The following is a 59,946-nucleotide window of genomic DNA, read 5'->3' on the forward strand; positions in this document are numbered from 1 at the left end:
TCGCTCTTCGTATTTGTTTGGGCCTGGATATAATATTTATATTATTACTTATTCCAATTTGTTTTTGTATCATGCAATATTCATGATCTTGTACGTGTATGTACAGCTACTGCAGGGATAAGGGCAGACCGACACGCGCTCGCGCTCGTGCTCGCGCTCGTGCTCGCTTTCGTGCTCGCCGCTCAGGTCGGACGCGGCTCCGGAGCACATTACGAAGACCACTCTAACATTTCTACATTCTTTTTATCTTCGCACTTTGTTGTGTGATGTATTGGACGCTAAATATATTTACTCCTCATATTATTAGTCTCGCTCGGATTCACAAAAATGTTCAACGTACATTTGAAGAGATGAAATATACAAACTGTGCTTATACATTATACTGGCTCCAACTTTTACGTACGTAGTGAGTATGTTACATTGAATTACTGATACATGTCTCGGTGGATGCTGCCTCGTATTCCGTTAGCCATCAATACAATAGTAATCTAACAGACGATATTAGCTTAAGTAGTCGATGTCTGGATTGAGCTTCAACTAAAAATAGTTCCCTGAACTATCGGTACAGTGTTTTGTGGAAACACCGAGATGGCAGGTTTTATAAGAAATATCTGTTCCAGCAATAAAGTAAGTGTGGCTGTGCGAGTCGCGTCGGTAATGTATTTACCGCTTCCGATATAAATCAAACGTTTGTTTGTACCAGCCCCAGCACTTACAAACTGTTCTCAAATTAAACGTGATTTATGTTTTATATTTTTCAGGTGGATTCTGGCGTCGGAACTAAATTGCCCAAACTTCGAGAAGATAACCAGTTCTGTCTGAAATATGCAGACTTTATTTTGAGCGATCGTGCACAATACTGTATCTGTTTATTATTACTTATTTATTAATCAGTCTCAAGGCTTGACTGATAACGTCGGTTAGATAACAGGTTCTACTTCATGTTAGGGGATTCCAATGTTACACTTGATGAGTAATGAAATCCAATTGGACATCTGGTCTCGGTCAGCATTTCACATATGTATTTCCATATGACCCAATTCAGGCAGAGCGAGCTACAACCATAGCCCGGGGTTTTCCCGTCGAACTAAGTGGCGGTGTCCCCATGGGAACCATAAACAGTCGCCGCGCCAGAAAAAAACAAAAAGTGGGTTCTTGTGCTCATGGTTGTATCTGAATCAATTTTCTTATCATGATTAAAGTAAAAATACGAAAATGTTTTGCGCAGCGGTAACGTGAAAATATATTTCGGAACTGTAAGAAGTATAAGCTGCAGTCTTGGCGGTTTCATGTAGTATGGACTGAGAGTACGATAGTGAATACTTACATACAGTAAATTGTTAAGGCGTGAACACTTTTAGAAGCGCGCTTAAATTGATGGACTTACACGCTACAAGAGAGCATTTGGATACTGTAATCCTGGGATCCCTTGGCGTGAGATGGAACATTTAAACGAAATCTATGTACATAACTTGGCTAAGGTGCCAAGTCAACCGTTGAAAAAAATGTCGCAGAAAAATACTTAATGTCAGCCTCAGTTGATAATAAATATACTTAATGTGAATGTTTACAGTAGACTCACGTAAACTCTGCCTCTTAAATTAGAGTTTTCCCTACTACTGCCACCTGTCTATAATCAACCGTGACATTGTATTTTTGAATAAGTAAGATAATTGTAACAGAGGAATCAATAAATGTATTATTAATATTATTTATTTCCAACCCGAACCCAGAACCTGGTGAGCGCCGCCGCCGGCCTCACGTACTCACCTCACTACGACATGACCCAATTTCCTTCAGTTCGCTTAATGTTTATCTTTAATTTCCGGATTAGCTCCGGGTAAAGTACAATCTTTTTATATACGGAGAGTATGACTTGACTGACGACGCGACGCCGCGATAACTTCACGAAGTGGACGTGTACACTAATGTGCTGTTGCTTATCCCGGCCCCAGCCGTCACCGCGCGGCCGCCGCCAGTCCAGGGTTACCACCCGCACGAGGGACTCATATTCTTTTGTGTAACTGATTTTAGGGTAAATGACTTCAACCGATTTTGTAAATTAAATCTTTAATAGACTGTAGAAAGCAATTACGTTTAACGTTTTACGCATTCCCGGACTGTGAAAACCGCTTATTTTCTCAAATAAAACTCAGATTCTTCGAGAGTTTAATTAAATTACTTGACGGAATAAAAAAGAATGTATGGGCGGCGCGGTGGGGCGGGCGGCTGATTGATGGGCGGGTGACTCCGCGGTCGGAGCTGCTGCGGACAGTGTCGAGCGCTGAGTTTATGCAAATTCGTGGCAAGTTTGTGCCTCTATAATGTAAATAACGGACCAACAGGCAATATTAGCATTTCCAATGTTACTTTGACAAGGTCCAAACTAACAAACGGCTGCCCCTTGCCGCCTGTATCCACTGCTCATACCAACCAACTGTGGTAGAGAGGTCCCGCGCGCGAGCCTGCACACTTAAATGATATCCATTGTGGAGGTAATGAGCTCCCCCCCCCCCCCCGCCTCGACGGAGAGTGCCTTCTTATGTTCATGTCCAGCCGGAGCTAAGTGCGATTAGATATTCCCTCCACGGTTGCGGCCAATCGTTTCACGTCGACTCCGTTGTACTTTATAATGAAATCATTGGACGGCTGGTAGCGGCCGCCATTAGCGAGGCATGTTCTTAGCCAATTATTGTCGGCGCGAGTTCCTGAGCAGCGAGTCTGCGGGCGCTGCGCCGGGCACACGGCACTCGCGGTGTCTCACGGCGACTCCGACAAAACGAAGCGGGAGTGTTTACTTCGAGGTGGGTCTGCTTTATTACTTAAACGTTTGCATTGGTTAAAAATTATAAATGATGTTTAGGTATATTTCTTAACACCCTAAAAATTATAAATAATGATAATAATTATAGTGACAATTTTTGTAACTCACGTCAACCGCACTTGCGGTTTGACGATTTTAGTTTAGGTTTCTCGACAATTACTTTCGCATTAACTGCATTACTTGCTACACTATATTTTTTTACATTTGAATCAAATGGCCATTAATTGCCCTTTTACTAAATGAAAAATGTGGCAAAAGAGAAGTAGAAAACGCTTACTACTCAGTACTGAGTACAAAACACTTAGCAGATGATAAGAACAATAGGCTTCGTAGCATGAGACGCGTAGCAAGTGCTACGACCTACTTGCTACGTAGCATACGGAAATAACAAACGCTACGTAGGTCAAACGACGTAGCAGAACTATGTAGCAGGTAGTGGTTACGTACGACACATAACAAATTATATTGATATATCTCGCGGCGACCATCGCAGAGTGGTCGCGGTTGTATTGTAAGTTTCATTGTGTCTTAAGATGATCTAGTAATAGGAGGTCCGGGGACTATCGTTCTGTTGTGTTTCTACACACTTGTCACACTAATATTGAAAGAATGTGAGTACGCTTGCGTACATGTGAGCATGCTTGTAACCTGGGTTAACACATTGATTAACTAGTTTTAGCCGCGTTTATGTGAATTTTAATTTTAGGTTTATATTGAAAATGATGAAATGAGTGCGAAGCCAAGAATTAATTTTAGAAGCTATATCATCATATTTGTATTTTATTTCCTGAAGGTTTTGACATGCCTTGACATTCCTGTTAAGGTTTTAATTAGGACTACATATTATTTGATGTATGTAAAATATTCATTTTGCTTTTTTTTCGCCTTTGCCTTGTAAATGCATCAACAGTGTAAACCCCAGTAGAATTTACCTTTTTTCCATTGTTGGATTTATTATTATTTTTTTATCATTTTACCATTTTACGCTGTTCTTGCATAAACATAATATTTGTAAAAATTATATTGTATACATTTACTTTTAAAAAGAGTAACTTATGGAGTTTCTTGCCGGTTCTTCTCCATAAGAGTGACACTTTGGAACCGCGCAACTAGAGCCATCACCTTAACGTTTTGAAAGTGCCTGGAAAACGGCCTACTTGAAATAAACTTTTGATTTGATTAGGACAACAAACAGTAGTATATTAAGGATTACATTAAGTCCTTAATGAATATTATGATGAAACCTATATTATCATAGTTCCTAAATGAAACGATGATGTTGGCCGAGGTCTCCCCGAGTAGTGTCGGACCCGCTGTTCCAGACTATTTGTAAACAACTATTAATATTTGTGATATTGATTGCGCTGACGGCGCTCCGCAACATCTGCTCCCCTTTCATGTTTGCTTTATTAATAGCGCGCGATAAGAGTCAAGTAAGAGGCGTTTGCTAACTGCCGACGATGTAAACTATTACAAAACAAATCAGAATGCAAGACAAACGCACACCAATCTGTAAGTAACCGATCTCAGTACGTACCCGTCTCGGGTGGCCGCTGTAGGCTGCTGCTTATTGAGAGCACTCCGATACTGATACACATGGAACAAATAGTCTGTATGAATTAGATATGTCATTTATTTTTATAAGCCTAGTTATTCATTCCGCACGTGTTTTAATTTCTAGAGAAACAACAAAGGCCGAATCGTAGAGAGGAAGTCGTTTTCTCTAAGCTAAAGAAAATGAAAATAACGGGTTTGTCTGCAAGAAACTGTAATAGCAGGCTGTAGTGAAACAAGCACACCTATGTAGGTACAGGTGGAGTTTAAGCTTACAGCTGAATGTGTGGGTGTGAGTGGTCGTGTCGGCGTGACGCGGACTCGGAACTCGCAGCGGATTACATGTCGGAGGTGACTTAGCGACCGCGCGCCGGCCGGCTTTGTGTCGCGCGACAAATATCCGCAGGTAACCGCCGTCCGGTGGCCGCTCAATCTTTCGCTTGATTTGTGGCGTCCGCAGAGCTTGTCACCAGGCGACGCCGGCGGGGGACGGGGGGACGGGGGAGGGGGGTTACCTCTTCCAGCCGGCTCGGCGGGCGGAGGCTGCGAGCGACTCGTAAACAAAGCGAAACAGCAGAAGCGCGCCGAGGGACTTTTATCCCGAATTAATTTTATTCTCGACGAAGTTCGTTTGTGTTTTTCGTCTCGGCCGAGTGCGAGCGCGAGCGCTGAGTGCGGCTGTCGTTGTTGTGCTTAAAGGAATATTACATTTTGTTCTCCCCTTTCATGGCAAATTATGATACATGAATGAAGTTTCAAACTTTAACGACACTTTATTAATTTTTCATATCGTTGACATTACGCCGTGCGGGCGGCGGCGGCGCGGCGGCGGTGCGGCGGCGGCGTACCGTGCAGCGGGCACGTTTCTTTATGTTTAGTTTTCTGGTTCCGAGGCAGTATTATCCAGCATTTATTTTTCATTTTATAAATGTTTTTATTTTTACAATATTCTTCGCATTATTCACTTTATATATTCTAACCACAACGCTCATTAAACTTAACCTCCAAAAAATCTCCGCGTCTTTAAAACGTGTGAAGTAACTCTGAAACTCAGTAAGTACATTTGCCTAAGAGTACTTAAACAATGGCGGGGCAAGCCGACGACTTCTATCGTTAAGCCATTAGCTGTTTCACTTTCTAAGCCCACTTAAGTAGGAGCCTATTAAAGTGATACGTACTCGCTGTGACGCAACATGATATTGCTTCTCAAGTCTCGTTATTTAAATATCTGAGAAAAATTATCCGTCGAAGCATTTGCAGAAAACTAGATGCAAGTAGTCTAGACGTAATAACGCCTGTCTAGATGAGGCTGCAGTCAGTCACGCGACTCACGCGGCAGATAACACATCATCTAGCTATGACTGTCTGATACGAGGGCACGAATAACTAGAAATATTAAAAGGAGAGGAGACACGTGGTCGCCCGGCGCCCCGCGCCCCGCGCCCTGCTCCCCGCGCCCCGTGCCCCGCGCCCCACACGGCCCGCACAGAGCTCGGCGCTCGGCAATAAAACGTCACTTTCAAGTCCCCCAGTCATAATGTAATGGAATCGGAGACGGATTGATAAACGACATCCTCGGAGCTCAGGGGGGGGGGGCGCATTCTTACTACTGTTACATTCATTTATGCAAGTGCAAAATTACGGAAGAAGTATTGACTTAAAATGAATCCTACTAATATTATAAACGTGGGTAGATGTATGGATGTTCTCTTTCTCGTAAAACCACTGGACGGATTTAGAAAAAAACTGATAGTTTATAACCTGGATCGACACAGGGTTGTTCTAATCTCGTTTTTATGACCCCGTGTACCATTTTCGCCAGCAACAGCTAGTTTTTAATAATATCGTCGCTATTGTAAGAGAAAACGGAAACTTCCTGAAAAAACGATCTTCCGATATATCTATGTACCTATATGTAGTAAATGATCAAACACTTTAAATGAAATATTCTGAAGCAATGCCTCAAACGATTACGTATATTTTACAAGCTTGTTACATTTACCGGTTTATCCATTATGATTTACAGCCGTGCTAATCCATTTTTATTTATGTGTACTAGTGTACGCACATAAGAAGTGAACCTTCTTTAGGAGTATATTTTTCGAAAAAATATTTATATGCATTATCATTGGCCTAGCCTTTTCCCAACTATGTTGGGGTCGGCTACCAATCTAATCGGTTTCAGCTAAGTATAAGTGTTTTACAAGGAGCGACTGCCTATCTGACCTCCTCAACCCATTTATCTGGACAACACGATACCCCTTGGTTAAACTGGTTGTCAAACTTTTCAAGCTTCTGACTACCTGTAACGACTATCAAAGATGTAGGAATAAGAGCCGGGACCCACAATTTAACGTGCCTTCCGCAACATGGAGAAACTCGTTATAACAAAGATGGTCACCCATCTACGGACCAACCGCGTCAAGCATAGCTTAACCTGTGATCGTTTCACTTATGCGGTTATAGCTTAGCCACGAGCTCCTGCGTTCCAAAACTAGGATTATAGACGTCGGCAAAAAGGCTGCCAGGCTAAAATGGGATTGGGCGGGGCACCACAGTATGGGAGCCAGCGGATGGACGGCGTCGTCGTGGGCGACCTAGGATGCGGTGGCGAGACGACAGTGGCAAAAAATAGGGAGTCGTGGAGGTATTTGGGGGAGGTCTTTGCCCAGCAGTGGGACACAGTGGGCTAAAGAAAAACAAAAGTACACACAAGCTTACACAGGACACAACATTCTAACAGTAATTTTGAGGTGTACTGCTTATAGAATAAGAATGGCCCCTTGACCCCACTTGAGACACGGGCTCTGCTCATATTCATGCTTTTTATTAGACGCCGATGAAGAAGTTTCACCTCCAAAACTCTGTATCGTCTAGCATTACCCTTCTTTTGATGCAGTCGGATAAAAGGCGAGAATCAGAGATTTGTTTAGCTCGGTTTAAGCGAGGGCGCTCAGCGGCGCGCAAATAATGGCTACAAACAATATAACTTAACAATGAATCGCATTAGAAGCGAGGTTTTTTCTTTTTTTTTTGACGTTCGTGGTTAATGTTTTGTGTAATGTTATTTAACGAATTGAAAAATCTCAGCTTTGCAGCGTCCTGGGCCGGAGCCGACCCTCTCTGCCTCTAGCATGACTCTATTAAGCAGCAATGTGTGCGGCGATGTCAGCGCGAGGGGGGTTGTGTTCGCTACCGCGACAATATAATAGGCGGACGTGTCGCGACTGCCAACTCTCCGGCGGCTCAGATACCACACGCGGGCGCCGCACGCCGCGCACCGCCGCCGCACCGCCGCCGCACCGAAACGCTGTACTTTATAATATCTGTCAAATTATATCATCGTTTACTGCCCTTTGTCGGTGTCATACTTATGTAAAGACCCAACAAATACGGCTCTGGGGAGAGCACTCGCATACTCCGAACGTTGGTCGACATTCAAATAAAAATATGAATGTACGACAGTGATTGTGTTATGTCGGTCCTGCCGGGCTCGGGCTCAGTGAATATAAATGGCGTCAATTATGTGATATATAGCAGCAGCTGCCGGCCGAGGGTGGACCCCTGGCTGGCTCCGTCGTTGGAGAATGTCTCGGCCTTCTTTTAATATTTCACAATTTGGCTCAAGGCTCAGGTTCCGGCCGCGACTGAGCAGCGCCACATCACTCCGGACACATTAGTGCTCTGATATATGGGAATTTTTATAACGTTCATTCGTTTAGAGAACATTATTTAAATAGATATGAGGATCGCTCGCATCCATCACACTCGGTACCGTGATTGATGCTGTGCGCGCGCTCTCGGCCGCAGCACTACGGCTGACACGCAACTGTCTGTGGAGCGGAGCGGAGCGGTGCGGAGCGGTGCTGCGGACGAGCTAGCGGGTTAGCGAGCTGCAGTTTACGTTTAAATATTCCATTACTTCACTAAGAATTTGCTTCCCAACTCGCTCTCGACACAACTTCATTACGGCTGAATGGGTTCCGAGTCTTTTAATTAAAAATGCGAAGAGTTTACGGTTAACAGAGCGGACGCTAACGGTAACTTCTTTCCGGCCTCGTGCGCGTAGCTCGGAGCCAGGCCGGGCAGAGCCGGGCTGGCCTGCTTGTATGTGAGCTGAAGCTGTTTAATACATAAGCAAGCGTATTCGAGATCAGATATGAAAAAGTTTATTAGAATATTGAATACTTTGTAGCCGAGTGTTTAGTGTTACAGAGTCGTAAGTGTTTTCAAACGAATTTTCCAATAATCATCCTGTAACATGTACTCGGTCGAGTCATTTGTGTGTGCGGGTGTGGAGTGACGCGGAGGACTCTCCGACCCTGACGCAGAGAGCAGTAGGTACTGTCCGAGCAACCCACTAAGACATAAATACATTTTGTGCTAAACTTTCGCTGAGCTCCTAGTACTTACTTAAACGAATTCTATTCTTTACTGTTCGAAAAATAAGTCCCGGAGTACTTTAAAGAGAAAACAAAAAGCAAAGATAAATAATATGTGAGCAACTTCAGCCGTCGTATGTCACCGACAGACGCGGCGGTGCCGAGCTCGCTCAGCTCGCGGCGCGCGGCGAGGCGTGGACGCTGCCGATGCCTTCAAATTGGCAATCTGTCGAGTAGCAGCCCCACGGGATCGTGATCACCGCACTCGTTTCATTACCGCACACGTGGCTTCGTGTCAAAGCCTTTGTGGCATATTCTTTTGATCTATAAATCGATTGCACGATGGCAATTCTTTCAGTAACTCGCTCGAACAACGTATGTATGTATGTTCATATAAACTCAATTTTCCATTTGTTTAGGGACTAAAAATAGGTTAACAGGCTTGGCTTTTTATACCTACATAATAATAAACAACTAGCACCCTCGCAAGCCAAGATTGTTAACTTTTTTAAGTCCCAAAATCTGAATTTAAAGCATGTAGGTATATGAGTTACATTCAGATTGTACAGTAAGGCTCTTTTATCTGAGTCTCGCATCGCAGACAAAAACTTTTCGTAGTTCCGTAGTAGTTCGTTGTTCCTTTCCTACTTCAAGTTTCGTTTTTGTTGTGAGATGCGTTGCCCGTCGGAGTTTGTGAGCGCCCGCTCTGGACCTGCCCGCGGCCATCCCGGGATAGGCCGGTCCCAAATGTTCTCCGCCGCTCTTCTGCTTGTGCGATCCTATTAACATATTAGTTATCGGGTTTCTTTTGTTCATGATATTATAATATTTTTAGTAAAAAATGTAGATAGACTAGCGTTACTGCTTGTAAAGCGCAAATATCAAGGTGTTACTGGGTACTACGTTATAGTTAAGATGTGTTGAATGGCGTGGGCTCCGGTGTGGGCTCCCAGCGCCCTGTCGCGCTGCACACCATGTAGATCCGCTCGTCGCTCCATAAAAAGGCGTAATAAGTTCAAATGGAATATATTTCTGCAAATGACATCAAGGGTAGATCGTATTCATTAAATTGTCTCTCAAACAATTTATCATGAGTGCGTTTCGACGAGGAGCGAGTAGATACGAACACTCGTCTATAACGCACGGAGTGCTCTGCGAGTGTATACTGAGCGAGTTACTGAGCGCGAGGCCATGCGTGACGTGCATTTTATTAAAATCTAATTTATTTTGATTTGGTTTCAGCGAGTAGGTATCTAATTCTTACCTCTTTTTTGTATCATTTCATTATTAAGCATCTGCATTAAATAGGTGAACATTCAGCTTAATGCAGTGCAATATAAAGTAGATAGTGATCAGCGCTGGAGGGGCCGGCTCAGCGGCGGCGGTGAGGGGCTCGTTAAAGTCGTTTTACGATATCACTTAATCTGTCAGAATAAGTCGGGGGGATGAGCTGGTTTACTTGTGTACGTATATTTCGTTCGATCTAAATCCAGTTTTATCCAGTTCGGCGGGAAATCGGTTGAAAAAATCCTTTTGTAATACACAGTCCCTGAGCACCAAGCATGTAGGCGCGATGCTTATAGATAAGTGTAGCCGCGGCGGGATGTGAGGCGGGCGGGGGGGACGTGCCGGCGCGATTAGCCACTACAATTGAATAAGGCTGGAATGGGCGCCTGAGCTGGGAATTCGACCCTCCGCGAATGCTTGTCGTCTTCAAAGGGAACGGAAATAAGTAAATTAGGCGGTACTGTCGCGGCGTCACGCAGTAATCTGCGCCTCCCAGCGAGGCGGCGCTGTTCTGCTGAGATTTATTGGTGCTTTGTCAAGCGGTCCGGAGCCGGGCCCTCACCTGCCGCAGCCAGGGGTAGGAATAGCTCAAGTCGACAAGAAAGAATTTAGAGAATAATGCATTCACATTATACCCAACTCAGGAGTTTTCAGTATCTTAAAAGTTTTGTTCATCCCCGGCACGAGGGGCGAGAGGCGCCGCCGATCCACAAGTTGTTTTATGAATGAGCTCGGGCGGGTTCAATAAGCTAGTGTTCTTGTCGAGCGGCGTGTTGAGAGGTCGCGACTCGCCGGCTGCGGGCTATTTACATAACTCGACAAGTGAACGTGATACCCGCACTTGTTGTCAATCTGAGTTCACGATGTCGACGCCTGCGAGGCGTTCGGAAACATTCAACTAACAGATTACGTGCCCTCCAGAGCTTTGCGCTGTCTGCGAGGATGCTTTGAGGACCGCCTTGCTTACTTATTCTTGTTGTTTTGATTGTCAACAGTGGCACGCGCGTGTGTGTGTATTTAAAGCTATACTTGCACCCAGATGCCTCATCCCTCTCGCGCTCGCCACAGTATGTTGTCCCAGTAACTTACACCCTGGAGAGTGTGCTACTGTTGATTTCAATTTATTAAAATGTCTCATTTAAATGAATTTTAGACTCGTATAGCTATCAGCTGCCGTGCTAGCTACACACACGCGCCGCACGGCACGGGCCCGCCGCCGCTCCACTCCGCTCCGCCCGCTCCGCGCCGCGCGCTGTTTCCCGCTTGTATTAATCCGCAGATCACTCGAGTCTCGAATTAATCCGGTTTGTGCCGAAACAGCAGACGCTGAACGCTTATAGCAATTTGAATCATAATTTGATTCAAATTGCTACAACCTCCCCACGCCTGATTTCGAACGTTCTATAGTATTTAGCTGGCGGTGTTATTGGATTTATTTAGCCTTTCGTTTACGATTACTTGTGAAGTAAGCCTAAGCAGGTCGGCCTGTTTGTAATGCATGCCTATTTATAATTGTAGCCGCATCCGTCGACAGTTTCACGTACCTGTTATCTGTTAGTGATGTCGCTGGCGTGCACTACCCACCAACTAAAGCACGCTAATTGTCACGCCGCGTGACGAGCCTTATTACCGCTGATTACGTTTTAGGACGCGTCACAAGCACAAGTTGATTATGTTTCTCTCTTATCATAATGGATATAATGGACCCCAAATTCAATTTCATCTGTATTCATTTTGTGTTCTACTTAATGTTCACAACGTAGTAAGTAGATTTTAGTTTTACGTACAAAAAATGCTTCCTTTTTCAGTCTAAAGTTAGCGCAGACTTGTCATGTAATATAGGTAAGTGCAACAGTCACATGACGCTGATGCAGATGTGCGTGTGTGCGCCGGTAACCACGACGTGGTGGTGGGGCCCGAGGGTCCAGCAGAGCATGACGTGGTGACTCTCAGAGTTGCGACCGTGCCGTATAGCACACATAAGGCTTACCTAGCTCCACTAGTAGCTGGTCAAACACTTCAATTGTTTCAGAAAATTTAAGTCAAAAATCTAAATCCTCGATCCCAGTCCCTACGGGATGCTACCAAGGATACTTCCACAATGCACAGGGCGTTGAGGAAGTATCCGGCATTGTCAGTAGCTTGACGTGATCAGATAAGATTCTTTTCAAACAAGTCAGGGGGATGGGTGTCAGTCAGGTGCTCGTTATATTCATTCTGTATTATCAGTTGTAGAGCATAACGAGGTCTGATGAGAGGCGTCACCGCGCTAATTTTATTTGGGTGACGCTAACTGATGCTCGCGCTGACTGTGTGTTCTGTCTGCAGCTTTATTTACATCACAATAAAGACTCGCCGACTTGCGGGACTATCCGCCGACATTGTTTACTCAAGCTCAGCAAAGTGGATGTGCTAATAGGTCTCGCTAAGCGTAAACACATGTTTTATAGTGACCATTACTCCGTATCCTATACCCGCGCCATTCGGCAGAGTGCCGACAGGCGCCCCCGGTCACATTACGAGGTGCACTAGCGGTCCCGCGCGACTTCACCCGGCCCTATAAAAAACTAAAGTTGTCTACATAACGCCCCATAACCCCAGTTATCTGCCACTAAAGATGTACCGTTGCTGAATATTCTCCCACCTCAACGAACGAAACACTCTTCGTATTTATTTAATAGCATCCTCTAAAATGTAACCATCAAAAACAATACTTGTCAAAAAAACCAAGTCTCGCAACTCAGTTGTTCAGCGGTAAAAAGTTGTGAGATCCATGTAATACCAAGTCGGTTATTAATTTATTCAGTCTCTACTTAAGTGACTTTCTGTCTTAATACGTCCAGTCTCTAAGAACACGATCGTGGTCGATAACAATTGAAAATCAATTTTATTGGTCCTGGAATCTTCGTACTCGAAGCATTAAGTTGTTACGTAATAATTAACAGCATCTTATAGTGACGTATATCAATATTAAAATTCTTGAATATTTTATATAAATATGATCGAGACTTGGCCATCGCCTGAAAACACGTGTAAATTCAATTATTTAGTGCGATGGCCAAGTCTCGATCATATTTATATAAAATATTCAAGAATTTTAATATTGATATACGTCACTATAAGATGCTGTTAATTATTACGCAACAACTTAATGCTTCCGTACTGCAAGGGTAAGCAGAACTCTATTAGGTACTAGACAGTTTAAATCTTGCCACTGAATATAAAGGTTCAGTAATGTTGTCACGGTGTCAATTTTTTGTATCAAATTTGTTTTCTTTGTGTCATATAATCGGAGGCCTGAGTATCGCAAATCTGACTCTAGGTCTCGTGGCCTCAAGTGCGTGGATCCAGCAGGACAACCCCGCAAGTCACACCTACTGGGACACTCGACTTTCTTCAGAGTTCTTTATTGTATTTTTTGTGAATTCTCGAATAAATCAAATACAGTTCCTCGAGAGGTCGAGATTCAGCGTGTTATTAACTTTTGACTTTGTCAAAAATGTCATAAAAGTGTGGAAAATATTAAAAGCTTGAAAGAGAGCCCGTCATCAGAACTGTGGAGGATATTTACTGAATATTTTTGAGAAACGAAGTCATTTGAATATACTACAACTAAAATAATGCAATATTGTCCAAACTATAAAACGAATATATTACGATCACTGATTAAATATTCTGAAAACAATAAAGTCGTATATGTATATTTCATTTATAATCGATCAAATCTGCTTTACGAGTAAAGTGCAATATCATGGAAAAATATGAGTTTATGAATGATAACGTGCACTCCTAATGTTCCGTGCTAACGACCTCTCTATATAATTAATACATCAGCGTGGAAACTTGCTCAGAGATTGTTTTCATCAGTCAGGACCAAGTGATTTTATGTGATAACGTGGAACAGATGATGTTTTGTAATTCCTATACGGACTTTTAAACACTTTGTGTCATTATGTGATGTGTCAAATGTGTGATTACGCTTTGCAAGTGTACGCTGTCCGGCGCGCGGCCGCTGTTCAATCAATACGTTGTTATAACGAGAACACAAATACTTGACGAGCCGCCGAACTCAGCATGTGTTAATACTAATGATTTACTTTAATATAATGTGTGTAATGTGAATAAATTAAATATTCGCGTTATTTGTGTTCTAACATCAGTGTCATGAATAAACTCTTTACACGTCGGCATCCACACAACAGGAGAAAGAGACGTACCAGCCCACACTACTGGCTGGTGGAAGCCCGCGGTCGGTGTATGAAGGATTGCAACGCATTTACATACACCGACACAAGAATGCGGATGACGTAGCACGGCGGTTCAGGTTTAGTCAGTAAAAGTCTGACATTACCCATTTCCTCCCCCGAGGGACTGAGTGTCCATCAGGATTCCCCCGCCTTACCAAAAAAAGGGGATACACGTTTTGATATATTTTTGGAAACACTGAAGAATCTTAATAAAGGCCGATTCCATAAATAAATAGAAACATAAACGTCTCGAAGTGCTGAAAGAGGAATTCCCGTAGGAATAACGACACAAACACCTTCACCGGGTGCCGGCGCTGGCTCCAGCCGGCCCGCTGCTGACTCTGGCGTACACAGCTATTGAAAAATACGGAAGCAGCATTTGTTTCATATGGGTTTTGTGAATTATTGGTACTACGAGGGACCTGGGCCAGTGAGCGGGCTTATCTTAACATAAACACTGAACGTTTTGTAATAAATATGTCCAATACCGGGTCGACCCTGCTGCAGATAAAAGTTTGGTGGGCCTCGGGTGTGTGGCGCCACCAACCACGCTCGGTACAGAAGGTTGAACTCGCTCCGTACTCTATAACGCGTATTAAACCCCGGACTTGTAAAAGCCCCACTGTTATTATAATGATTGTTTAGGGATCTGCTCATGACTTTTGTTAGTAGCTTCCTGGTCGCGGGATACTCGTGGAGCGCAGAGGTGAATGAGTTTACTTTGAAGCCGAGGTCACTGAGGTGCGACGTCTGCCGTGTTAGTTATTCCAAGGCTATCGATTCTTCTAAAATTGTCTCGATTTCTACAACAGGCCTCAATAACAGCAGCACTCCCAGAGCTCGGGTCAGGGATATTCTTGCCTTTTTATTTCGCCTCTCTCTCTCTCTCTGTTGTAATGTGAGGTACTCGCGTATCTCGTGGTGTTCCCGGGATCATCATCCACCGGGAGTCAGGCGGAGCGCTGCGATACTCATTGCATCTTCTTTAAGCTTCATAATATATGATAAGGAATGCTAACTCAGTATAATCTCTGCCCCCGTGGTGTGGCTGGTCCGCTGGATCATTTTGTTTTGCTTCTTTATTACCTTCTATTAGTTTCTCCACAGCTTTTAGTCCTAGAAGCTTTGACGTGCCTCGTTATTCCGTTAAGGTTTTCAATAGTCGTATTCAGTGTATGTAAATTTAACTTAACTTAAACTTAAATTAACGAGATTATACTCGCAGAGTGATATTTTAAATTTAATAAAGTAACTTACAGAGTTTCTTGCCGGCTTTTCTTCATTTGAATGAAATTTTGGAACCGCACCACTAGAGTCATTAATATAACGTTTTAGAAGCGGCTGAAAAGGGTTCATTTAAAGTACAAACTTATAGATGTAGAGTTTTAAAGACGTTTCTCTTATTTAAAGGTGTTAGCTGTCAGTCGGGTCGGGACTGTGGCGCTGTAGGAGGTGGGCCTGTCCGTGTGTGTGTCACACGTTGCGACACGTCGTGACGGTAACGCCGGCGTCGCGGTCCTTGTATCGACTAACAATATCGCTGAACATTAAACAGCGTTATACAAATGGCTGCATTGTGTTTTTGTTTGATAGCGCTCTGTAGTTAATTGGTTCAACTTGTAAAGGGACGTGTTCCAATATGTTTACGAAATTAATTTCCCATCACAATCGACTGATTGGAACTGGATTGTAGTGGGGCTGCACTACATTGGCCGCGCTACATCATACTCAACTGAATCTGTTACCAATCCGTTGTATTCACTGCAATCCTCTGCCATTCATCTATCATAATGAGAAAGTAACTCGTTCTTCAGGGGATATAGATAATATAATATAACCGGTGCCGTTAGTTCTATACCTACAAATTGCAATAAAACATCGATCATTGTAATTAAAAGTAAATCTGAAGCTGTGAGAGTGACATGTGTGTGTGTGGAGACTGTGTTTGAGTATTTATACAAACTTACAAATGTATATGTACGAGTAGTAGACTATACTCATCTAGTCGTCGTCGTATATCGCGCCATGTAAAGTGCTAGTTTTGGTTTTTTGTAATTTGTTCTAGAAATTTTATAATTAGATGTGTTACTATATTATATTGCCATGCTTGAATAAGGCTGCTAAGTTGAAAGAAGTGTAAGTCTATTTGAGACCTATCTGTACACTTAGTTTGCAATAAATACTTTGACTTTGAAAGTTTTCCATGGTTTTTTCTTTCATCGGCATATCCGAAATACATGTGTACGTTAGCAGTGTTCTATAAATAAGTCTGTTCGATTATTGTCGCGGCCAGAGACGACCTATCTCGAGCCGAACGTTTTTGTACAACAACAGACGTCTGATTGAATTGTGTCCCCAACTAACAAGATGTCGACCGTTGTAATGAGTGACACACAGGTCGGTACGTGAAGTCCGTCCGAACCTAGCCGAGCCTGGCCGAGCCCAGCGGCTCTGCTCACGTCAGCTGGGTTCCCCAACTATTTTGAATATGTCCACATTAATCAGTGCGGAGATATTGGTGGAGTCGTCGGTGGAGGTCGGGCGCTCGTGACGTTACAGCGCCACTTAATTGTTCAGCGATATAGCGAGCCCATCAATAATGTCAGCACATTAATATCACGCCGAGTGACTTGCACTAGACATTTGTTATCAATCGACGCCGATGTTCAAAATTTACGATAAGACGTCATAAACATTCAGCGCTTTCTTAAGAAAGCTAAGAGATATTTCTCAGAGTATGAATCCGCAATTTGTGGAGGTTCTCGACTGTCTTCATAAATAAGGAGCGTCTTTTGTTGCTCACCCGTCACTGAGTGAGTTGCGAAACGGTGACAGTTATGGATAGAGAACCGCCGCGCCCGCCGCTCACGCCGCGCCCGCCGCGCCCGCCGCTCACTCCGAGCACCACGCCGCTAATGAGACCGTGTCGACTTACTGCTTACTAGTAAGCTGATAAACGGTTCTGACAACAATAAGTTATGGCTATTAATAGTAATTTACATCATTGCGGTTATATTCTATGTAAAAAGACATTAGATTGACTGATTTTAGAGATAAGACTTTCCGAGTTAAACGCTATTGACCTCCTAGTACCATCTTGTGACAATCGCGTCCTGCCAGACAGACGGATTGTACAAATTTAGGGCTAGGTAGTTATAGCTGTCCATGATGAAGTAGCGTTATGTAGAGCGAAGTTGTTTCGGGGAGGTAATGTTCGTGGCTCATGTTCGTAGCGTCTTGGGATCGTATTAAGCGTAAATCAAAGCGAGCAGGTCGGCAGCGGCTCGCCTTCTGATGGCCTGCATGATTTATGGCGCGGCGCCCGCTCGGGCCGCTCGGGCCGCACGTGGCGCCGGGCGACCTCAGACCGGGATCCGCCACGTCACATGGCTAATGAAGTCAAAACGTAATAGTATAACATGTGAACATGTAGCAGCTACCGGCTAGTGCCGGTTAGTGAGGACGCATCACGTGCGGCGACACCGAGTACTGCTCATCGATTACTGCCAATAAAACGTGCTTTGTTACTGCTACTGTAGGCAGAGAGACACATGGATTGGATATAAAACTATCATAAATGGCAGCTGTACATTTCAATATCGCACATTGTTCAGTTTCAGGGATTCTGCTCCGCTTTCAATAGTCGTCCATTATCTGGTTTTAATATAATACAGCGGTTGCTATGGAGACGCCGGAACTATTTGTCGACGCTTACTTTTGTGGCTTTATTGTACTTTGATGGAAAAATTGAAGACGCGGAATATTTTTAGGATGAGGGGCTCACTGCGGCTGTCCTCGGGACCTGCACAATTTATACGAGAACTTTGTCCAGCGATTAGCTAATTATTCTAATGCCGCCACTCATCAAGATTAATGGAAGGTTTATGTGAAAACTACGACCATTTTATGCCGAAGAGACAAAGATTGTGATAAAACCAATTAAGTCTCCCACCGTGCCACCTCGAGTTTACTTTATATTTCTCAACTTTCCCCGATTCATTACAGACAAGAAGAAGGGGTTCGCTTTAGTGAGCTCGACACATTACAAAGGCGGATAGAAACACGCAGTCGCCATGTTATCTTAAACTGTAGAGTGAGCTACATCTCACGCTCACGGTGCATTACTAGATATAAGAAGCGGTGCTAGAATAAGGCTAGTAAATTATAATGTTGTCGAGTCGCGGCTCATAAAGTTGTTGCAGGCGGCTTTGGGCGCGGCCCCCGGCCTTCTGTCACGGTAAGGTCTCATCTAAAACGGGTAATGAAAACAAGTGGGATGAATTTTTGAATTAATTGCAGTTTTTGTTTTGCTTTTTGTTGTTATTAATTGAGTCGAGGTAGGGTCGGAGGTCGGCCCCGCGCTCCTCGCGATAACAGCCGCACTATGTTACGAGAAATGAAGTGAGAGAGTGCCGATAGCGGCGCTCGCAGCCGCTACATTAGCTCCGATTAGGTATCGAAGGTGGCACACGGAGAGCCGCCATGCCCGCCATCCACAGCCACATCATCTCACACATTGTTGAGTTGTTCATAACTTTTGAAAACTATTACAGCTTTACTAGAACCAGTTTCATGACACCTTTCAGATAGATTAGAATTGTTCACTAGCTTCTGCGGGTGGACTCGTTCATTTATCTTTTACTCAAAAAAAAAAACTGAATGGATTTAGACGAAACTTGGTACTCAGATAGTTTATAAATACGATTAACATACAGTCTTCATACCGATTGTATGTTCCCGTAGGGTCACTTTCGATTTGTAGCGGACAGGCCCGCGGGCAGCAGCTAGTAGTATATGCTGCCGTTTTGACATGTTGAGTTAGTTTAATGTATTCCAGCTACAGACAGATTGTATTAAATTAATTAATGATTCGTTTTGTGAAATTATTAAGGAAAATATGGTTAAGCTGGGCCGATGAGTGCCTAGCAAAAATGAGCAAAAGGGAACATAAAACCTTTAAATAAAATAAATACTGTCAGAGCCAGAGGCCATTCCTCGAGACACTGCTGTTCGTTAACGTTGTTTGCTGACATACACAATTTGATATTTGCTAACTTTCGCTAGAACCGTTTCACAGGTAGACGGCGGACTTAGTGAATCCAAACTAAGTTTTAATAAAAAGCAAAAACGTACTTAACTTGGCTCAGTGTATGTGAGTATAACACGAATCAAGTTTAGAGAACAATGTTTGAAAAAACATCACAGAAGGTAAGATACACTTATCGTAGCAGGAACACAATACATAGCTATTAGTTACCGGTGAAGACCCTCCCAGAGCCGGGCTCGCGTAGTTTTTGTTGAGGTTTCTTCTACAACGAGTGCGAGGTGTGTCGGCCGCCACTAACCTGTATGTAGTGCTGCAGGCCGCGCGGGCTCCAGCCCACAGCACACACACCTAATTACGAGACCTTCCATTAACATTTTTCGCATCCCGCAACTACGGCGCTGTGTGAGATGCCGCTTTGTTCCGCGCCGACGACGCTACAAATATTTCCTTTTACACTAATGAAAACACAACCCAAAAGATCAGTTGACAGAGAATCCAAGTGCCAGCACATACCTTGTACATCATGTTGTCTAGACGCCAGGGCAGAGGGGGACGGCATGTGAGGCACGCAGCGTGCGTCGCAGAGTATTCTAAACAAATTAAAGTTTATAATAAGCACTTTGTGTGCGATACACGACCGTAATGGAAACTGTTTGGAACTCGTATCGAGAGCATTTAATAGCGAGCAAGTTGCCGTAGTCGATATGACGCCGACCGCTACAACGTACAAGTTTTTTCATTTGACGTGGACTTCCTGCGCTCAGTGGCAGCGCTGCCAGCACACGTACACGCCGCACACTCGCCACAAGTCACACAGGGCTGTGTGAACAGCTCACTCCCTAACGTTGTGCCGTCGCTAACATGGCTGTCTACTGAACATGAAATCAAACATTTTTAATCTTCAAAGCCCCGGGACCGGGACTTTGATTACATTAGCTGTCAGATGACTGTGTGACGAGTAGCTTAGGCTGTATTCTAGTACAAAATAATTACGGATTCGAGCAAAAAAGTAAAGTTATTAAACTTGGGATATAATCAGGTATTAAAATTATGTTACAAGTGGCGCAGCTCGGGCAACAGGGTTGCACTTAATATTAATATTATGTTGACGGTAAACAGTCTGATATTAAAATTAGTGAACTGTCTGCGTGTTGTCGACTCGCTGAACACAACTCTGTGGCATTTAACGCGAGCTGACCTCACTTCACATACCTAATTACAACAGCGGGACAAAGCGACTGGCGCTTCCTCACATTACGCTTATTTAAATGCATTTTATATTATATCTTGAATTTGTTTACTTATTATAGTTTATTTATTCCTGGTTTATAAGGAAATGAATGGTAACTATGATAAGCAATGGGTATAGTTATAATTCTAAATGTGACTTGAATGTTTGTGAAATCCCCCGCGACACAAGGATTTTTAAATTCCTTACTGCAAGTGTTGTTTTTTTTTTAAATCCAACAGTGTTTGTACTTAAACAATAGTTTATTATGAAGCGGGCCGCAGCACATGTACGTGTAGTGCCGCGCGGCGCCGCTCGTGTTGCTAACGAGCGGCGCGGCGCCTCCCGAACATGAGCTTCACAAATTGCCTCCGCACGGTCGCTCATTAATTGCTGACAATATTCAAAGCGACAACGTTTACGGGTGATCGCCGGCGCGTACCGACGAGCAGCGCTCCGCTGCGCCCCGCCTGCGCGATGTGTTTACATACACACTGTCTGCACCAGCTGACGTCAGGCCGGTACGAACCGCCGCTGTCAGAAAAGGTGCTTAAAAAGGTGTTTAAAAAAAGCAGTCTGCCTGAGAAAGGTGTATAAGTTGACGTGTGAGGGACAGAGGATATAGCAGCGCTGAGGCTTATCCCGCGCCAGCCACACCTGCGCCCGTCACCGCCGCCCTCATAAGGAGTGTCGAGTCGCTGCGAATCAACGCTTTTTGAATTTTATTATGACTACGATAAATTTACCGGAAATATCACAGGAAAAGCGTCGTAAAAGAGTCGCCGTATGTCGCAAAACGTAATACGAAGCAATAATGACAATTCAGAAACAATATTTTCTGTTTACACTGTTCCCTAGGCGCTCGCGGATAGCTAACGAAGCGAGTAGCTACATTATGTGACTCTTAATATCGTAGCGCTACGCCTGTAGCATCTATGCTTACACTAATGCTACGAGAGTTTACTTGATGAATGCTAGTAGCTCCTTTCTAATGCTATAGCACAATACTCAGTGCACTTATAAGTACCTGATCCCGTTCTGGCACTAATGTGAGCTACACAGAGTGTGCGGTGACCGCGCTCGGCTCGCAGCGCGCCGCCGGGCCGGGCCGGGGCGGCGGCGCCTCTTCTTGACAGCCATTCTCGCACAGTAAATGCATGCTGGAATTAATTAAGAAATTCCTCCGGCGAGCGGCGCCGCCGCCGACACTTATCGCACGGTCGTTCCTCCCAGCTGGAGCTGAGGTCGCCGGCGCGCCGGCTCACACAATCCGGTCCACATATAGTCCGTATTGCCTCAACGAGCCGTAACGGACTATACAAGACGTGCGGCATACTATAGCGGCGACATTCTTGTGTCAACGACATAAAGTGGCGGGTGTGGGCGCCGGCCGCTTGTCTCACTTGATGCGGCGCTGAGCCACCGTGCCCGCTCATGCATATGCAAGCGCTGCAGCTCACTCGGCGCTCTCCTGAGGGACCTACACACCTACACACATCTTCATATCTTACTATTACGTAACTCGCGCCTTCCACAAGCATCATGCATCGTCACTGTCCGCCTGTTATCTACGGCGCAGGTCCTGCCTACAGCTCGTGTTGACCATCCACTTACTAATTAACCTCTGACTGAACATTGAGATACACAGAATGATGTCATCACGCTGCTGTTGCTTCAATCTCTTCATTGTAATTATGTTAAATTTAAAGCAAATAACTGTAAATATTAGAATCACAGAACTCAGCAGCGCTGGAGGAAATCGTTGTGTTTGGCTAATTACACGCGTTTACTGAGAGTCGTCGCGCCGCGAGATGAGAAGATAACAGCAGAGATCGCGTAACTCCGGCCTATCTTGTTTATTTTCAAGTACAACATTATGATTTCAAGTACAAACAATATCTACCGAATGATATTGAATCGTTTCAGTCATCCGCCGCCCTCCTCCGCTGCGTCACGCCCCGGGCTCACTGCAGAACCGAGTTCTGTTTTAACTGAGATCGAGTTGGTGCTCTGCTACCCTCGATTGACGGCTAGTGATGCTACTAGCATTAGATCGCTACTCACATAAAGTCGAATAAAAATAAAACACTGAACCTGTTTCGGGACTCAGCCCGCTGACCTGTAAAGTAGCCGAATAATATACATATAATGAAAATGAACGAAGAAAGCGTAAGTTTTGAAACTACTTGACTCGTACAGGCAAACGTTCGATGATTTATACCAGCAGTCAAGCAAGTTGTCGTGTCCGCATGAAGTAACAATAGCAGCATCTCGGCGCGCGGCGGAGAAGTACAACGGCGACAATACAAACCCAGTTAGCGGTACAAAACGACGACTGAACAAACTGTAAGAGGATCCGCTCTCCTGCTGCCACTCACCGCGTCGCCTAATCTGTTTTAACCATCTTATTAATCCTGTATAAGCCCGATTAGGATCATTATCCATTTATTAAACCGTCGAGCGCGCCTTCGCGCTGCTAAGCTATCATTTTGCAAGAAATATTTGCATATATCTTAACCATATTTCATACGCATAGGTTTTAGATATTTAAACCATTTACTACCATTATGGGCCCGACGTTAGCAATAAGTCCCTCTATCCAACGTACGTCACGCTGGACTTGCCGCTATTATTCAGTGTAGCCTTCAGTGAAGGTGGCCGACATCCAACCCTTTGATGAAACCCCGCAGCAGAGCAAGTTGTACGCGACGAGCGAGGGCAGATTGGGGCAATTTATCGACGTGTCCCGCGACACCGGGCGGCTCATCTAACTGTTGCTCAAGTTTCCTAACCAAATTGAGCAAAAAATATGTCCTCGCCGGGAATTGGCAACTCACTCAACTAACTCAGAACAAAAGTTTTGCGACAACGAGAGTTTACCGACGGAATCACTTGGTTAGTGGTCATGTGAACCGGCGTCGTGGACGAGTCTCGCATGAGGTGTTACTACCTAGGAAGAGTAATCGACACAATACACACGTGCTGGTACTTACTATTACCGCGCAGAGTACCGCTTAGCGTCAGAAGTCGCGACAAGCGGAAACTGTTCTCAGCCCTGCCCCCCCCCCCCCCAGCCTTAGGCAGTCGCTTGTCGGGCCCACGTGACTGATGCAGAGCAAAGCTTCACAGCGCGGCGCCGCCCGTCCTATCGCGCAGATATATTGGCCGCAGTTTTTCAATCCTAACTTAAGTGAACGAATATCGAGCGTGTGGCCTTGCACGCCTCCCCCATCTCCTGCTAAATCCAGTTCTGGATTTTCCTATTGGGAATTATCGACTTCTTACCGTACATTTTATTATATCAAAATGTTTAGCTGTGAACGCAGCGCAGAGGTCCGGTACAAGTTGCGCTAACTTGCAAATGCTTTCAGGTGGGCGGCTCGCCCGCGGGGCTCGTAGCGAACACACACACTCACTTAAAACATTAGTGACACAGAACTTGTGTAATGTGCTCTAATGTAGTCGTGCGCTCTCCGACAACACAGCCGCTCGGAACACGACACTGTTTATATTTCTTGGACGTCACTCGCAGCGGGGACCTGTCCCAACGACTGGCCGCTAGAGGGAGCTCGGTGCGCGCCCTGGCTGGCAATTAAGACGCCTGACACTTTATTCAATTAGATAGTAAGTAAAGTAGATTGAATAGCGAACGCGGATAAAAAGCAGCTTTTATCTGAGAGTATTCGGCTCAGGTGCCGCCGGATAAGGACGATTTATATTTGCTAGTGGGAACGTTTAATTAAGTTACTGGTAATTAGAAATATTGAAAATCCGTTAACCATAACAGATGTTCTCAGCTCTGTAATGTGTGTTATTAGCCAGCTGTCTCGGGGGACTTCGAGAACTATTAAAGTGAGCGACTTTTAGCGAGACCTGCGCGCGGTCGTCGGCTGCGGGCGACTACTCCTGCGCCTGCTGTGCCCCACCCCCATCGCTAGCTCTCGCGAGTGCGACATGTCTGTTTAGGTAATGAATAAAATAGTTACCATGACCGAGCTATCACCGAGTGATCAACGTTGTACATGTGCTCTGAATATTTATTGGATATCATGTTTATACGTATCCGCTTTGTGTGCAAAGGCGAGGGGAGCAGCTCGCGGCCTTTGTGCCGGTGTTGTGAGCGGCGCCTGTTGACTTAGGTCCGATATAATATGTGCTCGCTGTGATTTACTGCAAATACCGTTCCTCTGACATAGCATCGAGTATTACGCGTCACTCGTGCCGACCTCCGGCACTCGACACAACGTGCCAATGTATCCATTTTCAGCACAGGTCAAAAGGAGCACTGTGATGCCAGCTGAATAAACTTGAATACAAAAGCGATTACCGCTAGTTAGCGCGAGAATAATAGCGCGCGGTATCTGCGAGCGCGCCCTGACTGCCGAGCGCCGCCGGGCGCCGCCGGGCCTCGTGCTCTCATAAAAGTTTCCAATTAATAGCGAGTGCAGAGCTTGCGGACATTTTATTAACTGAAGTGAACCAAGCTCGGGCCACTACAGCCGGAGACATGCAAACAACACTCTCTTATTGCACACTTTCCTCAAAACTTCCTCAAATTCGGATAAAAAGATAGATTCCTAGACCCCGGGACCACATTCGTTAAAATAAGCAGTGGTTTTTAAACACCTATTCAAAATTGTCGACACCAGATATGGATGGAGGAGAAGATAAGAAATTTGAATTCGAGGACCAATATTCTTTCTGTAATAGATTATATTACAGAAAGAAGATCGAGTAAAATGTTGCCAAGACGAGCTCATATGATTCGCACTGTCAAAAAGTTATCAGATCTCATGTAGAGCCAAGCTTCTAACACTACACGCCCTAACTCTACATGGCCTAACTTCACAAACTCTACACCTTAGTCAAAATATGTGGCTTGGCCATTTCGCTACATTCACATCGGCGTAAGGGTCAAAATTAATTCACTGTTCATTACTTTTGTGTTATACAATAGTTCTTGTAGTAACTAACGGCATCAAGTTTTAGATTAGTTTAAGGGGTTGGGGGATGAAAGTTACAAGTTTCATAATTTTTTTGTTGTTTGTGTGCTAATACTAGCTCACATTCAAAATTTTAGCTTTCTAGGACATTAGGAAATACCCTAAGAATTTTGATGATCATCAGTGAGTCAGTGACGAAATCAGCGTTTTTTAGATATAAATAAAATCTGAAGTATAAAAGCTAATGTAATTAAAACTTGATATGTTCAATAAGTCTGCTATTGACAATATATCCCGAAAATTTTGTTGATCTAGCATAATCCAAACCTAAGTTATGAGGGTTCAAAAAAACGACGAAGCGCTTCGAGAAAAGGTAGGTAGTGCCCGTGCGCTTCGCTGGGCTCGTCTTGGCTCGTCTTAGATATTATTGAAAAGACTGATGACACGGGAAACAGCTAATTTCATAATTCTATTATTATAACGCTGGGCGAGGGTGTCGGCTTGCGGGGTGCTCAGGGTGCGAACAAATGTCCGGAAAAGTAGGAACTATTGCGCTGCACCGCGCTGTGCGTTTGTTTTGGAAACTCATTTCCACTTGCGTGTAACTTGATGAATTATTAAATGTGTACCTAGTCGGGTGCCGGTAATTACATGTGGAAGCCGCGGGCCCTACACGGCCAGGAAGCTGGGCAGGTAGTGGAACTGCAGAGATCTCGGAGCGGACACGACACGCGCCCGGGACGTACGGGCTCGTAAATTGAGTATTAAAGGAATTTTACGAGTGTGATATCGCCTGCCCCCCTCCCCCCGGCCCGCGCCCGCATCCCGCACCGCCCCCGCCGGGCCGGGCGCCCGCGTGTCGCTAATGTGTTATTAAATTACTCAAGTCTCAACAACGATTAGCTTCACATTCACACACAAATTTCGATACAGATCATCAGCGACGTGTGTTACTCATTGAATACGTGTGTGTTGTGAGCGACGAAAATATTGAAAACATTACAATAGACATCAATATAAAGTAAAAGTAAAGCTACTTGAACAAATACCGCTAAAAAGCTAGGTTTATGTAAAGTTAAGGTTCTCGAAATACGAAACACATGGTCGGGCCGGAATTGTACCGCAACACGACGCCAACACTTGGCCGACGAGTATCTTGTCGGTCTCCGAACAAGTCATATTGAGCCGCATATTTTATTCAGGCAGGTAATGTCGACCCCAGTGGACAAGTTAACAACATTAACTCGCAGTTACGGCGAGACCGGGCACCCCACACTATTCACTTAACGTATATTCGTAACAGATTGTTTTTAGTGCGCGCTACAATGTATTTGGGCAATACGTTATGTGTTAACAGGAGCAATAACGCAGACGGCAGGCCCGGCCCGGCCCGGCCCGGCCCGGCCCGCCGGCCACGCGAGCGCTCAACACGAAACCTCGCCAGGATTTAGTGACCAACAAATTGATGTGTCACCTAAATGATATTAATTGCGCGGCGTGACGCGCGTACCGTGACGTCGTGTAAGTCGTGTATGTCACGTATGTCACGCGTGGCTCGCGTAACTGCTGTTGCTTTGATACTTCACTTTTTATGAAAATTTCTTCATATTACAGATGTTCATGGAAAACAAATCATCATACTCGACGAAAATAATTTAACTCTCAGTCAGGATTCAAACCTGCAAATACGAGTTGCTAAACATGCAGTCTAGTCCCTTTTTTGAGACTGTATGATCTTCTTGTAAAGTTGCTCCCTGGACATATTACCAAGGAGCCCAGTTTGAACACCTACAAGTGTAGACGTTGGCGCCACGATTATAGTGTTTGTTGGACCCTCTATCGTAACTGTAGTGCTACGAAAGATCTCGTAGCAACTGTCGTAGCCTGTAGTAAACTTGACGCTGTATTTCATTATAGATTTTTTGAGTGCCCATTGTTTATATTATTTATCTTATTAAAACATAATATTTTTAACTACGAAAAATAGTCTACATGTTCAATTGAAATGATTCGGAAGCCCTGCGGCACACGCCACAAACTGTCTGTTATGATTTGAACTAATTAGATTGCTAAAACGTGTAATTATCTAGTTATTCAGTTTAATTAGTTAGTTAAACAGTTAGTTTAATATAATTAAATGTGAATTCACAACGGTGCACAGTGCGGTGAAGTCGTTAACTCTGTGAGTAAAATGTGTTTGTTGTAATGGTGAGGCAGCGGTGAGCGCGCAGCTTGTTGCAGCCTCACTGCCAGTCATGCGCCCCGTCCCCCGAGCATGTAGCTGCTCCCGCGGTCATAGTTATGTGGGTGCCTCGAAGCGAAGTGACCATCAAATTCCTATCATTAAGGCAAAGTCTCGAAGCGGTGAGCTACTAACTTGATGCGGTCGCAATAATTATCCGAGTAATTAGTTGTGTGCCGGGCTTGTCGACGTTCCGGTGCGCTCGGGTGCGCTCGGGTGCGCTCGGGAGCGCTCGGGTGCGCTCGGGAGCGCTCGGCTGCGTTCGGCGAGCGCCGGCATGCGTCACGTTACGTCATTTCTGTGGTGGCTGCTGATTAATGGGCATCATTTCGTAATTACTGACAATAATAGAGTTATTGTATCCTTGAGGACGCTGTATAGGTCACATAACTCTGTTCCAATTTGAACAGGAACGTCATAATGCCAGAAGTCCAAATGCCAAGTTCGCACGACGTCAGCGCCACACTGACTGGCCATCGCGCTGGCTAGTTGCAACGTTGTTTCGATCCTGCGCTGAGATGTGTACACTGTACATATGCTTGTAAGTCGCCGGAACCACGCCAAACCCACGGAGCGCGGCGTTGCGCTCGTTTGATTCCCGCTTCAAACTTTTGTGTGATTCATCCCCCGCAGCACAATAATTAAATGCCTTAGTTGGTTTATATAGCCAGAAATGTAATTCTAAAAACTAAATAAATAGATAATAGTTATTAGTTGCCGGCTGCGTGGTCGCGGCTCGCGGCCGGCGGCACCGACCTTCGCGGTGGTCACTGTCGCGGTATTTTTGTCACCAAACTCTTGAATTAAATTAATGTTTTTTAAATAGTTCTGATGTATAGCCACGAGGCGTGTTCTCATGATCGCATCTGTTCCCCAGAACGTCTGGCGGCCTCTTGTGGATGAGACACAACACGTTGAAGGTAGAATTTCTATAAATTTTAGTGGGCTGGTAAAGAATATCTCAATACATAGTCTGCGTATAAGAAGTAATCGCGGGGCGTGTCGCTACATACTTGTTACTTCGATGATTTCAATGATTTCAATTTTTGCTAAACACGTTGTAAGTATAGTTTAATCAGCAAATAAGCGAATACATTTACTAAAGGTTGAAAAATATGCATTGACTCAGTCTGATCATTGGAGTGGATTCATATTTGGATATCTTACAACCTTGACCAAGAATTTAATTTAAGTGATGTACATTTAGCCGTCCGTGTACTACTACAACAATAATTAGTGAAGATCCCGTGAGTAGGTAGTTATCGCGGGCACAGTAGCGACCGTTCCGTAAAGCTGAGGAGCCACAAACGTTGCCGTGTTCCACACAAAAGCCTCCGGTTTGTAGGTCCGGCCCACATAAATTATGGGTCACAAATCGCAATCTTTATTAATGTACGTTTTTGGCATCATAATGGCTCTCATTGAAAACGCGACGAGGAGAGCGCGCCGCCGGGAGATGCGGCTGACAGCGCGTGATGGAGGACCCGAGACTATTGACAGCGCCGAGGTGAGGGCCGGCTGTGCGCAGGAGGACGTCATGTATCGCGACTAGGGAGCTGCGGTCGGCGGGCGAGGCGCACTCGGCACCGCGACTGCGCCCAGCGCCAAGCTTAATGAGCAAAGTTCGGCGCCGCGGTCGCTAATGCTTGCAGACGAAAAAGTAGCTTTCTAAATGACGACTATTATTTGCGTTAAGGATTGTAGCAACCAGCTCGGCTTACGAGGGGCAAACGTCTCTTATGTAGCGTATTTAGTTTCCCCGTATAATTATTGTTGAATCATATTATATCGGTAGAGCGTTACAGTCAAATCCTTTATGAAGCATTTATTTCGTGAAGAAAAAAATCGGAAAGAGGTGATTTGACTATGAATGATTTTTGTCGTTTTATTCATGTAATTGTTTTAATTTACTCTAGGACTTCAAAGTAAAACTGAGCGATAGATCTCCTTTAAAGGAAGGAGGGAAGTGAAAGGAAAGTATCCATACTACGAAACGCGTTTCACGCTACGGGTCTCATAGTACTCTCATAGTGTACGGTGCCACTGTGTAGCGGCCAGCCGGACCGGCTCGCAATCAGACGGCGAGCTCGCGCGTCTCGCGACGCTCATTGCGGCGCGGTGCCGACTAGAGCTCACTAACATAATCCTATTCTTGAATCAAAGAAGGAGAGCTAACGAGACCTCACGCCAGAAACCACTTCCCAGCTTTCGAGGAGCTTTAGTGTTGCGTTACACACGTCCATGACGTAAACAACCGCTGACGTGTACGATGCCACTTAAGGACAGCTCTATACGATATTATTCCTACACAATCAATATTCATCACCTTAGAATAGAATAGAATCATTTATTTGCCGTAAACATGTGTATACATACACACGCAGGTGCATGCATGTAGGATGACAGTACCATTAGGTATGTGCTTAAAACAGGTTTGCCACTTGCCATGGCATGCAAATATTTGCATATAAAAAAAAATGAATCTACAAAATTGAAAGTAATATAAATATAAAAAAGAAAAATTAAACATTTACTTAAAATCAAATATTTTTTCATCCAGAAACTCTTTGACATTATAATATGCTCTCTGTACTAAAAACAATTTGAGCCGACGTTTTAGAGCTTCGGTATTGAGTTCTCTCCAGATCATAGGTAATTTGTTATATACAATGGGTGCCATACAAAATACTTCTGCGCTTAAGTGCAGTTTTACATGGATGGAGACAGAGTTTACTATTACTAATTTCGAGGTATTGCATCCTCGAGACGCGGAACTAAATGAGGATTGCATTTAACGAACACAACAACTTCGAGAATGTATAGAGATGGCAATGTAAGGATCTTATACTGTTCGAAGTACGGCTTGCAGCTATCAGTTACCTTCAATTTGAACATCGACCTCAGGCATCTGTTTTGAGCCCTAAAAATGGTCTCCCAATCCGTGGAATTGCCCCAGAATATCAAGCCATACCTAAAGATGGATTCAGCTATTCCATAGTAGGCTATTAATTATGTATCTGTGTTTATTGTTTGTGATAGTCTGTATAAGGCAAATGCGGTATTGCTTAGTTTTTTAGATAGGTTTTCGAAGGTACATTTCCAGTTAAGATTTTGGTTAATTGCAATACAATGCTTCAAATTTATGCGAACGTCTTCTCTTAATTTCGTCGATAAGCGTGACTTTGACTTGACAGTCTAATAGATTTGGGATGCGTTTGCGTCAGCGGTCGGAGGACTGTAACCTGTCAACAGCCTGCTAGCTCTGATGGCGACTAACCTTTGTACTTACTTTATTTTAATTGTTGTGTAGGGTCCTGAAGAAGCGGCAAGACGACAGCTGTGTAGCTATCTGTACAGTACGTACATCGCAGTTACATTTTCGTAAAGGAAAATCAAATAAGGAACCAATCTCCGCCATGATATGTTCAGCCAGCGGAGCGCACCCGGGGCGACGCGACGTATGGTCGCGGGTAATACCGTCGCGCACGCTGAGCATGTCGTCCTTTACTTGAAACTTAACGTTCTTAGAATAGCTACTAGCTCTTTGTACGTCCTGCTTTACGCATAATCAACTCTAATAACAACAATTCTAACAACTTGATATAATAGAACAAGTCATATCACAACACCTATATGCATATTATTTATACATAACAACATGTCTTGTGATGCTGTATCTATATCTGTCTGTGAGTATGTGACGTAGTGCCGTCGTGTCGGCGGCGGCGGCGGCGGCGGGCGCGGCGCGGCGCGGCTGATGGATGGCGCGGAGCAGGCGAGAGCATCGCACTGTCCGCACATATTAAATATTACTTGAGCTAGTCCTTTGCTAAACTTTTCTTCGGAACTTTAGTACTTTAGCGTTGCTTCTTGTCGCCTTTGACGAGCACTCGAGCGGGCCGGCCGCGTCCCTCCGCTAACAGATTAATTAAATCGTGAGAACTCGCATGTCCGGGGTGGCGACCAATACTTTACACTGGTGTTAGTGTTGAGTTTAACGTAGCCTCGACTTATTCTGTACACATTATTAGAATGCATTCTTCTATATTTAGTCAGGTAGTGTTTTCCTCGACCGCGCAGCCCGTGTGCGCGACCGCCGCCGCGCCGCCAGCTATCTATCACTATTTACAAATTCATATGAGAATGTTCTCGGAATGAATTAACTCCAGTCTATTGAGCTCTGTAATGGCGTGTGTTTGGCATCGCTCGACTTGTACGCCCGACCTCAATTATATTCGGAATGCATATGGGTGTGCAAATTGTTGTATATGTTGATTTTGAGGGTGTTTGACGCACTAAGTAAAAGTTGTAAAAGTGCGTAAAGAAAACAATTCCATTGAACATTTAATATACCGATAGCTCAAGTTAGTCTCTACACTATGAAATAGTTTTGATAACTTCATTGTAAATAGCGGAATTGAGGGCCCTGTGTGACCGAGAATGGTTTCAATAAAGGCCGGATCTCTTCTCGTGAACTTACCCAGTGAGTGAAAATAAAAAGGTAACTAAATATTAAATATGGCAACGGTTGACTCACTCGTGACTATCGGGACTGACAGACTAGTTGGAGTTATACACTCCGCCAGCTCATGATTAAGGACTCCGGCTGGGTCCGATCTTGTCGGATAATCCCGATAAATATGCGTGAGCAAAGAGTTGCATCATTTTTATTAACAATTAATCATTCTCAAGATAGTATCTATAGGGAACTAAATAGTTTGTTATGTAATTACCAGTTCCATGGGACCTCTACCGCGTGTTATCAAACATTCCTTCACGTGAATTAAACGTAAGAGACGAAACGAAAAAAAAAAATCTTTTAATGCTTTTAGCGTGGAATTATATGTATTGTTTAAATTCATGATCAGGGAAATAGTCGGAATAGTTTCTAGTTTTTTTTTGAGATGAAGCCTCAGAGGCCGACTCCTTCGTGTGCACACCGTGAGAGACGTGCCTCTGTCTACTGCTTACATACTCTGATACTCACACATTAATGTATTTCAGCTGCGCTCCGCGGTGTTACTAAGAGTTAATCCAGAGTATCAGCTGAATCTATATCAAGTCTCATCATAGTTGGTAAAGAGTATTGAAATTTTGTTGCTCCCTAAACCTAAAACGGAACCTCTTAGTCAACAAAGTTCAAGTCAATGGAGACGTACCTAAACTATTCTTCACAGCGCGGATACGAAAGGAATCTTGTAAGTGGTATCATTTATTGACTCTAGAACGCCGCGATGTTGTCGGATCATGAGGTTTCCTGGCGCTGATGATGATGGCACGTCGGCGTGGGGAGTGCGGGGCGCGCGGGCGGAGGCGCGGGGGGGCGGGGCGGCCCGCTCGCGGCCGGCCGCGCGCTGCACAGCGGCCCCGACTGCCGACCGCCGCGCCGCGCCGACCGCCGCGCGCCCGCCGCTCTCCACCGCACTCCCCGAATCTCCGCCGGACAACACTTTGCGCGAACTTGTCAGTGAAGTGTCACCAAGTGCTGCTTGTTGTTTGTTCAGTGAGAGTTCAAGTTGTTTGAAGTGCGCGGGAAAACTTACCGCGGAGTTGTCGGTAGCGGCGCTCGCCGCCGCCGGCTCCGCTGCAGCCGCCTCACACACAGGTACTGCTGTGCCACAACTGCTGCAGAACAGCTTCCCTCTTAATAGCACTCTCGGTTATCTCGGTAAGGGGAAAAAGTTATTTCTTCATCTCTCGAATATTATACCGAGTCTTCTGCAACAAACATAAAACTTTGGCATCGCGAGAATAGGAAGACCCTGAAGGAGACGAAGCTAAAAATATGTTTTAGTAAAAGTAGAAGTTGCGAGATTTTTCCTGTTCACAAACAAGATCCTTTGGTGAAAGTGAGCCAACATTTAAACTCTGTTGAAATATCGTCACTGGTTACCATTGCATTTACATTTGCCAACTAGCTGTTGCCCGCGACTTCATTCGCGTGGTTAGGAGATACCAATTTTTTAACGGAAGCCCTCGAAGATGAATAATTTTCCCTGATTTTTCCACATTTTCCATTGTATCTTCGCTCCTATTAGTCGCAGCCTGATGGTATATAGCCTAAAACCTTCCTCGATGAATGGTCTATTCAACACAAAAATAATTTTTCAATTTGAACTAATAGTTCCTGAGATTAGCGCGTTCAAACAAATAAACAAACTCTTCAGCTTTATATATTTGTAATATAGATTAAGTAAATCTTACTTTGTAAATCCAGAATTACCTGAGTATTACGAACCGCAAATAAACTAATTAGAATGCGCTCATTTTTGAGCGCGCGAGTCACCTCCTGCCAATTTCATTTCATTTCCAAGCTTTAAAAGGTACCTAGTATTCCATAGTTCAGAAAGAAAATACTTAGATTTAACATAATAATACCAATGACGCGAATTAGTTTAATCGCCACAAATTTCAAAAGTTTTGTAGCTACCTTGCGCCGTCCATGTCTGGTATTTTAAGGAAGATGGGATATCTTCTATATTGTAAATGTGATGACATTCATGATTAAAGTTCTCAGTAAGGCATCTGCATGTTGGACCTGTGTGTCCTTGAGCGCCTTTTAATAAGAACAAATCTCTTCCCATGAAGTTATCCTCTACATAAAGAGACACGACTAATATTCCACACACTTCAAAAGATACATGTATCGCTATCGCCCATCAGCGCTCACTACTTGTACTCCACGGTTTCGCTCAATTGTCAAATAATCTGAATATCCACGTACTAACAAGTACGCGGTCATTTGTCACACAGTTTGGCTTTATCATTTGGCATTGTTTAGCTTTATCTCCAATGTGTGAGTTTCTCAGCAAGAAAATATGTAATTATTCTAAGAAAACTCTCGCTATTAAGCTTAAAAATGTTTAATTGTATAATGGACTAGGTGCGTGGTGTAGCCGCACGTCCCGCACACACGGTGCTTAGGTATATCGATACGAATCGAAGCTACCACTCGCGGAGCCGCCAAGCGCCGCCACATATTCGGGATGAGCCGTAATGGTGACAAATGTCCTACTTAAAACGGTCCATTCATTGGAGGAGGCAGTTAAGTCCCAGCCATTGGAACTCTGGACCAAATTACCCATTCTTCTTTATTAAGAGTGTGTCCCGGGCCGTCACGAACCGAACACTGCTGCTCCGTGATAAACTAATTACTGACCCTCTACTAAAATGTGTGAACTCGTACACCGGAGAAGTCATTCAACAATGGTTTATGAGATAAGATATTTGTATGTCCATACATGTGGAACGAAAACAGTATTGGTGTTGCAAGAGGTGTGGAGCGAGTGTCGTCAGTGCGTGTCGTGTATCGCGCACAGGTACACACGCACGGTGTGCCGGGACTGCCCGGGACCGCAGCCGCCGGGACGGGCAGGCAACACCAAACCGGGCAACAATCAACTCTTATGGTATACTTTCTACGAATGCAATGCGAGTGCATGACTCGCTCAGCACATCAGATATTCGCGCAGGTGCCTACCGGTCGGACATATCTGTGCGTCACTAAAGCCGCGTGCATTTTGAGTCGCCCGTTATCTTATTACTTTGATCATACTCGTACAAGACGGTAAAGATTGTGATAGTATCCGCTCGGAGCCCGCTCTGGTCACGCGGCGCTCTACACTCCGCCCACTCGCGAGCAGGACACTCTCCTCGCTCCGCAACTATCACGCCCATTTTATTAATTAAAATCATAATCACCTCAGGGTACCGGATCAGATATAATTTACGTAATTCTATCTTACCTACATCTGCATAGATCGATCACAGAGCCCGGTCTGAAATGAGTTAACAGAAAGTATCCAGTAAGTCGGGCTCGAGGGTGTTCATGCGTATCAAGCCTCCAGGCGCCAGCGCGGCGTGACTTCCATGTTGAGGGCCCCGCCCGCCCCCGACACCACCAAACACGTACCTGCTCCTCTGTTGGCTCACATTTGCTCCATGGCACTTGTTTATCGCTGAATGGCTGAATGAGAGCTATTGCACGTTCAATGATAAAAGAAAACAATAAAATCGGTTCATCGAGACCGACATTTTGAGGTAAGAAACATAAACAATTCCGACGAATTGAGAACCTCCTCCTTCTTGAAGTTGGTTGAAAATTAAAACAATTTGTCTTGTTTGTCGCTCCGTTTGTTCGTATTATCATGCGACTTTCGGCTACGCATAAGACACGATAGTGTGTGAAACCAAATCTTAATTTTATAATTTTCCAAGAGAACTCTTCAAAAGTCCAAGGATAAAGACTATCCTATGTTTTTTCTCAAGGTCAACTCTATCTCTGTACCAAATTTCGTTAAAATCGGTTCAGTGGTTTAGACGTGAAAGCGTTACAGACAGAGTTACTTTCGCATTTATAATATTATAGCAGGGATTAAAACCAGGTAAGACATCCACAACCAAAGGGAACACAATCATTTCATGTCGTAAAAGAAAAAGGCCTTATAGTAAGCCGCGATACGAACGCTAGTCGCCTTCAGTTGTAATCACTAAAACGTAATGACACAGTTATACTTAACAGTTTTGGCTCAAGATCTACATTGTGATACCAAACATGAGTAAAATATTTTAATTTTATGTTGAAATAATGAACGCAATACACAGAACATTAAAAATGAGATATTTTGATAATCTAGCTGTTACCCGCGACTTCATCTGCCGCACAGGCAAGAGGTCAGGGAATAGATAATATTTAATGATTATTTATTGAGATATAAGCTATCCTGACTTGCAAGTTGTGCGTGCCAATTTGATGGAAATCGGGATTTTATTCGATACTAGCTATCGCCCGCGACTTCGTCCGCGCGGATAAAAGATATAAGAATATTTTTTTTAAAACGAATTAGTGTTTTAGAGTTCATTCAATATGCCTCGTATTTGTAAGATGTATCATTACAGCTCTACTCCTATTAATCATAGCGTGATTATAGGTGTAGATATATATCCTACAGACTTTCTCAATGAAGATATTATCTAACGTTTTATCTTAAAAAGTTAAGAAAGTGGTGAAACAAGAAGAAAGAAAAATAAAATATTTAAAAATATCCAGTGGGCCAGGGGCCAAATTAGGGCTAAGCAAGTAGCAGATGACCCCACCTATCCACCATTTTCGTATGTTCAACGTTCTGCCAAACACCCTGAAGAAAACCGAAACATAAAAAGGCCTTTACGTGATAATCGGTTTTGCAAAGTGAATCGGAGAAAAAACGGTCGAATGAAAGCGTTTCTTACGAACGCTGCCTTAATTATGAAACATATATTTTAGAGTTCTAGAGAAAAGATGTGGAGCTTGCAAATACCTACAAAAAAGTCAACGACAGCATATGTCTAACTTTTTCATTCCTATCCTGCCATTAAGAAACTTGAGCCCCCCAACATGTGTAATGGGATAAGGCTGCTTACAAAAGAGTTACGGGTCAATATAATCGTGGCGACCATTCTCACAGGGCCAGCAGTGGGACAACTGGCTTACGAGTGTATGCCGCGGATACCCTTGATTCCCACTGACCTACCCATACCGTTTAAAAGGCTACAGTTTCCAGTGAAAATCCCTTTTGCTCTTACTATTAACAAGTCGAAAGGTCAAACATTTTCTCTGGTAGGCATTGACCTGAGGAAGCCGTGTTTTTTCCATGGGCAGTTTGATGTTGGCTTATGTCGGGTTGGAACTTCTGATAGACAATATATTTTGCTACCAAATGATAACATTACATCCAATATAGTTTACAGAGAAGTTTTGAACAATTAAAATGACCATAACCAAACTATCTTTTCCCGCGACTTGGTTCTCATGGAATTCGTTTATCGCAAATCTCGCAGAAAATGTTTTTTCTTTCGGACAGAGTTACTTTCGAATTTTGTATGAACATGCAAATACAAACTATACCTACGTATAACCTAACACCCTGTACTACAAAAGGATTATTAACATTATGCTCAACGAAGTGGGCACGGGTCAGCTAGTTACTAATATAGTAGCAGCTTAAAGGAAGCCAGTACGACTGCAAGACAAAGTAAATGGCCTCCAAACACAATGTGTCGTCCCCACCGTAGGACATGACTCATCAAAAGGGATGAATGAGTTCAGCTGACAGAATGTCGTCTGACATTTTGTAAATTGTTGTTGCACCTCGTTTCTTATTACGAGTACTTGTTTGGTTTTGGTTTAATAAGTATTGTTTTAAAAGCTCTGGCTTCATTAGTCAATGGTGATATTCTTGCTGATTTCCGATTGAATCGGATTATTTGATGATCGCTCAAGATCGCTCTGAAGACAAAAAACCGCAATCCGTCTGTTGACAAACAGAATGCCCCGTTCTTTCAACGTAACACTTACATTAGCCGATCTTGTAAATAAGTGGTACCTTATACTAGCTCACCCAAAAACGGTATTTCTTGCAGTTTAAACTAAACTGTACTGCCACTGGGTCTACACAAACAGATGGAAAATCAATGTGCGCTTTCAGGACTCGATGTTTTTAATAAAAACGAATCGTTGTTCAGAGCATGTGACCACGTCCCTGGCAGCGTAGTAGCGGTGCCCGATCAGTACCTAATAGTTTATTTTTGTTTCAATACAAAAAATCAAAATCAAAATATCAATAAAAAAGCAAAAATCTGTGAAAAAAGATGCAAGACATTTTCTACAACGAAAGTAGTTATTGTACCTACTTTTCATGTTAAAAAAATATGTCTGTGTGTATAATGTTGTTACACCAATTGAAATTGATCCAATTCTTGTTCCTTCATAACTGAGTTACACTTAGTGTCATACGGCTATTCACCGGGTAAATCACTTGTGGCTTGTCTTTCCAGAGAAGTAGGTATCTACTATCGGTAGCAAGATTTGGAATCTGGCTTGGAGATCCAGAGTTGCAATGTTAGGTTAGGGACAGCTAAGTACAGGGACCCACAGCAGGTCAGGGCCGGCGCTGATAAGGGGCAGGCAGGTGCGCGCGGCGCCGTTAAATATAATGCTTGTCAGCGCGAGTGTAGCTGGTGACGTGTGACGCGCAGCTGACGACGCGCCGCCCGCTATTTCCGCCGCGCGCTACTTGTGCTGCACCTCGCGCACGACAACCGGTCGAAATAGAACAGAACAGCCGGACATCTGGACTGGACATCACTGATGTAGGACCGACCTCTCGATGTATAGTCGTTCATTTAAATTAAACTATTCAAGAACAGGCACTTTGTGAACTTCCTTGCAGACGGCATCAAGTTTGGGTCGTGTATAAAACAACAGCTCTTGAGGCTCGGGGAAGCATTCGCGGACTAACTGTGACACACCTCTTTAATCTTACCTTTATAAAATAAATCATGTATTCTGGAGAACCCTTAAGCAATTTATTCAGAAAATTCGAGTCGAATGAATCCCGTCCGAGAATACATTAGCATGCATTACCGAAGCCCATATTGTTTGCCTAACTACAGCGCGGAGTCAGCGGACAGCGGACGGTCTCGCGGTCACCTGCTGCTGCGGCTGACCTGGTGGGGCGAATAACACTGTCAAAGTGATTGTTATTATGATTTGCTAAAAAAAATATCCTGAGAAGAGTTCGACTCGCGAGGCCGCCGCTTCATCTTATGATTAATTAAGGCCTCCGGTTGGGTGAAAACCAGTCGGGAAATCCCGATAAATACGCCTGCGTAAACCGTTTTATAATAAAAATGATCTAGCCACATTTTCCGAAAATGTTGTTTACTCGAACAAAAATACTAAATTAAATTAAAGTACTTACTTGTTACCTTTGTCTTTCATCAGAACTCACTAACTGCAGCAGTTTAGATGACGACATCACAACTTTCTCATTTATAAGGTGCTTAACAATGTTTGGGCAATGAGGAGCTGTCATAGATCCAGACTATGTTATTACGTTGTTGTGGGAGGTGCCCACGTGACCGCACACGATGAAAGGGAAAGTGTATTTGTGAGTCCGGAGCACCGCGTCAACACTCACAGCTGACGTCTTGCAGCCAATAGAAACCAAAACATACATCACAATTGAAAACATTTAAAGTACGCAATTGCATGTGGAAAATGAATATTTCATGTTGCAACATTGTAACCTATTCTAATTAATAGCTCGTACATCTAGTTGCATTCTTCTACCATTATGCAAGTAATAAACTTGTTTGAAGATCGGCCTAGCAGGCGAAGAAGGACACTTCTAACAAATGTGTATCAAGTGCAAATAATCTAGGCGCGCTAAAACAAAACATTTCTACTCAATAGTTCAAGTTTACGACGGTATTAAGACCTTCGTATAATTAGACGCGGCCGTCCTCACTCATGTGTGCATTTGATTATATTTAGAGACAGATAATCATATAAAAATAGTGCGCGGAGACACGGGCGGTGCCGGCGCGCGGCGGCGGGCGCGAGCGCGCCGCGCGTGACTCACGGCGGGCACGCGCCGCACGCCGCGCGCCGCGTATGGTGTGAACAGCTATTAAGGAGTTAATTGTGTCGTAAACTATGGCCTGTTATGTCGGGGCTATTTGGAGATGTTGCGACGCCGCATTCATGATAGCTGTAATCGTTTAATGAACACGAGTAGGAAGTTTCCGACGTGCGGCGGCTCGAGGACAGTCCGGGGTGCTTGGCGCGAGGCCGAGCGAGCGCGGTATGCGCGCAGCCCGCTCGACGCACAGCCACACGTCACAAGGCAGATCATCAATGGGCTTTTTGAAAATTGTTGCTCATTGTTCCTTTAACGTGATCGCTCACAATCCAGTAAGCCATACGACGTAGCTATCAAAGTACAACAATGACCAGTAGTAAGAGTCGGATATTATATATCACTATCCTAATATTGAACGTAATCGTTTTCCTTATGACGTGTATTGGTTGTAATGCCGACGTGCGCGTGCGCAGTACGAGTACTACAACAGCGCTGTCAGCGGGACACCTCGCTAATGAATGTAAAGTGAACAATTGACTCGACGAGCTCCTCGTGTCCGTGGCTTCCTCTCTGGAGTACGTACGAGTGTGCTTGATACACTTACAGAGATTCATTCCTTGTCTACTCATGCATAAAACCTCTCTTCCCGGCGTTTCTCGCACAGGCCGTGGTCGTAGCGGAGTTGTCCTACCCTCACTTCACTTTTACTACCATTGAACTCGTCGGTACCTGTACACAGTGTACACAGTGTACACGCTACACTTACAAAGTTTATATACTAGCAACAAGAATAGCTGCGGCGACATTAGCATCTGCCAATGACCCCAGCCGTTCCTAGTGCCCCCCCCCCACCCCGGGTAATGTTGTTTTGTTATATAACTTTCACTGTCTTAAAATTAAGAATTTTCATTTCATTTTAAGCCGGCGTTTCCTCCGGCCACAATTATAAGTAATTTATTGATAGGTAACTAATAATGGCGGTTGGCGTGCAACAGACTTGTGGTTTGTGTAGTGCCGTTTGGTGGTTTGTTTCGGCCAGTGACATACAATGTACTTGCAATGATCACAATATTATGTATTATACTAGCTGTTGCCCGCGACTTCGTTCCCGTGGGTGGAAGATATAAGTTATGATTTATACCTGCCCTGTTTTTTCACATTTTCCATTGTACCTATCTTCGCTCCTATTAGTCGCAGCGTGATGGTTTATAGCCTAAAGCCTGCCTCGATAAGTGGTCTATTCAACAAAAAAATAATTTTTCAATTTGGACCAGAAGTTCCTGAGATTAGCGCGTTATATTAGTATAGATTATTCAGTTATGCAATCATTAAAATTAAAGTGTGGAATAGAATACAAGTATTTGTCGCGTGAAATTCATGAGCTGAATGCTTATGAGGACAGCAATTAGTGTTGCCCTCGGCTGAGAAGTCAACTGATCGCGTATTGAAACGAGTGTGGCAGGCCGGCAGGGCGGGCGTCGGGCCTAAGCCCGCGGCTTACGGGCGCTGCGGCGGCTCGGCTCGCTGGCTCTCCGACCTCTCCCATTAGTCCTGTAACCTCTACTCAACCTTCTTAAGCCAGCTCCTAAAACTTGAGCAGCGCAAGCAGCCGGAGAGCCGGAACGCCGCGTCGGAGCTCCGCAGCTTACACTTATAACTTTGTCCGATACGACGAATTGCTAAATTAACACCTTTAAGTAAATTTCATCTGTCAATAGCGTCGTAGCATCTGTTCATGTTGTTAACCGCGGGAAATTGATTTGTAAAGAGGCGGAAATTGTCCGTTGTACTATCAATATTGATTGAATATGAATCGTTACCTCTCGGGAATATTGTGTTCAAATTAATGAGCAGTGAGCGCTCCCTGTGTGACAGGCGCGCTTCTCAAGCTCGGCTCGGCTCGGCGCTCGGTGCGGGAGCGACACTCGAGTGTTTGGCGGCGCGCAATGTGCGCTCAATTACGTGGCGTGTCTGCGACATACAATACGGTCCACTTGACCGGACCCTCGGCAGCGTCGTAATAGGCCCGATTGGGTCAGTGTAACGTGTGAACCGCGGCCCCGCTCGCCGCCCCGCTCCCCGCTCCGCTCCCCGCTCCGCTCCCCGCTCCGCTCGCCGCCCCGCTCGCCGCCCGCGGCCGGCCCGCGCGCTCGCCAGATCGCAATCAGCGTCTTATTTACAGAGCAGCGTCGGCTCGCGCTCCACTCTTATTAAATTTCTTATCAGCCGGGTTTGTCTAGTGCGCTGCGCTAAATTCACTTACTGACTTGTGTCTGATACTCGTTGCCGGTCTCGCGCTTACTCCATACTAAGTTTGTTCGACTGAAATCTTATGATATAACCTATGTTATTAGTTCGTATTGGCTTTTCATTATTTGATGGACTGCAAGGCTCTATAAAACTGTATACATTCTTGTGAATAGTTCTAAAGCGATGAGCGGGTACATTACTCTTCATTTATGAGCACTTCAAGACAATTACAATTTCCTGACTAAAGTAACATATACCTACCCTGTTAATTATAAAAGTTACAGTTTTGCTGTACAAAACAATGTTGAAGAAGATTGAACACAAAATAAATATGATAAGTATGGTTCTTAATTTCAAGTTGTACGCTACATGTTGATACCAGATAAAGTATTTCCCACATAGTAGTTACGTGTAGAGCTAGAGGTCGGGTCGGAGCGGCCGCGGTCACGTGTGGAGTGCGGACGCCGGCAGGGCCGGGACCTGCGCGCAGGCCTGTGCGAGTACACCTCATTACCGTTTACTTGGTCTAGTTAACACCAGAACAACTTTCTGACATTTATGATATATTCGAGTATTTGGGACAGTTCCCAAGAGACGAATGTTTATCAGTCGCTCCACCATTTGGCAAGTTTACATATAGTTACAGTGTCACACACACACACACCAAGAGGCGAGCTGGGCGCATGTCTGTTGTACGCCGCCATTTATTTATAGGCGGTGAAAGTTGCCACAGAAATAATTACAGGCTGATTTCATCACGCTGAACATTGTCCCCAATGGAGCGTGACGTGACACATCCCGCGGAAATCGTGACAAACGACGCCGAGCTCCGCTGTCGCTGGCGAGCCGGCCGAGCCTCCCGCCCTCCCTTGTATAAGTATGCGAAAATATATCATTACCTAATTTTTTTAATTATGTTCTTAGGTAGATTAACTTTGGGGAGGTCTAGTGAGGTGGGTACATTTAATATAATATTTAGTAGAGTCGCGGCCCTCCGAGGCGCACCTGGCGCAGGTTCACGGCAATCAATCTTCAGTGCGTCCCATATTACATTTGCTCGGGTAACATACGACTGCATAATGCTCGCTTTCCGCCAACTGTGCGTACTCCGCTTTATTGCTTCCTGCCCTCGCGTATCAAAGCCTAACGCTCCGCCCCACACACGTGGCGCACGCGACGCACGCGGCTCTCGCGGTCCTCTTAATGATCTTGATGTATTGAGTAATAAACGAACTATGAAGCCAGACTATGAGCACTACAACCGATATGCTACGCCATTAATATTTATGTGGTACCTATAATATAATGTTTATTTATCCATAAACTAGCTTTTTATGAAGAGCAAACAACCACATATATATTACATTAGTACCACAAAAGCGACCTTGCGGGGGGGAGGGGGGAGAAACGGCAGCGCGCCGGACGTGAGCCGGACCCGGAGCCGGTGTCGTCCGGTGCTGATCGCCAGTCATTCGGAATCGCTGGCGGTAAACCAGATCGACCATCCGGTTGAACGGAACTTTAGTTTTATCCTGAGCTCAACGATCCATCAATCTTCCACCTTGTGCATGGAAATGGAAATACTCTTGCGCAGGTCAGGGTACCTTACCTGATTTATGATTTCCTGAGTTAGAACAATATGTATGAAAGCTCATCTTAACTAGCTCAGTCAGCTGTAGGAAACACGGCATAAGAAGACATTACGAAGAGTTCTCCATAGTATCCAGGGGGGTGCGGGGTGCGGGGTGCGGGCGGCGCACTCCAACACGATCGCCATTAATTGGCATTATTATAAGGCGACAGACGAGGACAGTGGCGGCGACGAGATGACGTCAATTATTTTTTCATTAGAGCCGGCGACGTCCATCATTGTCTCTATTACGTGTCGCGGAGAGCCGCATGGCCGCACTCGCAACTACACCAGCAGTCGCGACTTCCAAACTCACGAGACAACACTGCATATTCTATACTGAACATAAACGTAAAGTATTGAAACGAAACCGAAGCACCCTTCGAAAAGTAAAATATAATAAAAAGCAAGAAATCTTAAAGTGCCAAAACATGTATCATTAATTTAAAAAAACGCTCCAAATTATTTACTTGAGATGGTATTTTTTTCATAGTGTGACATAGCGCCTTCTGTGCCTCTATGTTTGTGACAAGAGTCTGTTGCATGTCCCGCCGTTCCCTATCCGTTCGCATACAAGTTATGCTGTAGCATATTGGGACACTTGGTTTCGTGAGGCGGGTTCCTAATTATATGGTACATCAGGTTACTAACGCGTCTCTATTGGAATAACTTACAGTTAAGGACTTCTCTAAGAAGTCCTCGGAGTTTTAATAAATTGAGTGAGTAAACTACCGTATTGTAATTACTTTTGTCAATCCTACTCGTATTTAGGCAAAAATCTAATGGTCAGCAAGCCTGTCGAGGTGCTCAAGTCAGGACCTAAGTTATCTGTGCATTCGTAAATAGTCGTTTACAATCATTGCGTTTAGTCATACTTTGCTATTTAAAATGATAATAAAAAATTGTACTAAAAAAATATTAAACCAACATGAACTGTTTGCAAAATACAGTTACAATGTTGTGACATTTGAAATTATTATTCATCGTAAGGTATTAAGCTGATACATTCCTACACGGAATTATGTATGCTGAAAACATTAGAATATGTAGGAACAAGAGCAATAACTATATTAGCGTGACAATAATTGCGGTAATTGGACGAGATGGAGCGCGTCGGCGCTAAACCTGACGCGCGGCAAGACGCGTCCCGCCGAGCGCCTGCGCCGCGAGTCGCGACCCAGCCCCGATACAACTTTCTTATTAGCATCAAATTTACACTGAAAAGCGAAATGATTGTTACGTCAAGAGTATTTCTTGTCACGAGATCAACGCACGTCACATTATTTTCATGGTTTATTAGTAGCTAGAATAATAGCACTTCGTAGGATATGAATCATTTAGATAATGACACAGCCCTTGGCAGCTCCCCCAGCTGGTGAGTCCGGGGGGCGCTTCACGCTCAGCCTGATAACTGTTCACTGCTGCCGTTGTTCCCTTGCCCCACCGTAGCCGCCGCGTGCCTACGTCGCTTACTAGCTACGAAAGGTTCTACGGATTCGTAGCAGACTGATTAACAGGGGAGAATTCAGTCCGGTGCAATACAAACACAATACAACATGTTACACCAGTCATATATATGCTCTGTTTAAATCTTACTGCTATGATTAGCAGTAAGATTTAATACACATGCAGCCTCTGGGTGACACAGTTGGTGCTGGTGCTGTCGACACTATCTCTCTGGATCTCTCTGGATCTCACTGGATCCACTCACAACACCATAATGCTTTTATTAAATGTTTTCGTCGGAAGATGGCGCTCTCCTCTACACTTGCACTCGCATGTTTGTATAAAGTGAACGCCATGGTTTTGTTATGATTTCTGCTTGTAATAGGTATGCCGAATAATGCGAGACATAAACGGTGAGTGATGCAGGATCCGAACAATTTCAGTATCATGTGGATAAGCATGCTCTGCAAGTTAAGTGAGTTAGAGCCGCGATGGTCTCGGTCAGCTCCCCTGCGATTAGTTTTATTACTTTTTAGGAGTTTTAACGACACTATCTATTTTATTTTGTTCGTTAATACCCATATTTGTACATGTTATTTCTCCAGTGGCCGAGTAAGGCCGACTTGCTCAGCCTCACATTGATTTATGACCTCTCTCCACGGTAAAACTTCGTAAAGAATTTTCGTAAACAATTATGTGTCCCGCCAGCCGTGGCGTGACTCCCGACTGTCATTCACATGTTTACGAAGGGCATTACGGTCGGCAGTATCCTTACTTGTCGTGATTAGTGGTAACAGTGCTAGCGTAATAGTGCGGGTGAGAGGCGGGGCGGCGGCGGCGGCGGCAGCGAGTGCGCCGTCCAGGTGTACAGCGGGGCTGCAGGAGGTCGCGCCCCGCGCCGGCCGCGACACGCGCCGCGCTTCTGGCGCCGTCACATCTATTTCCATTAGGCTTACATGTTACTCGCTGTTTATAACAGCGGCGTGTAGCTATCACCCAACGTTCCCGTGGCATACCGTTGGCACCGACCTAATATTGTCCGTAACCTTTACTTTCACCCAAAACTCGCAACTAGGTCGTTACCAGTTATCATCAATGCATTTTTAGTTCACCTTCGACCATAAGACCAAAATTACAGTTGATTAGTATGTTACTTGAATACTCCCTCTAAAGGGGCGGGCGGCGCACCGTCGGGGCGTCACGACAGCCGGATATTGTCACTCAAGACGAGAGTCCTCCAGCTCCGAGCGGTGCTCCACAATCGACAATCGATATCAAGACCGGTGATAACCCGCGGCAAGTGGCATCACAAGCACATGAACGGAGATGTATTGTTAGGCAGACGCGACACGCACAGCCGCACAGCCGCAGGGATCTCATATTTTTGTTTGATTGATGTCGGAGCGACGCAGGCTACGAAAACGTTTGCGAGGTTCACTAGATCGGAAGATTTACGTATGACTGATCAAATAGAAATACCAATCACTACAGATAATCAGTAACATTACACTTAGTTCTGAGTACACTTTAAGAGGAGCTCACACATTGAGTTGCTTGGCTCGACCGCTCACAACTAGTACTAAACTGTTTGATCTGTTTACTGGCTGTTTTCTTTCATTACCCGGCGAATATGGCTAGCCCATCTAAGGTGCAACATGAATTGCTATTAATTAGTACTTATTTCATAAAAACTAAGCAAGGCAAGCGAGGGCTCCTTATTATCCAAACTTTTAAATACGGTTTTTGAAATGTTCTCTAAAACTGTCAGCGGTTTTTCCCATTGTAACCAACACAATATTCTTTTGCCCGATTATTATAAAACTTAGGCGGACCCATCAGCAGCGCCAGCAGTCACTATCAAATTCATGAGCTTAAAAAGCGTTGCTTAAACTTTACATTTCTTTGTCGTATTTACTGATATACCGGCAACAGTATACATTTTGCGTGTAAATCTATCTAGCTGTCACGTGCCATGTGCAACGTGCTACGAAACTCTACAGAAGTATGTGACCGGACCGTTACAGTGCACGTCATGAAAACTATTTCTACTTACGTTGGAAAGGCCCGCCTTCCTTTCGATTTAAGTGTATTTTAAATTTTAACTGTTTCACAGTATCTGAACTCTTTCCTCGTAACAGGTTAGTCCTCCTCCTCATACACACATACAGAGAGCAGGAAGTGGGAAATCTATGGGGGCTCCGTTTTTTTTTCTATTCGGCTAAAGAGCCCTAATGTTGTGGCGTGCCGCGCGCCGCAATAACGTCAATCGACATAACCGGGTCGCAGAGGTACGAACGAGAAAAAACTAAGTAGCTAAGAGTAGCGTTGCAAAGAGCTTTGCAATTGTAGTGTACACACAAGCTTCAGGCGAGCGGACCTCGTAACTGGAGCGCGGCGCGCGCCGGCCCGACGCAGCGCCGTCATTAAACTCAGCTGCTGTGCTGCTGCTGTGCGCGTTGGGACACGTTACTAATATTTTTCTTGCATAGAGACTCATACTTTGAGCATACCTTTCTTCTTTTTATTATGGTTGATGTAGTTCAAACTGGTGTCTCTGGGGTGTCTGACCGAGTCTGACGTAGCTTTATGCAACGCAATTTTTTCTTGTTTAGCCGGTTTCCTCGCAATGTGACATTGTTCTGTGCCAGGATTTGTTTTGATTTGTTTCCGTTCATATTCATTACATCGAATACCTATATTTATCAACAAGCAAGTTCATTCTCGTCTCGCGAAGGCCTTGCGGTTCTATGCATGGATTTGTATGCACAAGGTACGTGTTTGATTCCAACGCAGGTTAAGTACCAATGTGACTTTTTCAAAGTTACATAATGTGTACCTACAATGTACAAACTTGCTTTATTATTCTAAGCCACTACTGATGAACGGGGAGGAAATATTGGAATCTGAAATGAGCAGCCAATCTGCACTGAGTAGTGTGGTGGGCAATGCTAATGTAGGCTGGTACATGCACAGACCGCGCGCGGCTTTAGGCGCTGTTTCACAACTTACTCACCTTTTATGGAATACCGCAACTATCCTTGTGACTCCTCACCAGCGACGAACTGGACCAGTGAGAACTGCATTTCCATTTATGCGCAATCTGTGTCATTAAGATCGTCGAGATATCGTTTAGTCGAATAGTATGTACATTAGAAAGGTATCACCAATTGGGTAAATTGGCATCATAGAAACTGACACCCTATATTAAGTCAGAACTGTTCAAGACGAAAATTTTGTGTTCCTTTGAGATGATCCAGAAACAATAATACGCGCTGAAACGCTGCGAGGAGCCCCAGTAGGATGTTGTTGATCTAGCAAGATTGAACACAACCACACCTAGTCCCCACATTCTAAAACCCTGACTGGCATCCTAATACGACGCGAAATCAACATAGGGAAAATAAAATTATATTGTTGTTTATTAATTTCCGTCACAAGTCATAACTAATTCCACGTGGACAGCACGGACGCTGAGGGCTTCACCCCGCGGGCACGAGCAGCAGCGCGAGCGCGGCGGCGGCCAGCAGAGGGCAGGCGGCCCCAGCGCGCGGCGCGCCCGACCCGATGATGCGCATGCGCAACGCCGCCTCCGTGTCGTAGATGGTGGCGTTGATCAAGTCCGCGTAGTTGTAGAGCGCCGTGAAGACGCTGGTGGCGCCCTCGGCGGGGTCCACCTTGCCGGCGGCGCACTCGAGCGGGCCCATGGAGGTGACGCCCACCTGCGCCCCGCGGTACAGCACGGGCCCGCCCGAGTCGCCCGAGCACACGCCGCGCGCGCCGCCGCCCGTGCGCGCCGCCGCCACGCCGCACACGCAGTGGAACCACGCGCCGCGCTCGCAGAACACCAGCCGCAGCCGCACCTCGAACAGCTCCTCGCCCAGCATCGACTTCTCCGTGCGCCCGTACCCGAGCACCTGCGCCCGACACGCGCCGCAGGGAAATACATTTAAATTAATTAAATCAACTATGCGCCCTGAGCGACTACAGTTATTTGAGCGTCACCTGGACTTCTTCATTCTTGAGATCGATGGGATTGTAGAGTCGCATGGCTTGCATGGGATCGAGCTGCGGCGTGTTCGTGAGGAACATGTCCTGGCGCGTGCGCACCAGCCCCACGTCGTGGTGCAGCAGAGTCACGTCGATGCCGCGCCCCTCGTCCTCCTGCACCACCTTGTAGCTGCGAACACGCACGAGGCTGTGAGAGTGCTAAGTGCTGTAGCTAACCCGTGCGGGCTGGCGGCGGAACACGTACCCGGGGTGGCGGTACAGATAGTGCACGGAGGCGAGGTCCCCCTCGGGCGAGGCGGGGCGCCGCGAGTTGTACTTGACGTAGGCGATCTGCGGTGAAACGCAGTGCGCGGCCGTAAGCGCCCAGCGCAGCGCCACCACCGCGGCCGAGCAGCGCGCCGACCAGTAGCGGTCCAGCAGCACGCACGCGGACGGGTACGAGCTGAGTGTGGTGGCCTCGCCGCCGAAGACGCGGCGCGAGCTGCCGAGCCCGGCGCCGGGCTTGCCGGCCGCGCCGAGCCCGCGCGTGCCGTTGCGCTCCGCCACCATGCTGCGGTAGAACCCGTAGCGGCTGCCGTTGCGCGCCGCGCCCTCGCCCGCGCCCCACGCGCACACCAGCGCCGCCAATACCAACTGCGCTCGCATCCTTTACTCCGCGACTTTTGTCGATTCCAACATTACGTTCAGCATATTATGACGTCTCCGACGACTGACGCGTGTCATGTTGCTAATACTCTATGACAAGACTGTACAAAAAGGTCAGATTTGATGAACAAGCAGTTGATTATAATCTGACGTGCAAAGACTTTTGTGTTCAATAGACCATTAATCGAGGAAGGTTTTAGGCTATATAAAATCACGCTGCAACTAATAGGAGCGAAGATACAATGGAAAACGTGGCAAAAACGGGGAAAAATATTAATCTTCGAGGGCTTTTGTTCAAAAATTCCTGACTTATATCTTCTAACCACGCGGACGTAGTCGCGAGCAACAGCTTGTTATAAATAAAACTTTTCATCAAAGGAGGTAAAACAAAATGAATGTAATTACCGCAAAACGGTAAATTATAGCACTGCTTGTGTTAGCCGAAAAGCATGTTTCGACATTGGTCGTGCTAAAACCAACACTGTTGATAAATACTCTTCATGAAGCCAAACATCCGATATCGACAATCCAATCCAACCCAACCAATCTTTATGTTTTAGCCTCTATCTATAAATCATTTGGTACATTGGTTTAGGTTCGATGAATTGACTTCAGATAGGTAATATGGAGGTTTTCTTTCATCTTATTAAACTACTCATATCTGGTGTAGTTTCAGCCAGCTCAATGTGTTTTTTATTATATACAAGAGCGCTCTCGGAGGTGATTTAACCAGGTGTGTGTGTTTGCCGGCAGATGAGCGAGTGCGGCGCGTGAGGCGGGAACATGCGCGCCGGCCGCCCACCATGAGCCACAACGGCACGGACGACGGCTGCGACTCGGACGTGGGCGTGGAGCCGGGCGACAAGCTGTTCCGCTTCGTGGTGCACGGCGTGCTGCTGAACGCCATCGGCGCGGGCGGTCTGCTGGGCAACGCGCTGTCTGTGCTGGTGCTGTCGCGCCCGCAGATGCGCTCCTCCATCAACTGCCTGCTGGTGGGGCTGGCGGCCTGCGACACCGTGCTCATCCTCACCTCCGTGCTGCTGTTCGGCCTCACGGCCGTGTTCCCCTACACGGGCCGGCTGCGCTACTACTACTACCACGTGTGCCCGCACATTACGCCCTATGCCTACCCCATAGCCAACGCCGCGCAGACCATGTCCGTGTACCTCACGCTCATAGTGACCATCGAGCGCTGGGTGGCGGTGTGCCATCCGTTTCGGGCAAAGGCGTTGTGCACGTCATCGCGCGCGCGCTGGTACGTGTTGGGCACGGCCGCCTTTGCCCTTGCATACAACGTGCCCAAGTTCTTCGAGGCGGAAGTGATCGAGCGCTTTGCAGACGGCGAGCTCGTGTACTGTGTCACCGCCGACCTGCAGTTTCGTACTGAGTCCTACATAGTGGTGTACATCCACTCACTATACATGATCGTCATGTACATCGTGCCGTTCTCGGCGCTCGCGGCGCTTAACGCGTGCATCGTGCGGCAGGTGCGGCGCGCGCAGGCCGAGCGCGCGCGCCTCTCGCGCGTCCAGCGCCGCGAGCTGAGCCTGGCCACCATGCTTCTAGTGGTCGTACTCGTTTTTTTTCTCTGCAACCTACTCCCGCTCGTCACTAATTCGTTCGAAGTGTTCCTCGGCGATCAGTTCGACAAACTCGACCCGCTCGTCAAAACAAGCAACCTCCTGGTAACAATCAACAGCAGCGTCAATTTCGTCATATATGTAATATTCGGGGAAAAGTTTAAACGGGTATTTCTGAAGATGTTCTGCGCGGCAGGCTTTTGGCGGCGCGGCGGCACTCGCGACTCGCCGGAGCACACGCGCGACGACTCGTTCGCGTCGTGCGGGGAGCGCGTGTCGCTGAGGCTCGCGCGCAACGGCACGCTGCGGCGCTCGGAGGCGCGAGGGGCGCGCGGCGGGGGCGCGGCGCTGGCCGGCAGCAGCCGCGCCCGGCGTGCGCCCTCGCCCGCGCCCACCGTCTACTACCCCGCGCCCGTCACCGAGCTGTCCAGCACCTCGGACGCGCGCTGGAACGGTCGCGCGCAGTTCTAACAGCGCTCGCTGGCGCCGCCCGCCGCCGCGCACTACCACTGATCGCCACTGTAGTGCTCTGTGAATAAGTGTGGTGTTGTAAGAGACGTTCTGACAGCCATATCGACTTTGTTATAAGCCGGGGACCGGACGATTGCCTGGAATGGCTAAATATTTTTGTACATACATATAAATAATATAGCCCCCTCATGGGTTGAGACCCATCGGTCGATGATTACGAATTATTATGTTGTAATATTACTTTATGTAGGTAGGTACTGTAAACTTTTGTAAATAAACAAATAAGTACATTGTAAACTTTTTGTCTCTTGTTACGCGCAGAGAGTGTAAGTTCCTGTGCCATCTGCGCACGCGTCGATGTAGCGTCACGTCGACCGAAAACAAATACTCAATTAATAAAATGTCATTTAATGTGTTCAAGTGTTTTTCATTCTCCCACCCTATCTAACGTCGTCGCTGTGATATCAACACTTGCTGGGCCAACACCTCGTAAGTATCTACATAATATATGAGACGACTACAATCCCTCTTATAAACCTTACGACTTTTGAATTTGGGTTCGAACGCCGTTTTCTATTATATCTACATAGTTACACATCTATAAGATTTACAAGACCCTGACTCCCTTTACAAAGAGGGACTTGTTTAGCAAATTAGCACCGCGGAGGTAATGTAATTGATGAATAACTGTTAGTACTACTAGTAGGTTGAAATAAAACCTCTACGCTGATTTGGTAGAGTTGGTTGTCATGCAGCAAACCCGTAGCGCCATGTAAATCGACGCCAACGCCATCTATCGAGCTATGGTTAAACAAATTGTTACAAAGAATTAATAATTATAATAAATTTACATATTGCTTTTCAAAAGGAATGCATCTGCTTAAATTTTTGTAGATGAGAACAATTGAAATAGAGTTTATTTCAAGGCAATGTAACGTGGTCTATTCGTCAATTCTGTTTAAAAAGTTATATCTAGCAAAGCGACGCCAGCTCTGAGGTCCCGGGTTCGATCCCCGGTCGGGTCAACGTAAAAATTCACATTTCTACATTGACTCGGGTCTGGGTGTTTGTGGTACCTTCGCAGCATCTGAATTCCATAACACAAGTGCTTTAACAACTGACTTTGGGTTCAGAACTATGTATTTGATGTTGTCCGCATTTATTAATTTATTTTATTATTGTAACATCTCTTGTACTTTCGGGCAAAGCGTACCTAAAAATTGATATCACAGTAATTGGGAAGTTTAAATATTCCTTGTAGTTTCTGACATAAATCGATATGGCGGTAACCGCGGAGTTGTAACATTTTTCATTGTTTATCTAGAATGGCGTCGGTTGGAGATGTTTTATGTCTTGTAGATTAGAACATAGTGTAGCTAGAAAAAATCGATGTCGCGGTAATCGCGATGTTCTAATACAAGGGACAGGCGATCGTGAACTCCACGAAACTACTCAAATTTATTTACTCACTATTATTAACTTTTTTTTTTTATCGAAAATGAATTGTTGCAGATTTTTCATTTTGTAACCCGCAGTGTACTATTAGACAAGCTTTTTTTTCGAAACCATATTCTGGAAGCGAAAGCACAAGAATAAAATTAATAAGAACCAAATTAATACACAATAATTGCCTTAAAAATAATCAGCGTGCTTTCAATTTCAAGTGTTCTGATTTCTTAACTATGTAGATGCAAACCCAGGTCCGGTCGGGTGAAATGGGACACATAATACACAATGTGGGTAAATATTTCTGTAGTCATCGGTTATTTATTTATTTATTCCGTTATTACAGGTACACGTTATACTTATGACAAAGTACAGTGTCTCACAAAACAGTACACACTGTTTGTCTGCGAGATCAAAAGTATATAAACTTCAATTATACATATTATTATATAAACTTAACAAGGTAGTACTTAATATTAATTTTATAAAGGAGTGTTATTATGGCAGAGTATTTATTGAACGCGGGTAAACTGTTGAGGATATGGAATCCGTTTCCTTAGCGTCCTGTCTCCATAGACATTGGTAACTCTAGGGACAACACATTTACCCGAGGTCATCGCTCTCGTATGCTTTTGATTGCTATGGTTGTTTGTTGCAATTAGATAAGTGTGTTTTAGTTTTACTGGTAATAATTTACATATTTTTTATAGTTTATAGTAGTCGTCTCTGTATTTATGTCTTATTTTTTTGTCTACAATCAATTTAATAAATCTAATTGGCACGTGTCGCGCAGGTTGGTGCCGGCGCGTAGCGCGCACATGTCGTCCGCGAACATATATGCTGAGCGATGCTGTAGTACCCCACACAGACTATTTACATGCATCAGGTAGCAAACCGGACCACATCCTGAGCCCTGCGGTGCCCCGAGCTTAACTGATTTCTCAGTGCTATATGTGTCTCCAACCCTTACCCGGTAAGAACGTGAATTGAGATAACCAGCCATTCAAAGGATGCCCCACTCCACACTCTTCTATTGCATTTAGCAATATCAAGGAATATTAAAGCCATAGATTCGAATAGCTTCGTTCATTGTGTTTAATAAATATGTAGAGTGAATAAAAACTGCAATAGTTTTTACACATTTTTTATGTTATTTTAGATCAACATTCAAAACAAACTAACAAAATGTATAATTTTAACGTTAATTCTCTGAAAACCTTCTTGTTATGAGCACTAAGTCTCTCTAGCTCTATCTCTTGCTAATGGAAGGAAGGCGTTGAGCATGGAGGATGGATACAGGGGGGAGGACGACCAAAGAAACGATGGACGGATTATGTAAAGACGAGACGACTGCCAAGAGAGTTTTATGTGAGGCGATAGAAAGGCATAGAAGAAGAAGACATGTTGCACCGACCCCAAATAAAATTAATTAGGTTAAGGGCAGGGGAATAATGATGACACTAATAAAGGAATATTCTCTATTATACATCACAGATTGATAATCATTTTTTTTATTTTTATTCTCTTTGTCTGACATCACTCTAGGTTAGGTCACGCTGGGTAAGGTCACGCTAGCTTACGCCACGCTAGCTTACGCCACGCCGGCTTAGGTCACGCTGGCTTAGGTCACACTGGCTTAGGTCACACTGGCTTAGATCACGCTAGCTTAGGTCACGCTGGCTTAGGTCACGCTGGTTAAGGTCACACAAGGTTTGGTCACGCTGGATGAGGTCACGCTAGGTAAGGTCACGCAGGCATTGGTCACGCTGGCTTAGGCTTAGATCACACTGACTTAGGTAACGCTGGCTTAGGTGACACTGGCTTAGATCACGTTAGCTTAGGTCAGGCTTAGGCCAAAGTGGCTTAAGTCATGCTGGCTTAGGTCACGCAAGGTTTGGTCACGTAAGGTAAGGTCACGCTAGGTAAGGTCACGAAGGCTTTGGTCAAACCGGCTTAGATCACGCTAGCTTAGGTCACGCTGGCTTAGGTGACGCTGTCTAAGGTCATGCTGGCTTAGGTCGCGCTGGCTTAGGTCATGCTAGCTTAGGTCACGCAAGGTAAGGTCACGCAAGGTAAGGTCACGCTAGGTAAGGTCACGAAGGCTTTGGTCAAACCGGCTTAGATCACGCTAGCTTAGGTCACGCAAGGTAAGGTCACGCTGGCTTAGGTGACGCTGTCTAAGGTCATGCTGGCTTAGGTCGCGCTGGCTTAGGTCATGCTAGCTTAGGTCACGCAAGGTAAGGTCACGCAAGGTAAGGTCACGCTAGGTAAGGTCACGAAGGCTTTGGTCAAACCGGCTTAGATCACGCTAGCTTAGGTCACGCTGGCTTCGGTCATGCTGTCTAAGGTCATGCTGGCTTAGGTCGCGCTGGCTTAGGTCACGCAAGGTAAGGTCACGCAAGGTAAGGTCACGCAAGGTAAGGTCACGCTAGGTAAGGTCACGAAGGCTTTGGTCAAACCGGCTTAGATCACGCTAGCTTAGGTCACGCAAGGTAAGGTCACGCTGGCTTAGGTGACGCTGTCTAAGGTCATGCTGGCTTAGGTCGCGCTGGCTTAGGTCACGCTAGCTTAGGTCACGCTGGCTTAGGTGACGCTGGCTTCGGTCATGCTGTCTAAGGTCATGCTGGCTTAGGTCGCGCTGGCTTAGGTCAAGGTTAGATTAGGTTAGGTTTTTTTTTTATTGAACTTTGGCTTTGGTTTATTTAATTTTTATTCGCTTTGATGATGAGTTGCGGCAGCTCACGCTATTGGATACGGTCGCTGCCGCAACTCGTTATTTCGCTTTGAGACTTTGTCTCGTTTACTACTTGATACGCAGAAGGAAATTTAAAACAAATTTAAGCAAGTTTCTTTGCAATGTTGGTGGGGTTGCGACAGCTCACGCGATTTGATACGTTCGCTGCCGCAACCCATAATGTCGCTATATTGAGACTGTGTCTCATCTTCATGTGATTGTGGAGGTGGAGATATTTATTTTATTTTATAATTATATACCTGTTATTTTGCAAGATTTTGTTGGGTTGCGACAGATCACGCTATTTGATACGTTCACTGTCGCAACCCATGAAGTCGCTATGTTGAGACTTTTGTCCCATTTTTATGTGACTGCGGAGATGGAAATATTAAATTTTTATGATTATTTGAAATGATTTTGCAACTGTTGTTGGGTTGCGACAGATCACGCGATTTGATACGTTCACTGTCGCAACCCATGAAGTCGCTATGTTGAGACTTTTGTCCCGTTTTCATGTGGCTGTGGAGATGGAGATATTTAATGAAATTTTATAAATATATATGAGTTATTTTGCAATTTTATGTTGGGTTGCGACAGCTCCCGCGATTTGATACGTTCACTGCCGCAACCCATGAATTCGCGTTTTTAAGACTTATGTCTATTAAAAAGAGTGGTTTCAGAAAATAAATACTTGTATATAATGAATACTTTAGTGCTGTAGATAATTTTAATCGCTATATGGTTATTATTGCATTTTAAAATAAGACGTTATTAGTGCGATGCCGGTCCATAATCTGTGCGAGTGATAATTTTGGCCTTTACCGACTTCACGCGAGGACAAGTGTTAGAGGTCGCCACATGTCCGACGTCGTATGTGGTCTTAAATTTGGTGTTGTGTTGGTCGCAGTTGTAACACTTAGGTGTGCCTTTCTTTTCACGCAGGGGGCAGCAGTTGGTGTCGTGCCCCTCCTCCGAGCAGTACGCGCAGGGTGCCTGTGTCGCAGAACACTTGGTCTTAATGTGACCGAACTGTAGGCACTTCCTGCACTGGAGGAACGTGGAAAAGTCCTCTGCGTGAACTCGCTGGTGGTCCACGCAGACGCGACCCATGGTTATAATTTTACGCCAAATGGCGGGCTTAGTAATTAGGACGGCGTTATAGAGCTTAGGGCTACGGTTATTTCGCTTGAAAGCGAGCCTCAAGTCGTCGCTATCTTCCACAAGGGAAGACAGCTCTTCATTTTGGCCGCGGATCACATCGATTAGTTCTTCGGAAGGAGTGTCCAATGATATTCCCTTTAGAATTATCATAGGGTTCAAGAATTTCGCTGGTTCAGCGGTGATGTGTGTGGAGTTTTGTAGTTTTTTAAGTGTGTCATCGCGTTGTTGTTCTGTCTCAAATTCAACTCTCAATTTGTTATTGGACACTGCCTGGATTCTGGACGGAGCATAAGACGTGGTGCGGAAATTGGCTGCGTTCTTAAAAGACTTAACGACGTCCTCGCGGGTCTTAACCGAGCTGTCGCCCTGCGGGGCAACAACAAGTGCAGGTTTGTGCGACGGGGGTACTTTAACTGTTGGACGGGGGACCGGGACACTCGCTGCCTGCGCATAGGAACGGGGCAACGGTGCGGGTGTAAGTGGTGTTGCAATGGTGGCGAGGTGCTTGCTCAGTTCCTCACGCACGCAGGTGGCTATTTCGTGTCGCATATTTTGGTCAGACGAGCCAGTTTCCTGAGAGGCGGCGAAGGTGGGTATCTTCGCAGCCACGCATCGGATCTCGTTTGCAGCACAAGTTATTAGTCGCTTGTTTGTAGCCGTGACATTCTTCCCCTCAGCGATGGCGGCCGCGATGCAAGCAGCAAGTTTGTTTAAAGTGCTAATGCACGACTCGGTGCTTATTGCATCCGCCGCGGTCGCCGGGAGGGTCGAGACATCGCCGCTAGACGGCGCCATCGCAGCGTCGACCACTATTCAAAGTGTTAAAGGGCTCTGGGAGCGACTGAGTAGCAGAAACTGATAATTGAAATTTAAACGAAATTTAAAACTTCAGACTGCTATATCTGGGGTTGTGGGGCTCTCCCGTGGCAATTATTATACCATATGGAATCACCACAACCCAGATATTCAGAATCGGCAATAAAAAAAAATTGTGTCGAAATGGCCCTTTCTTGTCCGTCTTCCCTATATAGAGGTCGAGACAAATGGGTGGGTTTGGGCGGGCGCGAAAATGAAAAATATCTTTAAAACTATAAGTGGTAGCCGACCGTGAGTGGTGTCGTTGGATGCGGCTCGGCGAGACCTATCCAACGGTGTATAAATGAGATATAGTGTTAGAGTAAATTTAAGTTTTGCTCAAAAAACTGTTTTTTGGGCACAAAAATATCAATTAATGAAGCAGAAGTACGACTTAAATGCCGAAACCGATAGAATCCAGTAGCACAACGTGTACCGGACACCAGCCCCGACAAGTAAACAAATTTGAAATACTAATTAGACTAACTAATTAGCAAAAAAACAATTAAAATAGCAAAAATTTCTTAAAAATACTATAAAAAAGACAATAAAAGGACTATAAACTAAATTATTTCGCACCTAGACGGTATAGAACACGTCTAGGGGTTGGACGGAGCCAAGGTACACAGGTTAGGACCGAAAACCGCAAAGGAATACAAGATTTTTACACAAAGTGTTTTCGGTTGGTTTTAGGTTAGGTTAGGTTAGGTTAGGTTAGGTTAGGTTAGGTTAGGTTAGGTTAGGTTAGGTTAGGTTAGGTTAGGTTAGGTTAGGTTATTTAGGTTAGGTTAGGTTTAGGTTATTTAGGTTAGGTTAGGTTAGGTTAGGTTAGGTTTATAGGTTAGGTTAGGGTTAGGTATTAGGTTAGGTTAGGTTAGGTTTAGGTTAGGTTAGGTTAGGTTAGGGGTTAGGGTTAGGTTATTAGGTGGTAGGTTTTAGGTTAGGTTAGGTTAGGTTAGGTTAGGTTAGGTTAGGTTAGGTTAGGTTAGGTTAGGTTAGGTTAGGTTAGGTTAGGTTAGGTTAGGTTAGGTTAGGTTAGGTTAGGTTAGGTTAGGTTAGGTTAGGTTAGGTTAGGTTAGGTTAGGTTAGGTTAGGTTAGGTTAGGTTAGGTTAGGTTAGGTTAGGTTAGGGTTTAGGTTAGGTTAGGTTAGGTTAGGTTAGGTTAGGTTAGGTTAGGTTAGGTTAGGTTAGGTTAGGTTAGGGTTAGGTTAGGTTAGGTTAGGTTAGGTTAGGTTAGGTTAGGTTAGGTTAGGTTAGGTTAGGTTAGGTTAGGTTAGGTTAGGTTAGGTTAGGTTAGGTTAGGTTAGGTTAGGTTAGGTTAGGTTAGGTTAGGTTAGGTTAGGTTAGGTTAGGTTAGGTTAGGTTAGGTTAGGTTAGGTTAGGTTAGGTTAGGTTAGGTTAGGTTAGGTTAGGTTAGGTTAGGTTAGGTTAGGTTAGGTTAGGTTAGGTTAGGTTAGGTTAGGTTAGGTTAGGTTAGGTTAGGTTAGGTTAGGTTAGGTTTAGGTTAGGTTAGGTTAGGTTAGGTTAGGTTAGGTTAGGTTAGGTTAGGTTAGGTTAGGTTA

The 59,946-nt window shown here is 45.0% G+C and overlaps 2 protein-coding genes across 5 annotated transcripts; one reads left to right on the plus strand and one right to left on the minus strand.

Annotated features, from left to right (window-relative positions):
• Nucleotides 1-33,138: 33,138 nt before the first annotated feature.
• On the plus strand, nucleotides 33,139-52,603 carry LOC113493707 (FMRFamide receptor-like). 4 transcript variants are annotated; one of them, XM_026871702.1, is made up of 2 exons: nucleotides 33,139-33,422; nucleotides 50,891-52,603. In XM_026871702.1, exon 2 carries the CDS (start codon nucleotides 50,941-50,943, stop codon nucleotides 52,186-52,188), a length of 1,248 nt encoding a protein of 415 aa, XP_026727503.1. In that variant the 5' UTR covers nucleotides 33,139-33,422; nucleotides 50,891-50,940; the 3' UTR covers nucleotides 52,189-52,603. The 4 variants fall into 4 exon arrangements, with proteins under 4 accessions (XP_026727503.1, XP_026727500.1, XP_026727501.1 ...); XM_026871699.1 differs by having other exon boundaries at nucleotides 33,139-33,359; XM_026871700.1 differs by lacking the exon at nucleotides 33,139-33,422 and adding an exon at nucleotides 33,429-33,603.
• LOC113494063 (chymotrypsin-1-like) lies at nucleotides 42,267-50,137 on the minus strand. Its single transcript, XM_026872199.1, has 3 exons — nucleotides 49,737-50,137; nucleotides 49,487-49,661; nucleotides 42,267-49,398 (listed from the first exon to the last, which is right to left on the minus strand). The coding sequence occupies exons 1-3, from the start codon at nucleotides 50,135-50,137 to the stop codon at nucleotides 48,964-48,966; spliced, it is 1,011 nt and encodes a 336-aa protein (XP_026728000.1). The 3' UTR covers nucleotides 42,267-48,963.
• Nucleotides 52,604-59,946: the final 7,343 nt, after the last annotated feature.

The sequence above is a fragment of the Trichoplusia ni genome, chromosome 5 (genome assembly GCF_003590095.1).
Source record: "Trichoplusia ni isolate ovarian cell line Hi5 chromosome 5, tn1, whole genome shotgun sequence".
NCBI lineage: Eukaryota > Metazoa > Arthropoda > Insecta > Lepidoptera > Noctuidae > Trichoplusia > Trichoplusia ni.

Coding starts and splice junctions, on each gene's coding strand:
- LOC113494063 (XM_026872199.1), bottom strand. CDS start 50,137: ATGCGAGCGCAGTTGGTATTGGCGGCGCTGGTGTGCGCGTGGGGCGCG. Junction 49,662..49,736: donor TATCTGTACCGCCACCCCGG/GTACGTGTTCCG, acceptor GCGTGTTCGCAG/CTACAAGGTGGTGCAGGAGG. Junction 49,399..49,486: donor TCAAGAATGAAGAAGTCCAG/GTGACGCTCAAA, acceptor TGTCGGGCGCAG/GTGCTCGGGTACGGGCGCAC.
- LOC113493707 (XM_026871702.1), top strand. CDS start 50,941: ATGAGCCACAACGGCACGGACGACGGCTGCGACTCGGACGTGGGCGTG.